The sequence below is a fragment of the Panicum virgatum genome, chromosome 5K (assembly GCF_016808335.1).
Source record: "Panicum virgatum strain AP13 chromosome 5K, P.virgatum_v5, whole genome shotgun sequence".
In the NCBI taxonomy this organism is placed as follows: Eukaryota; Viridiplantae; Streptophyta; class Magnoliopsida; order Poales; family Poaceae; genus Panicum; species Panicum virgatum.
The window spans coordinates 9110317-9180822 of record NC_053140.1 but is presented as its reverse complement, the minus strand read 5'-3'; the positions used below and the strand labels follow the sequence as shown (position 1 = coordinate 9180822).

At 49.5% G+C, this 70506-nt stretch overlaps 5 protein-coding genes and 2 pseudogenes across 5 annotated transcripts; 5 read left to right on the top strand and 2 right to left on the bottom strand.

Moving 5' to 3' along the window:
• The first annotated feature begins 8730 nt into the window (after nt 1-8730).
• LOC120709661 lies at nt 8731-12104 on the top strand. Its single transcript, XM_039995334.1, has 2 exons — nt 8731-8838; nt 11355-12104. Exons 1-2 carry the CDS (start codon nt 8731-8733, stop codon nt 12102-12104), a joined length of 858 nt encoding a protein of 285 aa, XP_039851268.1.
• Nucleotides 12105-16681: 4577 nt separating this feature from the next.
• Nucleotides 16682-18345, top strand: LOC120706146 (E3 ubiquitin-protein ligase SINA-like 10). The gene is made up of 2 exons (XM_039990719.1): nt 16682-17021; nt 17269-18345. Exons 1-2 carry the CDS (start codon nt 16758-16760, stop codon nt 18010-18012), a joined length of 1008 nt encoding a protein of 335 aa, XP_039846653.1. The 5' UTR covers nt 16682-16757; the 3' UTR covers nt 18013-18345.
• Nucleotides 18346-23335: 4990 nt separating this feature from the next.
• LOC120710487 lies at nt 23336-24634 on the top strand (annotated as a pseudogene).
• Nucleotides 24635-45989: 21355 nt separating this feature from the next.
• LOC120709659 lies at nt 45990-46795 on the bottom strand. Its single transcript, XM_039995333.1, has 3 exons — nt 46592-46795; nt 46326-46517; nt 45990-46015 (listed from the first exon to the last, which is right to left on the bottom strand). The coding sequence occupies exons 1-3, from the start codon at nt 46734-46736 to the stop codon at nt 45990-45992; spliced, it is 363 nt and encodes a 120-aa protein (XP_039851267.1). The 5' UTR covers nt 46737-46795.
• Nucleotides 46796-49703: 2908 nt separating this feature from the next.
• Nucleotides 49704-51015, top strand: LOC120709658 (putative E3 ubiquitin-protein ligase SINA-like 6). Its single transcript, XM_039995332.1, has 2 exons — nt 49704-49955; nt 50088-51015. Exons 1-2 carry the CDS (start codon nt 49704-49706, stop codon nt 50796-50798), a joined length of 963 nt encoding a protein of 320 aa, XP_039851266.1. The 3' UTR covers nt 50799-51015.
• Nucleotides 51016-53262: 2247 nt separating this feature from the next.
• Nucleotides 53263-57512, top strand: LOC120706145 (annotated as a pseudogene).
• A 1892-nt stretch (nt 57513-59404) lies between these two features.
• Nucleotides 59405-60685, bottom strand: LOC120709657 (E3 ubiquitin-protein ligase SIAH2-like). Its single transcript, XM_039995331.1, has 2 exons — nt 60395-60685; nt 59405-60297 (listed from the first exon to the last, which is right to left on the bottom strand). Exons 1-2 carry the CDS (start codon nt 60683-60685, stop codon nt 59515-59517), a joined length of 1074 nt encoding a protein of 357 aa, XP_039851265.1. The 3' UTR covers nt 59405-59514.
• Between the last annotated feature and the right edge of the window lie 9821 nt (nt 60686-70506).

The window sequence follows — 70506 nt, the reverse complement described above, 5'->3', positions numbered from 1 at the left end:
GTGGTCACCAGCCACTGGTGCCTCGCAGGACAGCAACAGCAGCAGCAGCCCGTAGAGTCGAGGCCCTAGAGGCCGAGCGCGCAGTGTTCCGTATGGACACTGTTGTGCTGCTCCAGAACTTGACTAAGGCCAATGCGGCGAAGGTCAAGAGGCTCAGTTGGAGCATGATAGAGGAGGACTGGTTCCCCGTGACTCGTGACAGCAGGGTTGACCGTAGGTTCTAGACACTTCTTCAGGCCAGTTTCTACGAGACCTACCAGAGGCGAGGTCACAGGATCTTCCCGCACAGGGTACTCGACTGGGTTTCACTGAGGACAGCCGTAGGGGGAGCAGATGTCAGAGAGCACTTTGCACACTTCAGGTCTGCCCAGACTACTTGAGATGGAGCAGAACAGATATATTGAGGACTGGGTCAGAGTATTCTATGCCACAGCCTGGATTGCTCCCGAGCGCAGAGCCGTGCACTTCATGTTTGGAGGCCAGGTCTTTGGTTTGTCGAGGGCGACGATTGCAGGGATCCTTGGAGTCGACCTGGTCGATGTCTCCCTGCACAAGAGAGTATACGGGGACGCAGATCCACCTCGGGCGATGATTGGCGGGATTGCACCTTCTCACGAGGCGATCTCTCAATGCTTCCGCCAGCCGTTTCCAGCCTCGTATGCCAGAGTCCCCAGTTTGCTAACCCCAGAGGCGTACACAGTTCACATGGCACTCCGGAGGACCTTGTTACCGAGGAGTGGCTACCCAGAGGGGTTCACAGGACTGCAGCAGTTACTGTTTCTACACATCCTCAGTCACGAGCCATTTGACATAGTGGATTTTATTCTGGCTGAGATAGAGGATGTGATCACTGACGGGATGGGTGTTGTACGCCAGTTTCCTTATGCTCACTGGATCAGTTACATCTGCTCTATGATTGTGCCAGCTGAGTCACCCATCAGCAGTGTCTACCGTCAGGATGAGGCTCCCAGGTTCCCAGTCTACCGTCCCACCGCACCACAGGACAGGAGGAGGGGCAGACAGAGCTGCTATGGCACGACTGTCACCTGAGGTGCAGGCCCGAGTGGCACAGGAGGACGAGGCACTACTAGCAGCAGAGGCACAGATTCCCGGAGGAGATGATGAGATTCACTGGTCTGAGCTTGAGACAGACTCCTCCGAGGATGATGAGTACTTTCCTGCAGCACCAGCCAGTCACGACCACGAGGCAGGAGGGTCTAGAGAGCCACATCCATCGTCACCAGCAGCTGCTACTATCTCAGAGTCCCAGGTGACTCAGCCGTCCAAGCTCACCTCTCTCCTTCAGCAGCTTGTCACTCAGCAGAGAGAGGATCGGATAGCACAGGAGGAGGCCAGGAGAGCCCATGAGGCTCAGCTTGCAGCTATTCAGAGGGAGGTTGCCCGAGAGCGTGCTGCAGCCAAGGAGCGTTTTGTCGGGCTCATTGACCGAGTATCTCAGAGGACAAACGCTCAGTTCCAGCAGATGCAACAGGGCATGATGGCGATGTTCGGGATGATCACATAGCTTTACACTCACACTGGACTCGCCCCGCAGCAGCCAGGACTTCAGGGTGTAGGAGCACCTCAGCTTGTAGTCACTCCAGCTCCAGCCCCTACTACAGCTCCAGCTTCTTCGACGACACCGGAGACCACGTTCTCGATGTCCGCACTTCTTGGGTCTGTCGGTCGTCCGCTCTTCTCGCCACTGCCAGCGACTACACTCTTTCAGGATTCACCGTCAGCGATTCAGTCAGTCGCCCTCCCCGTTGTCGACACAGTCAGGAGGAGGAGATCAGTCTATACTTCCGCAGTCGACACAGCCGGCAGCCTCAGCAGTCACGACCTCAGATGTTGACACTTCTTCTGTTGATCCGGTTGCCACTTCTACGGACCCTCTCCCAGGCAGTGCCAGCACGAGAGCCTCCACGACAGCTACACCTCCAGTCAGCTCAGACCCGCAGCTCCCGTCCGTCACCGAGGGCTCCCCGTCCGACGACAACCTGGACCATTTCCTCGCCGTGCCGCGACAGCAGGACCCGTAGCTCGCCTTTTTGGTGCTTTGATGCCAAAGGGGGAGAGAGTTAGGGGGAGTTGGAGTCAGGGGGAGGGTAGAGATAGAGAGAGCTCGTAGTTGCAGGACTTCGATGTTTTATATCTCATTTGATGTTAGTTAATGGATATGTACATTTGACTCTTGAGTATGCTGTGCTTTGAGACATATCTATGGATTCCGTTTGAGCCGTTGAGCTCTTTGGTTCTTTTTCGAGTTCGCTTGAGTTTCTCCTGTTTACCTTTCTCGCTCTCTCATTTTTTTATGTTTGTGTTGTCATCAATCACCAAAAAGGGGGAGATTGTAAGCATCTAGGCCCTCTAAGTATGTTTCGGTGATTAATGACAACCATTATTGTGACTAATGAGTTTGTGCAGCTTAATGAATTATTATCGCTCATTGGATCATGTGTTAAAGAGGCCCCTAAATTTCATTATTCAAAAAGGCGATCTCGGTATTCAACTCAAGTATATAACAAGACTAAGGATCTTTCTAGTCCTAAGTGTCACAAGGTTGAGAAGGACACTTAGGTTAGTATAGGTTTTATAGTTTTGTAGAGGTCGCACTATTAAGAGGGGTTAAGGCCAAGTAACTTGAGCATAGACATGGTCAATCAAAAATGGATGCACACTATGGTCACTCAGGTTCTTAGAAGTTCAAAAAAGTCATTTTCAACTTATATCTTAAGAATATTTGGATTTCATTTAAGACTCAAATAAAAAATGCAAAATCAGAAAAAGTATATACACCGGTTTAACCGACGACTCCAATTTTCTATACGTCGGTTAAACGCAGTTATCAGAGTCTGGACAAGTACATACACCAGTTAAACCGACGATATTTGAAATTAGCATCGGTGCAGTTGACCAGAACGTTGGTTTTTCCAGGGATTTCTAGTTATACTCACCGGTTAAACCGACGATATTTGAAATTAAACGTCGGTGCAGTTGTCCAGAACGTTGGTTTTTCTAGGGATTTCTAAAGGTTATACTCACCGGTTAAACCGACGATGGATTTGAGTTAGCGTCGGTGCAGTTGTCCAGAGAGTTGGTTTTTCAGTTGATCACTGGACAACTACACTCACCGGTTGTAACGGCTAGTTTTCCAAGTGGGCAGTTTACATTCATCGGTTAAACCGATGATGACTTTTGGAGGACCGTCGGATTAACCGGCATTGCGTACTTTTCTGGCAGCTTTTCTCCAACGGCTCTATCCGCGTGAGCTGGCTATATATACCCCTCCAATGGGTCATTTTGAAGTCTCTTGACACCAGGCAACATTCATACACTCATACTATTGTTGAGAGCCATCTTGAGCTTCATATTCCACACATTTGATCATTCAATCATTCAAGAAGCAAGACTAAGGACTTGAGTAGAGAGAAGCTTCTGTGCATCCGTTCTTGGTGATCGGTTCTTGCTCAAGTGAAGGCCCTAGCTTGTTACTCTTGGTGATTGGCAGCACCTAGGCGATCTTGGTGATTGAGATGTTTCTTCCGGAGCTTGCCAAGGATTGTGGGAGCCCAAAAAAGGTTGTACGTGGCTTGAGCTCCACCACGCCGGGATGGTGAACGGAGACTCTTAGTGATCACCCATGTCTCGGTGACTTGGGAGGTGACAAGACTCTTAGTGAGTGTCACAACATGGATTAGGGGTGTGTGCCAACACATAGACACCACGGGAAAAAATCCGGTCGTCTCTTGCCCACTCTTTACTTTCAAGCACTTACTTTCATGCAATTATTCATGTGCTTGACCTTAGAGATCATAACTTAGCTCTACCTTGCTTAGTTTCATATCTTGTTGTATCCTTTATAGCTTGTGTAGTTTGCTTAGTTAGCCGGTTGGTGAATTGAGCCTTACTAGTATTGCATAGGTTAAGGTTGCTTTATTTGTTTTAGAAATTTGAAAAAGGCCCAATTCACCCCTACTCTTGTCCCATTGATCCTTACAATGAGGAGAATTATGCCACGCATGATCTGAAATTGGCAGTAGTGGTGCATGCATTAAAATCTGGCGCCATTATCTTCTAGGCAATTCTATTCATATATACTCAGACCACAAGAGTCTTAAGTATATCTTCACCCAGAGCGAGTTGAATTTGCGCCAGAGACGGTGGTTAGAATTAATCAAAGACTATGACTTGGATATTCACTATCATCCGGGCAAAGCTAATGTCGTTGCCGATGCACTGAGTCGCAAGGCGAGTTGCAGCTACGTCTCAGCTACAGTTTTGCATGAAACTTTGTGCCAAGAAATGGAGAAGATGAATTTGGCCATTGTAGCTGAAGGTACATTTACCAACCTTATCCTCACTCCAACACTTCGAGATCAAATTATTGCTGCTCAAAAAAATGATGTGGGCATGGGCAAGATCAGACAAAGGCTCATTGAAAATGACCCCAGATTTCAGTGTTTCCATCAAGATAATGATGGGGTGTTGTGTTTCAAGAATCGGTTAGTGGTACCTAAAGACTTGGAGCTTCGGAAGCAAATTCTTGATGAGGCTCACCTCTCTAGGTATTCCATCCATCCTGGCAGTAGTAAAATGTATCAAGACCTGAAACAGCGATTTTGGTGGACAAGGATGAAGCAGGAAATCGCCAGGTACGTGTCGGAATATGACATCTGCAGAAGGGTTAAGACGAGCCACTTGAGATCAGCCGGCCCTTTGCAGCCCTTGAGTATTCCATCCTAGAAGTGGGAGGACATCAGTATGGATTTTATAGTCGGCTTACCCAAAACTTCCAAGGGGTATGACTTGATATGGGTTGTTGTGGATTGTCTCACCAAATCGGCCCATTTTCTACCGGTAAAGACCACACATACGGCGAAGCAATATGCTCACTATATATGAACCGTATTGTGAGTCTTCATGGGATTCCAAAGACAATTATTTCGGACCGGGGTACTCAGTTCATTGCCCGGTTCTGGGAGCACTTTCACGCCGCTCTGGGCACTCAACTGATCCGTAGTTCGGCCTATCATCCTCAGACAGATGGTCAGACAGAGAGAATTAATCAGATTCTGGAGGATATGCTCAGAGCATGTGCACTCACCTACAGTCAGAAGTGGGATGAATCTCTACCCTTAGCTGAGTTCGCTTATAATAATAGCTATCAAGAGAGCATCAGGATGGCTACTTTTGAGGTGCTATATGGGCGAAGGTGTAGAACCCCATTGAACTGGTCAGAAGTTGGTGAAAGAAATTTCTTCAGGCCTGATATGGTTAGTGAGGTGGAAGAACAAGTTCGGTTTATACAGGAGAATTTGAAAATAGCCCAAACTCGACAGAAAAGTTATGCAGACAAGAAACGTCAATCAGTTTCATTCCAAGTGGGAGATCATGCCTATTTGCGGGTATCTCCAATGAAAGGGGTCCAACGGTTCGGAGTGAAGGGAAAGCTCGCACCTCGCTATGTTGGGCCTTTTCCTATCATTGAGCCGTGTGGGCCGGTAGCATATCGCCTGGAACTTTCTGCCCAATTATCCGCGGTTCAAAATATTTTCTATGTCTCTCAGCTCCGGAAATGCCTCCGTGTTCCAGAAAAGGTGATTGACATAGAAAAGTTGCAACTGGAGCCCGATCTTGTCTATCCGGAGTATCCAATCAAAATTGTTGATCACAAGACCAGGGTCACTCGGAATCAAACTAGTGATTTCTATAAAGTGCAATGGAGCAATCACTCCGAGCTGGAAGCCACTTGGAAAATGGAAGAATTTGTTCAATCCAAATGTCCTGAGTTGTTACAAACTTATCGAGGTACCTAACCTTTCGCTCTCGTTTTAATTTTTGCAACTTCACTCTAAATTTCGGGACGAGATTTCTTTTAGGGGGAATGATTGTAACACCCTGCCTCGTGGACAGTCCGCTTGGGGGCGGCGGACGGTCCGCGACGGCTCTGTTTCACCTGCTCCGTGACCGAGGATCGTCGGTCGCCGCCACATGCCGGCCATCGAGCTCTTCCCCGGCCACCCCGTACGCCGCATTGAAGGTGAGCCCATCCTCCTCCACCCACCCCGCGCCCACTCCCTCGCTCTCTCTCTCAGTTCACTCTCCCTCTCCCTCCCGACGCCTAGTTAGGGGACTTCTCGTTGTACACTTGTGGTAGATGTAGGCCTTTTACATCTGTTCGAACTCTAGATTCGGTGATGTAAAGTTTGTGGATTATGCTTGTATTTAAACTTGGTTTGAAAAACTTATGGCAGAATTTCGTGTATATTGTTGTATTTTCAAATATGTGTTGTGCTTGTACCATCTGCGCTCACCTTCGCGTGAGACTATCTGTGATGTTTCGATCGGGGCGTGGGCTGAGAAAGGACTGTCAAATTAAACCATTAAGCTAATGCGCCTGATGTGTTCAAATAACGGCCATTACGCTTAATTGAGAGTTTTAATTTGGCGGTTCCGTAACACCTACCATCAACCATCAGAGATTATCGTACTTTTACCTTCTTTCTTTCTTTTTTCTTAGACTGGAAAGAATCAAAGATCAGCTCTTCCTCGAGAGAGAGAGAGAGAGAGAAGATCGTCTCGGCAAAACTGAAAAAGTTTCCACCCACTGTGTGGCCATTTGGGTCCACCAACTTGTTCCCATGTGCCTGGAAGTAGGCCCACAGTACTAGCGGCCCTTCCACGGCAGATCTGGTCCAGGGGGCAGGAGTTCAGATAATCAGGTGGTTTCTGCTGCGCAGATAGCCCAGCTAACCACCAAGCAGGTGGTTTGGCTGCGTTTACTCTCTTTTTTTTTGATAGATTTATCTGCTTCTACTGCGGCCGTTTGGTAACGTTGCGTTGCTGTTTGCCCTTGATCAATCATTTCATTTTGAGTTTTGAAGGTTCTTTAATTTTGTAAAGTACTTAACTCTCTCTCTCTCTCTCTAAAAGTTCAGTAAATGAAAATATTTTTTTTGATGGGGGCAGTCAATGAAAGTACTTAACTCTGAAAGTAGGCGCAAGACAAAGGGCTGTAGTGCTAGCGGTACTTCTACAGCACAAGTTGTTTCGGGTATTAAGTTGTGTTAGGGAATTTTGACCATTAATTTATGGTATTAAATGAAGTCAGTTTGCAAAACTAACCCCACAACTCATGTGCTACTTCACGAGAGGAATCTAATGAGGCCTTTAACTGCACTATTAGAGGATGGTTACTGTAGCATCACTGCATCACTATAGCTAATCATGAATTCTTTTGGCTCATTAGATTTGTCACGTAAAGTTGCACCCATCTGTGAAAAGATTTTGCAAATAGACTTTGTTTAGACTTTCATGCACGAATGATTCATTGAATACTGTTCATAGCAAAAAAAAAAACAACCAAACGGGGCAGAAGGGCTGTCTGGTCCCAAAAGGTGCTGTTGTTTCTCATGGGTGATTGCGCAGCACAGCACCCATCTCGATCCAGTTTTGCTGAGTTATTACTGGTCAGCTCACCAGCTACTCAGGTTTATGTTCTTCCACAGCTGCATCCTGCAGGTTGTCCTTTGTGCATGGTGCTGGAGAATTTGGCCCTCGCCAGTCATTTTTCTCTTAGCATTATTTGCTCGGAAATGTGCATAATTCAACCATTCAATTGTCTCTATATGAACTTGTAAAAAGTGAAATGATAAAGCACATTAAATTGGTTCAACTCAAATTTATGATAAGCTACTGTCTGATCTTAAATGTTGCCAAAGTTAGAGAAATTCCAGCAAAATATGAGGTCTGCTTCTATTTTTTATGGGCTTCCAAATTTGCGTCAACTCCAGCAACATTTCTCAATTCTAATTTATAATAGAGGGTTCTCTAGATAAACCCTAGAAATGGAGATGAAGGAAAGGATTTGGGAGACTTCCCACAATAAAAGGGTTAGTAGAAGGTCTACTGATGAAGTCCATCTTTTTATTTAACCCTCTAAATTTAATATAGGGATCTGTTTAGAGGGTACATTGTGTCAGCATGGTAGGTTATCCTGCTCGATGCAACCACTACTCTACGAAATTAAGGTCCACACGATGATACATGTCATGCCAGCACCGCAGGATAAGAAGGGTTTGTATGATGGGCATCACGGTCATGATAAACATTGCTAGAGTCTACTGCATTTTTTTTCAGAGATAGAATCTCCATAATTTAGTTCCATTTCTTGTAGTTGATTTGATGATTTCTTATGCTCAAAATAAGTAGGTATCTTCTTGCTTTGGCACCCAAAATTACTATTTTTTAATTCAGTTTTCTATAGTTACGCCGAATGTGAATCAAACAACCAAGATTTTGTAACTAAATATATCGGTGAATCATATAATACTAAAAGGGACAAAATTATATTTTTCTAACGTAAAAACAACAAATGTATATTGGTGAACCCAACAAACAAAGACACGCAGAAGATGCTTTTAACATAGGAAAAATATTAAATATTCTTGGCAAATCCAACGGCAGAGATCTTATGTTGCTGGCATTGGCTATCGTGATTGATCCACATGTCATGTGTGTAATCTGTCTTACAAGGAAATGGATCGATCGAATATACAACAGAATAATCTATTTCCATCAGTAGAGGTAGGGATTAGCATATATTAACAACCTCCGAACAGGCCAAAAGGATAGCACTTGAAGAAGAGGAGAGACTAGGTGTGAACAGAACAACAAGAGGGAGGAGAAGTACTAAGCCAAGGATGTGAGGGTGAGGGGTAGCCTGCGATGACGGCGGTGGAAGGCATGGACGAGCCCCAGATCAACTTTAGGATGTCGGTCTCCTTGTTCCATTGCGGAGCTTGCTTCCGTCCCCTGAAACCTCCCACGTTCAAGGTGAGTTTGATCTAAGTGGTCGTTCGAGATAGGATGACTACTGGTGCAAATCTATCTATAGATCTATCTTTTTTTTTTGAGGGGGTCTATAAATCTATCTTATATTTATAAAAAGTTTAAACAATTGAAATCCTTTTCTACCAAGATTAGGCTCACTTTACCTCTTATTATGGAGGGCTTTGTCAAGCCAAAAGGTTTGACGAAAGAGAGCGAGGGAAGATTGATTTCGTCAATGTTTTTCACCAAAATTCTAATACTTTTTACACCACAATTGAAATCCTTTCCTACCAAGATTAGGCTCACTTTACCTCTTATTATGGAGGCCTTTGTCAAGCCAAAAGCTTTGACGAAAGGGAGCGATGGAAGATTGGTTTCGTCAATATTTTTCACCAAAATTCTAATATTTTTTACACCAGCAATTTTCTGTACTCATCTCTTGTATATGCATATTATTTCTTTTGGCACACACTTTACTTTTCTTTGCGCATGCATTCACCCATAATTCGCGTCATTATTTGTTTTGGAAGGATAATAATTGACATAATTATTTATGGAGGAAAAATAATGATGTATTTTTGGAAGAAAAATAAATGACATCGTTGATTGATGGAAGGAAAATGACATCCCCAATAGTACAGTAAATTTTTGAAAGTTTCGAATTGTTTTGAAATGTTTGTAGGACTAGCGGAGATGTACGTGCCGTAGGCACATATTTAATTTTCATTCCTTCAAGCACTAATATCATTTATTTTTTCTTCCAAAAAAATACATGTCTTTCTTTTCCTTCCATAAACAATGCTATCAACTATTATCCTTCCAAACAAATAATGATGCGAATTATGCGTGAATGCATGTTCAAAGGAAAATAAATTATCACTACTACAAAAACCATTTTCGGAGGCGGGCAAAAACGATTTTCGGAGGCCGGCAGCCAAAACGCCTCCAATCTATTGTCACGGCTAATCTACATTTACGGAGGCGGACGGGTGACCGCCTCAGTTAATAAAAAAACCTGTGGATGAGCCCGCCGAGCCCATCCACAGGGTGCTGCCGCCGCCGCTCGCTGGTGGAGCGCCACCGCCGCCTGGGGCTCTCCGGGAGGGAGCAACGCCGCCGTGCGGCCTTGGCCGGCCGGATCCGCGCGCAGCGGCCTCCCCGAATCCGTGGCCGGGGGCTGCCGCCGAGCCCCACAGCAGGCCGCCGCCGGAGCAGGGGAGGAGGACGAGGAGGAGGATCCGGGGAGGCCGCCGCGCTTGCACCCGCTGGATCCCGCCCGCCTGCTCCGCGCCTCGCGCCGCCGGCCGCCCTACTCCGAGCTCGCCCTGCCGGATCCCGCCCGCCCTGCTCCGAGCTCGCTCCCGCCGGATCCGGGGAGGCCGCCGCGCTTGCATCCGCCGGATCCCGCCCGCCTGCTCCGGTGTCACCGGATCTGGCTTCCATCGCCTGCGCCCGCCGAATCTGCGAGGGAAGGGGCACCGCCGGCCACTGGGTTGGAGATGGGAGAGAGTGGAGTGAGAGGTGAGGGAGAGAGAGTGGTGGAGTGAGAGGAGGGGGCGCCGCGCCATGATGGTGGGGAGGGCACCGCCGCATCTCTTGGGTGGGGAGGGGCACTCGGGAGGGGAGGGGGCCGAGAGAGAGACAGAGAGAGAGGAGTGGGGGAGTTAGGGTTTCTGTGTTGGTTATATATTGGAGATGGTAATGGCTGGGGTGGGCTAGCGGGCCAGGCATGATTTACCGAGGCGGTTGTGTTAGAATGCTTGCCTCGGTTAATGTATTTACCGAGCCAGTTACGTTACAATGACCGCTTCGGTTAATAAATATTAATCGAGACGGTTATTTTAAAAGAAACCGTCTCGGTTAATTGATTTTGCGAGGCGGTTTTTTAACCGCCTCGGTTAATAAAAAATGACCGCCTCGGTTAATCGCATGCATTAACCGAGGCGGTTAAAAATCGTGCCCGCCTCCAAGCCTGTTTTAAAACACCTCGGTTAATCAGATTTTATAGTAGTGTATGCGCCAAAGGAAAGTAATACGCAAGTACAAGAGGTGGGTATAAAATATTCCTAGTGTTAAAAGTATTAGAATTTTGATTGAAAATACTGACGAAACCAATCTCCCCCTCCCTGTCGTCAAACCTTTTGGACTGACAAGTGGGGGGTTCTCGTGAGGGGTAAGGTGGACCTCATTCTGGTGGAAAAAAGTTTCGATTGTTTTAACTTTTATAGTATATAGATAGACTATGTACCGATGATGCCTATTTCAGAAAGCTGCAAATATATATTTTGATATTGCGATGCACACACTACAACTTGCTCACCATGACATGGTCATAGGCCTACCTACCATGGTGACAAATTGTGGAGGTTGTAGTTTGTGCAACGTGATGCTAGAGAATAGATTTAGTTTTCTGAAATATGACAAAAACATGTCAAGACAGTTATAGGTTTTGGATATTTTGTGCGGATTCTAGAACTTGGTTGTAAACATTTTTCCGGTCTATATATCGCCGTGATAAGCGGTTTGCATGCAGTGTGAGGCCCGGCACCGCGTGTGCGGCACCTGCCGCGACAGCCACAGCCAGGTCTGCAACCGCGCCGCGCACCTACGCCGCCTGCGACGGGGAGGACGCCTTCTTGCAGGACGCCAAGCTGCCGTGCGCGTACAAGGAGTTCGGGTGCGAGAGCTACGTCGTCTACCACAAGGAGGCCGACCACCTCCGGGCGTGCCCATGGGCGCCCTGCTCGTGCCCGGACCACGGCTGCCGCGTCTTCACCTCGCCGGCGCGGCTGCTCGAGCACCTCGGCGGCCGCCACTCGTGGCCGGTCACCGGCGTGAGCTACGGGAAGCCGTGCAAGCTGCCCGTGCCGCCGCCGCAGGGCTGGCACGTCCTCGTCGGCGGAGAGGACCGGTGCGTGTTCCTCGTGTCGGCGTCCGCGCTCGGCGCGGCCACGGCGGTGTCCCTGGTGTGCGTGAGGGCGAACGGCGACGCGGCGGCGGCGGGGGCGCCGCAGTTCGAGTGCAGGATCTGGGTGGAGGCCCCGGGCGCCAGCGGGTCCACGGCGATGATCGCGTCCACGGTAAGGAGCAGCAGCCTGTCTCGTGGCTTCGTGGCGGCTGACCAGGACATGTTCTTGGCCGTGCCGCCGGAGCTGCTGCACGGCGCGTCCGGCGAGACGCCCATCCTCTCGGTTCGCATTAACAAAGTCCGTGATGCTGCAGACTCCAGTACTCGAGCCGCAGCAAGGAGCTCCAGGAGACTGCAGTAGCGAGGGTCCAATGCTGGGTTGCCATGGCTCAATTGCTGTATTTATACATGTACTTTCATTTATAAAAACTTGACCTGCGGGGGTAAGACCGCCCCCACGGCATTGTTTGAGAGGTAGAATGACCTTCTTACAGCAAGCCAAAAAAAACCCCGAACCTCTGCCCCACCCGTACACGGGGGCCCGTCGCCTTATGAGTTAGGCCGGGCTCCACAGTGCTTTGGACATGTGGCAGGCGAAGGAGTTTTTTTACCCGCAGGCGGAAATTCGTCCCGACCAGAGATCGAACCCACAACCTGCGGGGTGCCGCCGGACTGCCGTGACCAACTGGTCCGACATCCTTTGCGTACTTTCATTTATACATGTACCTGGTTCAAACTACTGTGCTACTTTTCATGTGAAATTCCACCAAACTAATGCTTAGAGAACCTGCCGTCGTCGTCGTCCTCAAGTCCGAAGCCCTCGGCAGTTCTCATCTATCTACTGATGGCCAACAACCTGCCGTCGTGGTCGATCGAGGAAATTGACACCTCGCGTCGAAACTTCCTTCGGACGGGCAATGATCGTTCAGCCCGGGGAAAAGCCATGGTGGCATGGCTGCTTGCTCCCGACCAACCTCGATCGGCGGGCTTGGCGTACTCAACGACCTTCGACTTGCCGAAACAGCACTGCAGGCACGCTGGCTTTGGCTTCAGAAGAAGACGGATCGTGATCGGTCGTGGGCGGCATTGGATGTCCCGGTGTCGTCAGAAGTTCAGGCTTTCTTCCGTGCTTCTGTACGCGCCGTGCTTGGCGATGGCACATCATTCCGCTTCTGGCAAGACAGCTGGTTGGAGGGAGAGGCCACCCCCAACATCGCACCAAACCTGCTTTCTCTCGTACGGGCTAGGGCTCGGAACTCACGGACGGTGGCTGAGGCACTTGCATACAAGCATTGGGTCCAGGACATCACTGGTGGTGTGTGGACTGAGCGGGCTCTGCAAGAGTATCACGTACTCTGTGAACGCCTTCAAAGCACACACCCCTTTACAGATTCCTTCATTTGGAGATGGACGGCCAATGGACAGTACTCGGCTCACTCGGCGTACATCGCCCTCCACCTCGGTGCGGCATCCATCTCGGGAGCCAAGCTTATCTGGAAGTCCTAGGCTCCATCATTTATGGTGAAGTTCTTCCTCTGGCTGGCAATCCTAGGCCGGCTTTGGACCGCGGAATGACGTTTTAGGCACGGACTGCAGGTCGACGCGACTTGCAGGCTCTGCGACCAGGAAGATGAAACTTGTGATCACCTTCTTTTCTTTTTCTGTTGTTCCTTTTCGGGCAAGTTAGAGATGCAAGTGGATACCTAATTGTGTTTTATAGGTCAACTAAATAATTATGATGACATGCCATCTTAGTTCATTTCTCCTCCTAAATTAATTATGCATATGCCATCATAGTTCATTTTATCAAAGTTTTGGGTCGACCCAATGACTCAAAATAAATATAACTTGCATGGCTACTGGTGGGAGATTATGCACAAGGTCGGCTTCCAAGATATTACTGTACACCACAAGCGGGCATGTGGCCCTCGGACTGGTGGATGCACCTTCGCCTGCAGCTTCGGAAGGACAAGCGGAAAGGTTTTTATTCTCTCTTTGCCTTATCGCTTGGCAGCTATGGAAAGAGCGCAATGCACGGACCTTCCGTGGCGTTGCTCTGCAGCCGTCCATGGTCCTTCGGCTCATCCAGCTCGAGGGGGAGAACTGGATTGTGGCTGGAGCCAAGAACCTCGGTCGTCTCGTTTGCGACGAGTAGGCCTTCTCTCTCCCTCTCTCTCTCTCTTTCTCTCTTCTAGGTTGTTTTGCTCCGTGTAATATACTCCCTCCGTTCTCGTTTATTAGGCGCGCGGCCACGGAGCACTGCAACCAAGAGCGATTCTCAACGCACACACGGGTTTTAAACGCGACGAAATTTAGGCACCGTACAGTAATTGCTGCATGGCTGCATGCAACATAGGCACCGTAGAGTAATTGATGCATGGCGTCCCATTGGTTGCCAAAACGCCACGACAAATAATTACCGCGCTATTTTTTCCATCAGAAAAACATTGCCGGCCCAACTGCCAAATTCTTTTTCGCTATCGTCAATTTTTTCCTTGCCTGCGCTCATCGCATCTGTCTTCTGCCCCGAAATTTTGAATTGCATCTACACTTTTCATTCTGCGCCAAAGCAAATGGAAAACATGTGTATAAATATCATGTCCAGCTCTCACGTTCTCATCTCCACTCCTCTTTCTCCAATTCTTGTAAGCCATGGCGGATCCACACCCAGATGGAGGCTTTGATTTGAATAAAGATGTTGTTGGCTTGATCATTTGAATAAAGATGTTGTTGGCTTGATCTTAATGTTCCAGTGCTTGAAGAGGATGCTAGGGAGGTGCAACGACTACCTGCTGTAGAGGTTTATCTACACAACCCGATTGACTGGGATGAGCTGCATGCGGATTTCATCCATTGCTGTCGCATCTTTAAGAACATCACTGCTGCCTGCGCCGAAGTACAAAGGAATACAGAACGGCCCTATTATCTTCAAGAACTTCAGCTCCGGCGGAGGCGCTAGCCATGGAAGCAGCAAAGAAAAAAAAGCTAGGTGGACTGGATGCAGAGGGCCAGGATTTATATGCATTCATGGGCTGTTTGTTTTCCGTGGGCCAATTCATTCCGCGATTAAATGAGCAGAGAGTACCAAGACACACCGATGCGGCGACGCCCTACAAAAACAAAAAAACAGAAAACGGACGGACGCCTAATAAACGAGAACGGAGGGAGTAGCCCTTAGAGTCGGGTTGGTGTCATGGTGGGCGTGATTTGTCGTGCGTGGTTGTAATTTTCAAAATTCTTTTTTAATATAATAATGCGCAGCACTCTCCTGCATAGAGAAAAAAAAACAAAGAGCTGGCCATCTCCATCGACAGAGGCTGGGATTCCAAGGCGCCACCCAAATCCCCACCGGACGACTGGAAGGAGGGGCGCTCGACGTCAGCTAGACGAGGGCTATACTTTTTCGGGCGCGCCGGGCTGGCTCACGCAGGGTTTTTTTATCCTGACCGGAACCGGTCCGGAAACCGCGGTTACCGGTGTAATCTGTCCGGACCAGTTCCGGTACCGGTCGGTTGGAAATCGATTCAAATTCAAAATTCAAATTTAAATTTAAAAAAATAAAAAATTCTCAAAAATTTCATAAAAATACTTCAAGTTCCGACGAATCTAAAGATGACAATTTTTTCAAATATTCGTTTATTTAGTATGTTTTGTGGCCATTTGAAGTTAAATAAAAAAACGTGCATACAAAAATATACAAATACAATGTAAAACATGTTATACATTGTATTAATGTAAAAATAGTATAAAAGAGGGTTGGAGGTTCATTTAGGCTAAAACATGTTATACAAACATTCAAATTTTGAACTAAAGTGGGTTTTCTGTCGGTTTTTTGTTCAACTACCCGGTTCCCACTCAAACCGGACCGGTTTACCGGCCTAATCGGTCGGTTAACCGGTGGAAACCGGTTGAACTATCGTTTTTGATTTGGAATTTGAATTTGATCGGTTTTTTCCAGTTACCGGTCAAACCGGTCCGGTTTTCCGAAACCAGACGGCGCCGATTTCATTCTACCGGTCGGTAAAAAAACCCTAGGCTCACGTCAGCTTTTGACGGAATGGACGGAAGGACAAGAACTCAAATGAAATTCATTTTTGTCAAACAAGCAATTCAATCGAAAAGAGGTCAAGAAATTAAATTGAACTTTTGTTAGGACCAAAGGAACTAATTTACTCATTCTTTTTGGAGAAATTACTTTGCATGAGAATCAAAGGATCATTCATAATATTTCTAAGATATCAATTCAAATAGAACTATGAAAATAGAATAATTTAATTTTAGAAATATGACGTTCCACTGTGTTTTTATGATACATATGCACTCTCTCAATATCCCTCAAATTCCCATGTTTGTCTTTATCACATACAGTATGCCGCAGAGAAAGAAGATTATTCCTTTATCGAAAAGAAACATAGTACCACTTGGCGAGTTAAAGTAACTTGATTCAAACGCTAGAAATACCAAAATACCGCATAATGTTCGCCTCACGGTGAGATATAACTGCATAATTACCGAGAAGACCCAGGGTGAGAACATAATCTTACATGCATGGAGTATTGATTGAAATCTATTTGCAAAATTTTTTTATGGATGAGTGTAATTTTTCGTGACGAATATAACGAAAGTAATTAATCCATGATTGGCTATAGTGATGCTAGAGTAATCATCCTCTAATCACACAGTCAAATGTCTCATTAGATTGGTCAAGATTTCTAGTGCAGGAGTTCTGGAGTTGTTTTTGTAAACTGTCTTTGTTTGATATTTTTAATTAGCTAGAAATTCTAGACTGAAACCAAACAGGACAAGGCTACCAAAATGGTCTCAGTTGCAGTTTAACCACCATTTTTTATGTAAGATTGGATTTTTTTTAAGGAAAAAGGAATGGATATTTTCGTGGATACCTCCCCATTCTATTTGTGTGCTCTGCTAACCGCACGGGCCGGTTCAGAGTTCAGTCTTCAGTCCACTCAACTCCACCAAAAGGTCTCGGCGCGCTCCACCTTGGGCCTTGGCCATGTCTGAGCAGCAGAAGAGAGTTTCCACGCCGGAGAACGGCCACGGCGGCAAGAGGCCCAGGGGGGTGACCACACCCGACGGCGTGGTCAAGCAGGAGCAGCGAGGGCAAGAGCAAGCGGAGGCCAGCCAGGGCGGCGAGGGAGAGGGAGCCGTGGTGGCCGTGGTGCAAGCCATGGAGGAGCCGCAGATGAACATCAGGATCCCCGTCGCGCGTCTCCACTGCCACGCCTGCCTCCTCCCCCTCAAGCCCCCCATCTTCAAGGTCAATTTGCTTCTCCGGCTGACCGATGCCAAGATTTGGAGATGAAATTTTGGTTCTTTTTCGGGTGGTGAGGGTTTTCCGCGAGCAAATCTTGAGCCTTGAAAAAAAATCAAGAGCTTGTTTTGGATTGGGGTTTTGTTCTACGAAATCTTGAATCTTTATTGGACGGAAAGAATCTCGTGCGAGGAAACGTTGATGTCATGATTGATCGATTCCCTCGAACTGTCTCCGTGGTTTTCAATTGCAGTGCGAGGCCGGGCACGTCGTGTGTTCCACCTGCCGCGGCGGCCACGGCCAGGCCTGCGCCCGCGCTGCCACCTACGCCGCCTGCGCCGAGCTTGATGACGTCGTGCGCAAAGCCAAGGTGCCCTGCGCCTACTCGGAGTACGGGTGCACGAGCTGGGTCGTCTACCACGAGGCGGCGGACCACCACCGGTCCTGCCCCTGCGGGCCCTGCTTCTGCCCGGACCATGACTGCGAGCTCTTCACCTCGCCGGCGAGGCTGGCCGAGCACTTGGGCACCCACCATGCCTGGCCCGTCACCAAGATCGCCTACGGGAAGCCGTGCAAGCTCGCCGTCCCGGGGCCGCAGGGCGGGCAGGTCCTTCTGGGCGAGACCGACGGGTGCGTGTTTCTGGTGTCCCCGTGCACGCTCGGCGCGGCCACGGCCGTGTCGCTGGTGTGCGTGAGGACGAGCGGCGACGCGGCGGCTGGCGTGCCCCAGTTCCGCTGCAAGCTCTGGGTGGAGGTCAAGGGCAACAAGGAGAACCTGGTGCTGGTCACGTCCATGGTGGCCAGCAGCGACCTGTCCGGCGGGTTCGTGGCGGCCAACCAGGGCATGTTCATGGCGGTGCCGCCGGAGCTACTGCACGACGAGTCCGGCGAGGCGCCCGCCCTCATGGTCCGCATCGACAGGGTCACCGCAGCCCTTGCGGCTGCCAGGTCCCCGTCCGCCACTCCGCCGTCGAGGCTCGCCAAGCGGCTGCAGTAATGGGAAATCGAAGACTAGGCAGCAATTAGATTGGTTTCAGCAGTGCCTTCCATCTATTGCGTGTGTATTGGCAACTAGATTTTCAGTATGGTGGCATGGATGTGTACTCTGAATACTCTGATGTTAGCATCCATGGATTATCGACCTGACAAATGTGGTCTGCTAGTACTTTCCCGTCTTAACTCTTTAAGTATCCATTTGTTTTTGAGTTCTTGATGGGCCTAGAAAGTTTTACACTCCGAAATCAAGTAGATTGTGATCCCAATTTCACAAGTGGAAGGGAATCGCAATATAGATGTACCTGTACCTTTATAACACCATTTCTATGAAGAAGTAGAACCAGATGCGCAGATTAACCAAACCATTTACAATCTCTCTCACAGATCCAATGAGAGGATCATGACTTACAGATGATGTTAACTACCTTCTCTATTGATTGCAGCACCCTGTATTACCTTTCAATATTGTGAAATTACTACTTTACATTTTTTTTAGAGTTTCCTCATTACTTTGCTTGGTGCATCTTTGTTTTTTCAGGCTACCAAGCTAATTGGAGAAGTGCTGCTGCTGTAGAGACAGTATGGTCCACTGAATGGATCCATTGACAAGATTAATAAGGCACTCTGAAATGGTAAGAATCCCTTATTGTTTAAATAAAAGTGCTGCTTCCGACTTGGGTTGTTTCATTCACTAACCACAGTAAAATGGTACATAAGAATATAATATTCATGCCACCAATTTTTTGTCCCATATAGATTTGAGTTAGAGGCTGCTAATTTTACCTTAGGTTCCAGTTCCATGCTAATCTAGCAAGAGACCCCTGTTCAAAAAACATAAGATAGGAAGCAATATAGCCTTTCTGTAAAAATCTCGCTGCAAAGATTTGTTGTTCACTTCTTCAATCTTTTGTGGTATTGCGTCACTCAAATATTAATTCTTTCAGTATTAAAGGTCCTCTTGTATCATCATACATGGCCACCTTATTTGCATAAATGCAAAATTGCTTACAATATAGCCAAAAAAGATTAAAAGATCTATTCACCTCTACTGGTCCATACCCCAAAGTATAAATGTCAAAATATGCAAGGACCCCAGAACTGGGGTACCCCCTTGCAGTGACTAAACAAGAGCCTTGTGGTTATCCTTAACTACAACCAAACCGCCGGACCCCTGTGATCTGGAGCCATGTTCACATGACAACGGTCCCGGACCTGCCCCCCGGCTGGGGAAGGTATGGGAGCACCGCGTGTTCCGGAAGAAGCAGGCGCTCAGCCCGAACAGCAAGCGGCTCCGGACCCCCCGTAGAGGTCCGGACCCCCGCGGGGTCCCGGACCCCCCATGGGGTCCCGAACCCCCTTGTATAGAAACCAGATCCCTCGCTAAAGGAAGGAATTGACACCCCGCCCCGGGGAGGTCCGGAGCTGCCACGTGTCTGCAAGCACAGAGACGTATATAAGGCCGCCTGGTCTACAAGGGTTCACCTACCACTGCATTCATCGCGGTAGGTGGACGTCCGTATTAATATAGCAGAAGCCGAGGCGATTCTTTGACCAGGGGACACTATTGATCGCGTATTACCAAGACGTGTAGTGGAGCCGATGGCGCCGCCCACGCCGCGCCTGTCAGGTTGCCATGACAGATGGACACGACGGCTCGGCTTCACCCATTATGACGCCTATATAATAGCCTCAACAGGTCACGCCGCAAGCTACGCTCCCCCAACGGGCACCTTGCTGACGGGACAAGAGAAGACCTCCCTTCGTCAGAGTCTCAGAGGGTCAGCAGGAGATTGAAGCATATCGGAGGAAAGATTCGTAACCACTTAGCCATTTGAGTACTCTACGCAGTATGCAGCACAGTCACGTTGGGCCCACTTGTCGGGGCCCCAACGCCCTATGTATCCGCACCCCTTGCTCTATAAAAGGGGGCGCCCGCTAGAAGAAAAACTCAGGCTGGGTGAAAGCCAAGACCCGGCAGAGGATAGATTCATACACAACCAAGATCAAAACCTCTTCCAGTGGACGTAGGGTATTACGCTCCGGCGGCCCGAACCACTCTATATCGTGTGTTCTTGTGTGCTTGTCTCAGAGCTAGACCAGCCCAATCGCCTAGTACCTTCCCGAGCACTCCCTCTCTGGGAATAGGCGGGTGCGTTCCGCCACCCGGCTGTGGGTACCCTAGAAATCCCGCGACACCTGTTCAAAAAACATAAGATAGGTAGCAATATAGCCTTTCTGTAAAAATCTCGCTGCAAAGATTTGTTGTTCACTTCTTCAATCTTTTGTGGTATTGCGTCACTCAAATATTAATTCTTTCAGTATTAAAGGTCCTCTTGTATCATCATACATGGCCACCTTATTTGCATAAATGCAAAATTGCTTACAATATAGCCAAAAAAGATTAAAAGATCTATTCACCTCTACTGGTCCATACCCCAAAGTATAAATGTCAAAATATGCAAGCAATGCATTAACATCTACTTTTACCTTTGCATCTAAAGGATACTAAATGTTGACCGGAGCTGGTATAAAATTTTTGCTCTACACAGTCGAAATGTTTCACAATTAATGAGCTCAGCCATAAAAGTGAACATAGTTTAAAATTCATCAATGTCAGACTGCAGTTTTTTTTGTATTTTATTGTTGTGATTGATTATCAAAGAGAAAGAACATCCTTTCACGCTTCTTTCTACTTCCTACATATTTATAAGACCTTTGCACCTTATTTATGTTCACAGAAATGTAACCATGGTGTGTCCTGTTGTCAGCATTTAGTCATATATATTGCTGCATAGCTGCACATAGCTGCACACAAGTTAAGTTTATGACTGCCATTGTGAACTCTTAACACGCATATCATGTTTCAAGGGTCTTTAATTTAGTCTTATTGGTTTCTGCCAATAAGTATATGGTTTCCATGAAGAAAAAAGATGCAGCTGAGATTTGATGCTCCTATAAATGTTTTTCTTTTAGTTTTCATACTGCCAATCTATTTTGCTTTTGTTTTGCCAAGGAGGAAGTGCTGGCATGGAGATCATATATTGTTATGTTCTATCTTTGCCTGTGTACATTATGGACTTTAGTTTAGAGCATTAAAAATTAGAACTTTTCATTGCTGGTTAGAGCCGTGTAGTATTAACAGGGGTACCTATTGTTCTTGGACTACTAGGAGGCATTGTACTACTCCCTTTGTGCTTTTAACTGCTACTAAATATGGATTTGTTCCAAAAATCATCTCATAGCCTACACCTGAACTGATGTTGCTCATTAGAGTTTAGGGTTTATGGCTTCAAGCATATTGTAGCTAGAAAAATATGACAATAAGTGACCTGCATTGTTAAGGTGAATTCTGGCAAACAAAGCTCAATCCTTCCCTTGGTTTTTGGTTTTTTTTAGAACTTTTTTTCTTAACATTTTGTTCAGGTTCCGTAGAATACATAATTACATGTTGTAGTCTTCCGAAATACTAGAGAGTTTACATGATAATTGTATAGGCTTCCCAAGATAAATATATTTCACTTATGTAAGAGTCATTGTCAGAGCTACATAATATGAGCAGTTTATGGTAGGCTACCTTGAGGTCTCTATTATTCTATTTTCTGAGTAACTGTTCCTCCCAGTTTGATAGCCATACATATTTTTATGTCCATTTTTTACAACCTTCCTTGAGGTCTGTTGTTCAAGCAGATAAGGATATGTTGGCACTGGTTCTATTAGCATTTGAAATGAATCCAACTGTTATGTTGATATAATGAGCCACACAATTGGTTTTTTTAACGAAATTGATTATTTTTGTGTGTGTGCAAATTTTACTACCTGACAAAGTGCCAATTCGAATTGTTGCACTCTTAAATTTGTGGTTGCAGGATGTGACTCCATAGCTTCACTGTTGGCTTCGGCATTGTAAGCTCTATTTCAGTCAGAGTGCTCTGTAAATCACTCTGCAGATCTTCCATGATGTTTTGGAAATTTTCCACATGTTAGAAGGATAGGTGCCAACTGTGGCACTATCTAACAAATTACTTTCAACGTTGATGGGATTTGCTTTCTCTATAGTGTTGAGCAAACAAGGATTCAACTTTAGGATGCAAATTGCGGTAGGCATATTTACTTTCTTCGTGGTGTTCAGCATTCAGCTTTATGTTAGGATGATCTCCACCTAAGCCTGCTCCTACCGTCAAGGGTAATAGTTTTTGGAATCATAGTGTTCTAGGAACCAATGTGATGGAAATAGTTTCATATGCTTCAGTTGTTCAAAGCTTTACAAGTGTGCAAGTAAGAACTTACCCTACATAGTTCATGTATCTGGGTTATTTTGGCAAAAGATCAATCTGGATATAGATCACTGGAATGAAATTAAAAATGTCGACCTCATGTTAAGTTGGAAAGAATAAGTACTATCAAATGGTTGTGGGTAGAAAGGTTAGATTATGGCCAGATGTGTATAAAAATACATAAAAGTGCTAACACTTAAAATTAGAGTCTTATGGTGGAAAAGCTTCAATGGAACAATGTTAATTTATAGTATAAAGATCGAAAATAATTGAAAATTTTTCTCATCCAGATTGAGCCCGCCATACTCTCACGCTGGACCCACCCGTCGAGGTGAGGAGGTTGGATGAAGAGGTAGATCCATAAAAATCGCATGTTAGAGGATGTTTATGTGAGTTTTTTTCATCGATTCTTTCTTACCCGCCTGCGGTACCCGCTCGTCCCGTCAACCGCGTCATCTGTTTCCTCCCTCCCCTTTGTCGTACTCCTCCGGTCCTTCCCTCTAGCCCTGCTAATGGGTTGGGTTGAAATGAGTTTTATGGTGTAAGTTTTGATGTGGGGTGTGTTTGGATGGGTTAAGATGGGTTGTATTAGTTAATAGGGCGGGGTGGGTTGAAACAGATATTCTAGGCAAAGCAGTATAACTGTATATAAATGTCAGTCCCACAATGAGAGTTGGACACTGAAATTAAAAACAACACATTCACACAACAAAATTTTATCAAAATTGACTGAAATTTGTTGGAGATGACTCAGTACGACTGGCAACTACTCTGTGTAAAATAGTGTGGTTAGAACCACACATGGACCCACGTCAAGAGCCAGACCCTAAAAATAAAATCTCGCGTTCATGTTATAAAATTTTATCAAAATTGATTGAAATTTGTTGAAAATGACTCAATATGATTGTCAGCTACTCTGTGCAAAGCTGGGTGGCTAGAACTACATGTGGGCCTCGTGTCAAGAGCCGGACCCTAGAAATAAAACCTCGCGTTCATACTATAAAATTTTATCTAAATTAACTGAAATTTGTTGGAGATGACTTAGTATGACTGAAATACGTGGGCCGAACCCTGAAAATAAAATCTCAGGTTCACATTATAAAATTTTATCAAAATTTCAGATGAGGCGCGCGGCTCAGGGCAGCAGCGGGGGAGAGGGTTCCGTGATGGCCGTGCATGAGCCACAGCTCGAATTGACCAATGGCGTGTCCTTGCTCCACTGCCAGGCTTGCGTTCTGCCCCTCAAGCCTCCCACGTTCAAGGTACGATCAATACCCAATTCTCAGTGGAAATGCGGTAGCAAATCTTCAATCCTTTGGGAAAAAATTGGTATCTCTGGGCTATGGCTAGTGGAGAATTTTGAGAATTTTCGGTGTGCGAGTTCTTTGTCGTTTCCGTGGTTGCAGTGCGAGGCCGGGCACGTCGTGTGCTGCTCCTGCCGCGGCAAGCACGGCCAGGCGTGCGGCCGCGCCGCCACCTACGCCGCCTGCAGCGAGCTGGACGCCTTCGTGCGCGACGCCAAGCTGCGGTGCCAGCACGAGGAGTTCGGCTGCAAGAGCCTGGTCGTCTACTACCGGGCGGCTGACCACCACGTCGCGTGCGAGTGGGCGCCCTGCTCCTGCCCGGCCCCCGGCTGCGGCTTCCTCACCTCGCCGCCGAGGCTTGTCGAGCACTTCGTCGCCGACCATCGCTGGCCCGTCACCACGATCCGCTACGGCGCGCCGTGCAAGCTCCCGGTGCCGGCGCCGCCGCGGGGCTGCCACGTCCTCGTCGGCGAGGGGGACGGGAGCGTGTTCCGCGTGCGCGCTCGGCGCTGCCACGGCCGTGTCGCTGGTGCGCGTGAGGGCCGCGGCGGCGGGGGCGGTCCAGTTCAAGTGCGAGCTCTGGGTGAAGCGGCTCCCGAGCAACAAGGACACGCTGGTCCGGATCATGTCGCCGGTGCGCAGCAGCGACCTGTCCGGCGGGTTCCCGGCGGCCGACACGAACATGTTCTTGGCGGTGCCGCCGGTGCTCCTGCACGACGCGTCCGGCGAGGCGCCGGATCTTATGGTGTGCATTGACAAAGCCTGAGTACTTGGCGGTACCACCAGGCAGGAGTAGCAATTAGGTCCGCTAGCAGCACCGCCATGACCTTTGGCCTGCTTAATAAATGACTATTTTCGATGCTAAAAATAAATAATAAATGACTAGTTTCTGTGTGGCGAAGCACTCGGTAGGCGGTGGTAGTCTTTATTAGGATAAAATGGAACAACAATGTGGCCATGGCCGTGTACTCCATTGTCGGCCGTGATGTAGAATGTACTACTCCACTGTTCTGCTTTCTGTTGTGATTCTAACAAGATTATGGTACTTGTACTCTCTTAAACTCAATTAAGCAGTACCCCTTTGTAACGTATGGACTTCATCTGATTCCGTACTGTTGGGGATTGGACCTTCGGATAGACTCCCGGAGGTCGATTCCACCATCGGAGACGCTCCCTAACTCGTTTGCAGGGCTCCAACGAATGAAGGCGAGCACACCCGAAGGGCGACCGTCGCTTGCGAGATCACCCCAGGCCAGGGAACCAACCTTCGGGGGACCGAAGGATGCAACTGCTCACCCGGGAGCACAAGCCAGGAGAACAAGACCTTCGAAGGACGGGGAAGATAACCTTCGGTAACGAAGGTGCCAACCGAGGATTTTGAGAGGGAACCTACCTTCGAAGGAGGGACCAGCCAGGGACCTCGAAGCCCGAAGGATACCAACTACAAGATACAAGCCGGACGAGGGTTGCTGGACCTTCGATGGAATAAGGTGTGCGTGTAGAACGTGAAAACGTGAAAAGGTCGGATTTGTACACCTCTCGCCCTGTAATTTTACCCTGAAACCGTCTGTAAATGAGCTGTACATGAGTTGGAAGGGGGCAATTTGGGGACATCTGGCCGAGGGCCAGGGGTATAAATAGCCTCCCATCGTCACAGTGTAAAGGGTTGAATTTTCTGGTTATTACTGGAGAATTAAGTGCCTACGTTCATTGCCATTTTCATACTGTTCATGCTCCCTGTTTGGGCATCTAAGAAGCAAAGATACCAACGGCGGCGCCCACCGTTCCAGCTCGAAAAACAACCTTCGATGGCCCCAGCGAAGAGGAAAGCCCCCGCCGGCACCACTAGCAACTCCACTCAGCCTGGCCCTGTCCTCGACGGCTCTCAACCACAGCACGAAGAAGACAACCCACGAATTGAAGACATCACCACCGAAGCTGTTCTTTATGGAGATCCGGTTGAAGACACCGAAGCTCATCAAACCCAATCCGCGGAGCTCACAGAAGCAGCACTCCAGCTCAAGGCCTTTGAAATGAAGAAAAGAAACATCGAAGCTCAGCTTGCCACCAAAAAGAGGGCACTGGACCAGGCAAACAAACTAGCCGAGGCCAGGCGCAAACTAGTAGAAATGGAGGCAGAAGTTGAGAATCTGCAGAGGACATACGAAGAAATGCTTGAAGGTTCTGCCCAACAAGAAAACCGCATCATCCACCAGACAACCTTCGCTCACAATGAAGACCGAAGGCCACCACCGGTCAACCTCCCATTTGACCCGACCTCGCCACTCTCAGTCGCTCTGCAACGAACTTCATGGCCGCTCGGCTACAAGCCCACATAGCTCTTCAAGTACAATGCAACAACTGATCCAACCCAGTTTCTCATGGCCTACGAAGCAACCATTGCTTCGGCTGGAGGTGACGACTCAACCATGGCCAAGTCCTTCGTCATGGCTTGCGAAGGTTCTGTAGACAACTGGTACTCATACCTTCCCCAACAATCAATCAATAACTGGTACCAGCTGAAAGGACGGCTCCCCCAGGACTTCCAGGGTTTTAGAAGACTAAATACCAACACTGTGAAAGACTTCAAGTGCCCACAGCACGACCGCGAGCCTCTCTATGACTATTTCCGGAGGTTCGTTCAGAAGAAGGCTCAAATCCCAAACTTTCCAGAGAAAGATGCGATTGAGAAATACATCGAAGGTCTCCTGCCTGGCCAACTTGCTTCTCATCTCACAAGAGAGCACCCGAAGACCCTGGAGGAGCTCTATACAGAAGCAGAGAAGTACGCGAAGTCAGATGCCGACCACCGCAGAAGGGTAGAGCAAAGAAGAATTATGCGTCAGACAGAGAAATACAATCAGCAAACATGGCCGCATGAGAAGCAGCCAGCTCATCAACTCATTTTACCTGTGGAACCCTCACAAGATGATGAGGAACAGTTAACCTTTGATCCCTTCATGATACCATCAGAGTCAGAACCTCAACACACAAATGACAAGTAACCTTCGTCCAGAGCACGGGGCAGAGGTCGCGGCAGAGGAAGAGACCGAGGTCGCGGACCTTCGCGTGAGCCCAAAAAACTCTTCTATCACTTCCACGGGTCTGACTCTGATCATAGAACAAACCAGTACCCGGAGAAGAAGAAGACTCTTGAGAGAATGGAGTCCGAGAAAAAAAGCCAAGCTAGTTGGACATACTACATAGCCTCAGACTCCATAAACTCAAGCTAAACAAATACAATACACACAACCTTCGTTCGTTCCACCCCCCCATTTACCCAAGCATACCGCCCACCCACGTTCAACTACAACTACAACCACCACTGGCAGCCGCAGCCAAACCCTCAAACGCAACCTAGTCAACACACCACCCAAGCTCAGCCAACACAAGAGCAGCTACATGTCACAGAACAGTCCAAATAATACCGATCAAGTGCACTAATTAACCATTTAACTTAAACCTCCGCTACTGCACTTCACCAGTACACCCAAACTGCCTGCTATAACCAGGATCGATTACACAGGAACTCTCGCCAAAAGACGAGCACAGGTGATTACAAGCAACAAAAGTTTTCAAACTTAACTTACAACCAGAGTTAAACAAAAGTCTTCAAAATTAATTTACAACAAAGTTTTACAAGCCAGGGTTACATTTCGAATACAGAGTTCAAACGCAGCGGAAAGTACAACTAGTTTGAAACAAGCTTCAAAAATACCATACGATGGATAACGTCGATGACAAAAAACGAGCTTCACATCTTGCCCACTGATGTGAGGCTCACCTGCCTGCACTTCACGGAGAAGGCAGAACCCACTCGAACGTCCAACCTGGAGGAAGAGGCTGACCAATCCAGGATGCACCGATTTCCTTGAAGTCTTCCAGAATACAGCCTGCTCAGAAGGGTTACAACCAAACCCTGAGTACTCTAATACTCAGCAAGGCTTACCCGTCTATGGGTATACTTAGCCCATTATCTAGACATGCACAGCTCTTTGGCTCTGGAGTTATTTTGCTGAAAAGCTACTAATACTGGATCCTTACTTTCAATATTTTAGCTCCAATTGTGTTGGTAGCTAGAAACTAGGTTTGCCTAATTCTCTAGAGCACACATGGTTAATCATATTATCTTTTCAAGAACAACCACAAAAATCCATCTTTCTCTTTCTGTCCTTTCAATCCTTACTACGATGCGACGCATTGACCAAGGCTCTCATATCCGCGAGTCACGGCGAATCGATCCAATTTAACCTTGCAAGGTGGACCTAACTCACACGACACGTGAAAACCCCGTCGGGCCTCACACGTCAACTGTTCCCATAATTACCCCGAAGTCTGAATCAAGCCCGCAAACACCCGGATGATGAGCCCTGCACGTGCGAACACCCGGTGAACCCGTGGGCCACTTCACCATCCGTCAACCCTACCCAGCATCGCAGGTCGAGACTCAGATTCCGACGCAATTTAGGTAATTAGCTTACCGGTTTCGACTACCTCCTACTTCTGGCATGTGGTTAGTATTGTTCAATCCTCAGTCAAAGGGCCAACAACGGAACGGTCCTCAATCGACACATGCAGAGACTCAACTTTCTTAACTCACAATCCTGTCCAACTTTCCCTCCGCCCGGTCTCCAATTTCCTTCTCATTGCATTATTTCTCATAACACTGCCTGAAGTAACAACCCTATATCTCGCGGGTGACAGGAAATCACCCGTCTTCTACCGAGTTTACTTAAGCATAGCAGTACTAGCAATAACTGCACTAGTAAAGACACTGGGTATTCTAGATTATGCATCTATGGTTCCAATCAATTCCTTGAACGTAAATGCACAATACCTTAAATATAACATGGAGTAATTAAAATAAGGGATATGCTCCAGGGCTTGACTTGCAAGTCAGCATGATTAGTGGCTTCTTCGGGAGCTTGATCAACGACTTCTCCTGGCTGCGGTTCTCTTGCGGGAGGCTCCTGGACCGGCTCAGCAATCAACGCGAAGGCAACTTCGGTTTCCGCATCTATACGATCAAAAATATGCCATGCATAAGATTCATGAAACGATGCAATGAAATGCAACACACATAGTTAAAGTCATAGGCATGACTGATAAACAACATCCCAAAACTATGGTTCAAAGGAATGGTGCCGTGCTGAAATGGGGTTTCGGTTGCTAATTCCTTTTAGCCTGAAGTGTTTCCTAACAGGCCAAAGTTACTAAACTCGCTTCAAAGGATTAATAAAACCCTAGAACAACATGGATCAAAACAACTAGGGGCTTGTTTTGTTGCAAAACACATGCATGCATGAAAGAATTAATTACAACAATTATAAAAGAACGAGCCTCGCTAGGAACAAAATAAAAGCAAGCACCTAACTTGCAGATATGATCAAGCCACAAGAATTATCAGCATAACATGATTTCGATAAAGCATGCCACATAAATTCTCCAACATTTACTGACGATCGACAGTATTTATTTTAACCCTAGAAAAGGAATTAAACACTACAGATCCACACACATGCACATAGGTTATGCACCTGGAAATTTTTCAGTGGACTACACATGCAAGGAGTAATCTACTGAATAAATTTCATAATTTTTAGAGGAACGGAACAACAGGTATTAAATAACCTAGAATAAACACAAACTGAATTTTTATCAGGGGCAAAAGTGACATTTCACATGCAACAGTATTTTTCTATTGAAGATCTTGATTTTAGAAACCTAACAAAATTTAGTTTGTATTTTTAGGATTTTTCTACATTTTTCTACAAATTATCAAACTCTCAGCCAAAATAACAAATAAAGAAAAACATTAAAGAGGGGGGCTGACAGCCGGGCCCCACATGCCAGTGGGCGCCGGCCCAGCCCCAGCCCTTCCTTGCTTTGCTGCTCGCGCACGCCATGGCCGGCGCACGGCCTGGCGCGGCGGTGGCGGCGGCACTGCCGCCGGCGGCGGCCGGCCGGCGATGCGGCCTGGCCGGACCACGGCCAGAGCGGCCCGGCGGAGCGGAGCGCGCGCGGGGCAGGGCACAGGGGCGCGTGGGGCGGCTCGGGACGGTGCGGTGGCGCCCATGGCGGCCACGGCGGCGGCGCAGCGGCCCAGGCGGCCACGGGGCTAGGCGGCTGCGAAGCGGGGCGGCGCGACGGCCAGAGCGGGAGGGCGGACCCGGCGCGCGTGGTGCCGCGGCGCTGGGCCGCGTGAGCGCGGCCCGCGACGGCAGCGGTGATGTGCGGGCCGGCCGGCGGCGGCATGGCCACATTCTAGCAGCGCCCGCGCTGGAAGAGGAGGGGAACGGGGTCGGGAAGCTCGAGAGTGGCGCGAGGAAGCTCACCGCGCGATCAATTTTGACGGAGGAGGGCCGAGAGAGGAAGATCGACGGCGAGGCGGAGCTTCGGCGCGAAGCGGCAATGGCGGCCGGTGGCGCAGGGGCCGATTCAGCCCGGTATTGGCTTGAACGGGCAAGGGATGAGGCAGAGGAAGTAGAGGGCGAGGTTGTGCGGCTCTGGGCACGGCGAATCGAGGCACAACGGCGAGGATGGCCGACGGGGATGCCGGCGGTGGCACTGAGCGCGAGCTCGGCTCGGTGTGAGTGCGAGGGAGGAAGGGAATGGCGAAAATGGACACTACTCCGTGCTCAGGATAAGGACGCGCAGCGCGGAGGGCGAGGATCGCCAGCGCGGCGACGCGTGGAATCACCGGCGACGACGCGGGGTCGCGGTATGGGCGCGCGTACCACTTCACTGGAGAACACAGTGACCGAGTGGGACTCGTTTGAAATGATTTTTTTACCAAAGTTTGACCGCCCAAAACTCAAATTTTCACAATGGCACTCGAAATTTGGTCAAAATAAAAGTTGTAGAGGACAAGATGAGCTACAACTTTGCTTTTGGGCACAACCTGATTTGAAGCTCGAATCATGGAGAAAAACGCGCTCGAACTCGGCTAAAACGATGTTTACCGCGCGAACGCGATTAATGCTAATGACAAGATTAAACTCCTAATTAGCGATTCTAAGCTCATGATTAGCTCTCAGTAACACTGGGGTGTTACACTACCACCACCCCAATCCACCCACCAAAACAAGAAAACCAAACCACAAATAGCCAACCCGCGACACTACCAACCTTCGGGATGATCATGCCCATCTCCAGAGGTTCCACCCTCGACTTCGAAAACAAGAGACAGCGCAGAGACTACTTCGGACAAGTCCATTGCATCGTCTCTGAAGGTCCAACCAAGAGAACCCAGTGGTCACACTCTCCGATCACCTTCTCCGAAGAAGATGTCAACCTCATCAGCTACCCACACATAGATGCTCTTGTCATCGAGGCAAATATTCAGGGCTGGAGGATTGGCAGAATACTAGTTGACACTGGCAGTTCTGCAGATATCATCTTTTCTGACACCTTCGACAAAATGGTCATCGACCGAAGCCTGCTTCCGCCTTCGGAAATCCCCTTAATGGGATTCGGAGGAAAAAGAGTGAATGCAATCGGCAAACTATCACTCTCTGTGTTCTTCGGTGATACAGCCAACGCAAAAACAGAACATATCACCTTTGATGTGGTATTGATGCCCTATCCCTATCGAGCAATTCTAAGAAGGGGGACCATCAACAAGTTTGAAGCTATTGTTCACCAACTGTACTTATGCATGAAGATTCCAACACTTGCGGGGGTCATCACCGTCCGTGGCGACCAGCAGCTCGCAAGAGACATAGAGCGAGGCTACACCCCAAGCCAGAAAAATATCCACAACCTTCTGACCGAATCCAAGTCCCATACCTTCAAAGAACAACAGAAAGACAAAAAAAAAAGCAACCTTCGAAGAAGATTGCGAAGTCAAGAAAATCCCCCTAGACGAGCACCTTCCTGACAAAATGGTAACTATCAATGCAACCCTCGAGTCCGAGGAAGAAAAAGAGCTTCTCGAGTTCCTACACAAAAATGAAGATGTTTTTGCATGGTCCGCCAGTGACCTTCGGGGTGTCAGCAGAGATATCATTGAGCATCGCTTGGATATCAACCTCAACATCAAGCCGAAGAAGCAAAAACTTCACAAAATGGCAGATGAGAAAGTCGTGGCAGTCAAAGCCGAAGTCCAGATACTGTTAGATGCAAATGTTATTCGAGAAGTCAAGTTCCCAATATGGCTGGCAAACACCGTGCCGGTCAAAAAGAAGAATGGCAAGTGGCACATGTGCATCGATTTCACTGACCTCAATAAAGCCTGCCTGAAGGATGACTTCCCGCTACCAAGAATCGACAGAGTCGTTGATGATGCGGCAAATAGTCAATTGATGTATCTGCTGGATTGCTTCTCCGGATACGATCAGATATGGATGAAAAAAGAAGATGAAGAGAAAACAAGCTTCATAACACCCTTCGACACCTACTGCTTCGTGAGGATGCCCGAAGAATTGAAGAATGCAAGACAGTCTTTTTCAAGAATGTCTTCGGTGGTTTTAGAGCACCAACTCAGAAGAAATATCTTGGATTATGTTGATGATATTGTTGTGACCAACTCAATAAGGAGCAACCATGTGGCAGATTTGGCTAAAACCTTCGCCAGCCTAAGAAAAGCAGGGTTATCCTTGAACCCCAACAAGTGTATCTTTGGAGTTCACAGGGGAAAAGTGCTAGGATGCCTCGTGTCCACAAAGGGCATCGAAGCAAATCCTGATAAAATAAAAGCTCTCTGGAACATGGAGGAGCCCAGGTCCATCAGGGATGTTCAAAAACTCACAGGGAGGATAGCAGCACTAAACAGATTTATCCCTCGCTCTGCTGACCGAAGCCTACCATTCTTCAAGGTCCTTCGCAATGCGAACAAATTTGAGTTGGGCCTCGAGCAAAGCGAAGCCCTTCGGGCACTCAAAAATTATCTCCAGAACATGGTCAAAATGGCCTCACCTGACCCGAAGGATGTGTTGCTCCTGTACATCGCAGCATCCTACTCTGCTGTCAGTGCAGCGCTCGTCCTCGAGAGAGATGTTGGGGGAAAGAAGAAGCAGCTACCTGTCTACTTCGTATCCGAAGCTCTTGCAGGCTCGAAGCTCCTGTACTCAGAGCTAGAAAAAATTGCATATGCAGTAGTCATGTTCGCTCGGAAGCTTCAACATTACTTCGAAGCTCACAAAATAATCGTAGTCACAGATCAACCTCTGCATGATTTGTTTAGTAACAGAGAGGCCTCGGTCAGAATTGCCAAATGGGCTTCGGAACTCTCTGAGTTCTACATAGACTTCGTGAGAAGAATAGCCATCAAGTCACAAGTATTGGCAGACTTCATTGCCGATTGGACACTCCCAACCTGCAAGGACAAACCTTGGACTGAAACCTGAATCGTGCACTGCGACGGGGCCTGGTGCAACAAAGGAGCGGGTATTGCTGCAATCATAGAGTCTCCTTCGGGAGCAAAAATAAGATACGCAGCACGTCTAAGCTTTGGCAACCACGAATCATCAACCAACAACACCACCGAGTATAAAGCCTTGCTCCTGGGCCTTCGAAAAATGAAAGCCCTTGACCATCAAAACTTCATAGTCAGAACAGGTTCGAAGGTTGTCAGAGACCAAATCGAAAAGGACTCAGAGGCAAGAAAACAAGTGCTCATCGAGTACCTCGATGCCGTCAGATCCATGGAGAAGTATTTCAAGGGCTTCGATATCGTCCATATCCCGAGGCACATGAACGACGAAGCTGACAAGCTGGCAAAGGCAGCATCAAGAAAAGAGCAGTTACCTTCAGATGTATTCTTCGAAGAGATCACAGAACCTTCGGTCAAACCAAGGAAAGAAAAGCAGGTCTCATTCATCTCAGCTGAAGACTGGAGAACACCTATAATGGAGTACCTTCGGGGAAACATTGAACTGGCAAATGAGAAAGAGGAGAAAAAAATGTTCCAAAGAGCAAGGGGCTACATAATCTCCGAGAGTGAGCTTTACAAGTCAGGCGTCACCAGTCCATGGCTAAAATGCATCTCCATAGCTGAAGGCATTGAGCTCCTCAAGAAAATACACTCCGGGTTCTGTGGATCCCACATTGGCTTCAGACAACTCGTCTCCAAAGCCTTCAAGCATGGATTTTTCTGGCCCATGGCGCTAAAGGACGCCCAGCACATAGTCAAGACATGCCAAGCATACCAAATGATGGGCCCGAAGTCCTCAAAACATTCGGAGCCAACCCAGCTAATACCTCCGACCTGGTCCCTGCAAAGATGAGGAATTGACCTGGTTGGACCCCTACCCACTGCTCAAGGCAATTACAAGTACGCAGCAGTTGTTGTCGAGTACTTCACAAAGTAGATCGAAGCCAAGCCCCTCATCAACATCACATCAGAAACAATTAGAAAATTCTTCTGGCAGAACATCATCTGCAGGTTCGGGGTCCCACGAGAAATTACCGTCGATAATGGCAAATAGTTTGATTCACAACTCTTCAGAGAGTTCTGTTACAGTGTGGGCACGAAGGCAATCTTTGCTTCGGTTTTTCACCGGCAATCTAATGGGGCCGTCGAAAGAGCCAACGGCATCATCTCCGGCAACATCAAAAAAATGCATATTTGACCAGAAAAAGGGCAAATGGACGGATGAACTGCCGAAGGTCATCTGGTCCCACAACACCTCAGAATCAAGAACAACGAAGTTCACCCCATTCAGGCTACTCTATGGTGCCGAAGCGATGACACCAGAGGAGCTTAAAAACCGAAGTCTAAGGGTGACTCACCAAGTCGAGGCCATACCATCGAGCGACAAGGATCTTATGAAACTAGATATCCTTCAAGTTTCGGAAAACCTTGAGAAGTATCAACAAGAAACCACGAAGTGGAGAGACAAAAAGGTCGTGAAAAAGAACAACACAGCTAGGGACTGGATCCTAAAAAGAAAATCAAACGCCGAAACCTCCGGCAAACTTAACTCAAAGTGGGAAGGGCCTTTCCTAGTGACCAAAAGCAACAGGCCAGGGTCTTACCACCTGTCTGACGCCGAAGGCAATGAGCTGCAGCATCCGTGGAATGCTGACAGCCTCAAGAAGTACTACATATTAGCATGTAAAAAGGCCGCATCGCAAGACTATAAGCGATTGCGGACCTTTGTAGCTGTTTTTATTTCTTTTTACATTGTAAAGGGCCGTACTCTTTTCCTCACAGGGGGAAACTCCATCGAGGGTTGCTGGATCTTCGATGGAATAAGGCGTGCGTGTAGAACGTGAATACGTGAGAAGGTCGGATTTGTACACCTCTCACCCTGTAATTTTACCCTGAAACCGTTTGTAATTAAGCTGTACATGAGTTGGAAGGGGGCAATTTGGGGACATCTGGCCGATGGCCAGGGGTAGAAATAGCCCCCCATCGCCACAGTGTAAATGGTTGAATTTTCTTGTTATTACTGGAGAACTAAGTGCCTACGTTCATTGCTATTTTCATACTGTTCATGCTCCATGTTTGGTTATCTAAAAAACAAAGATCCCAACATGTACTTCGAAACTTCTGTGAAATTTGTTCGGGTTTTTCATTCCAATTAGGTTCCTAAAAGTTGCATTGCGACAAGGGCTGTGTTTAGTTCTCCCAAAGTTTACAAATTTTCCGTCACATCGAAATCACATCGAAACATTAAATATAGCAAATGACACATGCATGGAACACTAAATGTGGGTAAACAAAACAACTTATTGCACAGTTTGAATGTACATTGCGAGATGAATCTTTTGAGCCTAATTGGCCCATAGTAGGACAATATTACCACATACAAACAAAAAATAATACAGTGCATTTCAACTTCACTTTTCGCATCTAAACACAGCCAAGGAGACACTGATCACATGGGAGGAGAATGCATGAGAAGTTACCAGTATTGTGAACCCACCTCTTAAATTCAATTGAAAAGTTGACAACCATAACGAGATCAGTTGTGCAGAATTCAGATTACCCAGACCTTTCGTAGTTTTGGCTTTCTTTTGTGAAATAACTTTCTATAGCTTTCTACATTTCCTAATGGAAAGGATCGTGGCTCATTATGTGCTTATTAATAGTGGCTTGTGCCCTTTGATAAATACTGATCAAGAACTGAAGGGTGACTGGGCGAGAGTAAGAGTTGCGTTGATCATTGATTGCGATGCACCACCGGTGCTTGAAGAACATTGGCTGCACACCGCAAAAGCGTGTCAGAGTTCCTGCCACAGCAATGGGAGGATTGTTTTTCTTTTAATAAATGAGGATCGGATTGTGATCCTCCTTGTTACTCGGTTCCTGTAGCACTTTGGTCTTTGGATTTTGGCCCGAGACAACAAAAACGTTGATCCAAGCAGTGCAGCACTGCAGCACATGTGAAAACTTTCAGAATTCAGAATTTTGAAAATACTTATCATTCTATACATGCATCGCTGCAACTCGCACTGAGAAAGGATGGATCCTGAATGTTGAAAACGAAAGCTCTTTTACCGTGGTACAGGCTTTATGTACCAGTAAAATCTTTTATCGACCATTTGTCATGTACTCCGCTCCCACGCAAGGATTGCTCCACGAAAGTGAACTAGTACAATCGCAGTTGAGGACCCGAAGCTGCGGTCCTTGCGCAGCAGCAGCACTTGCACAGAAAAGCAGCTTCAAAGCTGGCCCAAAATCAGGTGGTTTGTGCTGGGGAGCGGCCCAGCACATCTATCAGCCTAGAAGCTTTACTGTTTTTCTTCCCGAGTTCTTCCAGTTCATTGGAGGTTCGCCTCTCTGTTTTTAACTTTTCAGTACCTCTTTTTCTTTGGCTTCACTCAACAGCTAGTGCTAAGGCCCTATTTGGTTTCTTTTAAGTCACCTATTTATAAGCTGAAAAGTAAAATAAATATCTTATTTTGCCAAACAACACTAGCTTATTAAGTCATGGGACTTATAAACCATAAAATTTCGTACATTCCTGCTTAAAACTTATAAGTCATCCCCTTTTCGTGCTGCCGTGAGAAGTTCAAGGAGGCTGTCGTGCTGCTGATCCTGTGAGCCCCGTTCTAGGGCGCTAAGGCTGTCCGCAGCGGGGACGCTACCTCGTCCGCAGCCCTGCCCTGTAGTACGCATTTCGCGTAAAAAGGGCTGCAGTGGGGTGCGCTATCGCGTCCGGGAAGATCGCGGACGGCTCGCCATGCGCAATTTGCAGCGGACGTAGCGTTCGTCCGCTACGGGTGGGCCCGGCCTCTGCTGCCGCGCACCCCAACCGCCCGAAGCCGCTGCGCGCGCCTCAGCGCAGCCCCAGCTCCGCCGTCGCCCCGCACTCACCTTCGCCGCCATCTGTTGGGATCTTAGCTTTTTAGATGCTCAAACAGAGAGCATGAACAGTATGAAAATGGCAATGAAGGTAGGCAATTCTCCAGTAATAACCAGAAAATTCAACCCTTTACACTGTGGAGAGAGGGGGCTATTTATACCCCTAGCCCTCGGCTAGGTTTCCCCAAATTGCCCCCTTCCAACTCATTTACAGCTCACAACCGGTTCCGAGGTAAAATTACAAGGTGAGAGGTGTACAAATCCGGCCTTCTCACGTATTCACATTTTACACGCACGCCTACACCCGCCGAAGGGCTTCGAGTCCTTCGGGGTACTTCGGAGGCCGTACCCTTGAATGCTCCGTCTTCAAGCGATCAGCCATCACCTTCGGCTGCCCGAAGATGGGATCCTTCGTTTATCGGCGGCGAAGGTCTTGATCTTTAAGCTTGTGCTTCTGAGTAGCCACTTGTCACCTTCGGCATGCCGAAGGTGCGATCGACTGTCTCCTTAGGCTTGTGCTCCTGAGTGTCTTTGTTGGCACCGAGCACCATTCGTGCGCTCTTGTTACCCAACACCGGAGCCCTGCAGACAGGTTAGGAGATGTTTTCGAGGCTGGGATTAACCTCCGGGCGCATTCCCGACGGTCCTATCCCCAACACCGTCGCCCCGCACCCGCCCGCCCGCCTGCCGGAGAGGGAGTGGAAGGGGACGCCGCACCGCACTCGCGCTCGCCTTCGCGGGCCTCCCGCACGGAGAAGAGGAGAGGGAGGAAGAGGGCCGCGGCTGCCGCCGGCCGCACAAGGAGAGGGAGCGAGGTGGCGCTGCAGCTCGGCATGACACCAGTGACGGCGCCCGCGGAGGGAGGGAGGGAGGGGGCTGCGCGGTGGGCGAGGCCCCCCCTCCGCAGCGAGACGCGCCGCCATGGGCAACGCCGCGCGGCGAGCAAAGGAGGCCGGCGAAGAGGGCGAGCTCGCACGGATCTGGGCTAACGGAGCCTGGCGGCGAGCGAGGCAGAGCGCGGCGGCCACGGAGGGCCCGATGGCGGCGCCCACGCAGGGAGATGAGGGAGGGAGAGGGGCTGCAGCCGCTGGCGCGAGCAGGGGTTGGGGTGCGGCGAGGCAAGCTCGGGCCGGAAAAGGGGTTGGGGCGCGGCGAGGCGAGCTCGGCCGCCCATGGCCCATGACTGTAATAGAACCGCCCAAATTAAACCGACCTAAGTGCGCTAACTATCATCTTAATGATTAATCAAGTTCCCACGCACTTAAAACGGTATAATCCAGTCGTCTGTTGGGGTAAGGATCGAAAAACACTGGAAGTCTCGCACGAATACGTGCAAAGATGATTACAATCAGATAAAAGTTCTCAAATTTAATTTACAATGCGGACTTTTGTAAGCAAATTTACATAAAATATCAGAGTTCAAAATGCAGCGGAAATTAAATAGAAGTTTAGTTTAGAAAAACAACGATGACTACGATGACGTGAGGACGTCACATCGAGCCCACCGATGTGAATCCTGGTTAGCTCCAACCAGCAGCAGCTACCTGAAAACAGGATAACAACAAACCCTGAGTATACTAATACTCAGCAAGGCATACCCGACTAGTGGTATATACTTAGCCGACTCCTAGACATGCAAAGCTTTTTGGCTCAGGAGTTATTTTGCTCAAAAGCTACTAATAGTGGATCCTTACTTTCAATATTTTAGCTCAAATTTATCATAGAAATACCAACTAGGTTTGTCTGAATATCTAGAGCACGCATGGTCGATCACATTATCTTTTTAGAGTACCACAATCATATCTCATAATCCCAACTTTCCAATCTCATTTCAATCTTTTACTACGATGTGACGCAATGACCAAGGTTCTCTTAACCGAGAGAGACGGCAAATCGATCCGATTTAACCTTGCAAGGTGGACCTAACTCACACGACACATGCAAACCACGCTGGTCCACACGCGTCAACTGTTCCCATCATTACCCCGACGTCTGAATCACGCCTGCCAAAACCCGGGTGAAAGGTCCCTCACAGCGAACTCCCAGAGAACTAGGAGGCGACATACACTCCAACACCCGCCATCATCCCACTCCCAGAGTAGCAGGTCGTGATTCAAAGTATCGTTGCAAATCAGGTAATTAGCTTACCGGTTTCGACTACCTCTTACTTCCGGCATGTGGTTAGTACTGTTCAAACTCGGTCAGCAGGGCCAACAACGGTACGGTCCTCAATCGACACAGGCGGAGGCTTACTTTCCATCCATTCCATATCCAAAACCAAAATAATCTCCGCCCGGTCTCCATTTCTCTTTCCTCGTTGATTCATTCTCAAGCCATGTTGCTATAAGTAACAGAAACCTATAGCTCGCGAGTGACAGCAATCACTCGACTTCTACCGGATCCTAGTTAAGCATGGCAATACTAACGACACCTGTATACTAGTATAGACTCATAGGTACCTAGGGAGAAACATGCATACTAGGGTTCCATACAACTCCTAAAAATGTAAATGCACAAATACTTAAATAAACATTGAATACTCAAATTAGGGGTTATGCTCCAGGGCTTGCCTGGGATAACACTGAGTCAGTGTTGGTTAGATGATACTCGCTTGGCGAGCAGCTTCCTTTGGTCATGCACATCGGGATCCATCCGTCCTTCTTCTAGATGCGTCCACCATCCACCATCTTTTGGCTAGCTCCATATCACGCTCGAGTTCCACGTGTATTCACCTAGCGTTCCTAGATGAGACGCACAATGCAAGAGCATGAACATAGCGAAGTAACACAGAGATCATTGACGACAAGCATACATGTTCACTTATTAACTTAAATGGTTGAAGAACACTAGTTTCAGGTTACTAAATGTTATACAAGGCTACAAGATCTCAGGTAGATTACTCTAACACCACTGAAGTCATAGCTAACACCAACAAGCACACAAACCACATCAAGATTGAGACAGTTGATTTCTAAGCACATATAGTTTAGACAGCAGCACAACAGTTACTTGTTTAAACCATAGCTATAGTTTTAAGCATCAAATTAAGGTGATCCTAGACTTATGGAAAACTTATGAAATGTACTACCACTCTTTAGTTACCAACAAGAGATGATTTCGGGTTTAGTTAAGTCAAACATCACAAACTTTCAGATCTGCACAGAATACAGGTAAAACCTGACAGGGTATTGTAAACTCTATAACTCCCAAACTAGTAGGCCTAAAATCATGAAATTCTAGGACAAGCAAGATATGGAAGTTATCTACAACTTTTCTATTCACCACATCTACGGAAAGCATCATTCATATCACAAAATTATCACCACAACAGAAACTATACAGTCAGCTGTTTTCAGCACATAATCAAAAAAAAAATGGTTGTTCACTTGTTTATCTTGCAAGGAGTACACAAATAACCATTTAATTAGACTACAAACACTAGCACATACTTAGCAACATTTTAACCTGACACCAAGCCATCCAAGCATTGCAAAGCATATTATCAAGCTCATATTCCATAAACCTTCGTGAACTTTTTTTTTATAGAAAAGACATGGATTATTTTTAGGGACATAAAATAACTAGCTTGGAGCTGAAATTTGTATGTGTGGTAGATGTTATCAAAACATGGCTACTGTACCAAGATTACATGCTCAGATTTTATAAATTAATTATTACAACCAAGATAAATTCTAATTGAAATTAAGCATGTGAGAGCAAGATAAAACTATATGTCGCATTTTCTGTGAACACATTACCAATTAAGCGTTTAGAAGACATAACAACATCGCCCAAAGGCAACGGAAACACATTTTCTATTTTTACACATTTCTATTATTTATAAAATTTTATTAAGCGCTAAACAAGTTAAATCAAGAACTCAGCCATGTTGGATGCAACAAATCTGAAAATTTTACCACAGAGCAAGCATCACATGCAGAGTCTACCATAAAAATTTTACAGCGATTGGAGCAGTACAACTAAAGATATAAATTGCACTAGATCTGAAACATACAAGTACTAATATGCACCACTAGTTAGCTAGCTTGTACTGTTCTTCTCCTTCCACTAGTCGCAAGAACAGAGAGAGCTGAAAGGAATGGACCTGCTGCTGCTGACTGCGTATGGATGTGTTGTAGTGCTGGAGAAGAGCACCAGCACATGGAGGAGCCACCGTGTCGGAGCATCTTGTGCTGAGGTGACCAGAGATGAGCGCATGGTAGCTCTAGCGGCTGGGCGGCGGCGGCGGGCTCACCACTGCCAGTGAGGCCACGGCAAGGGCGGCGTGGGATTACAGGTGCCTGCAAGGGACCTAGGCTCGGGTTTTGGGGCGCAGAAAGGGAGGCAAGGAGCGCGGCCACGCAAGCTCGGGCTCGGCGGCCATGGCAGCTCTGGCCGCGGCGGCGGGGCTGTGCTCCTGTTGGCGCAGCAAGCAAGATGGCCAGGAAAGGGGCTGGAGACGTCGATGGTGGTGCGGTGCTGCTCACCGGGTACTCAATTTGGGGGGAGGAGGGCCCGAGGGTTGAACTCGACGTGCGGGGGCGGCTGCCCGGCGGAGGAGCAGTGGCGGCCGGTGGTGGCGGGGTACGATTCGGCCGGGTAACGGCTCGAACGCGCACGGATGGGGCGGAGGAGCTTCGAGGCGCGGCTAGAGAGGTTGGGGCGCGAGGGACGGCGGCGGGGCGGCGGGGTTTGGCCGGAGCGGCGAATGGCGACGAGCTCTGCTCGTGCTCGGGCTCGGTGCACGGCTTGACGAGGACGAAGGGGGAGAGGGAAATGGATAGGGATGGCGCTGGGAGTGGATAAGGCGGCGCACACGGATGGCGAGGTTCACCGGGATGCCCGACACATGGAGTCGCCGGCGGTGTCGCGCCGGTCGCGGTATGGGTGGCGTACGTCGAACAGGGGAGCACAGTCACAAGGTTTGAATGAGATTGGCTCGAGTTTGACCGTTCGAAACTCAAAATTTCATATATAAACTTGTAATTTGACCAAAATAGAAGTTGTAGAGGATGAAAAGATCTACAACTTTGGTTTTGGGCGAAACTTGATTTGAGTCTCGGATCAAGGAGAAAAACATGGTTGAACTTAGTTAAGTTGATGTTTACTATGCAACGTGATTAGCGCTAATGACCATGCTTAGGCCCATGATTATCGAGTTAACACGTGATTAGCATCTTGATTAACACGAGGGTGTTACAATGACGACGCTTGACAGAGGAGGGGGCGGAGCTCGAGCAAGCCATGGCTGCCCCGCCCGGCCGTCGTGGCCGCTTCGCGCGCGCTGGGGCCTCTCTGCACGGCCCACTGTGGCACGCCGAATTCAGGGGCCTCTCCGCGCAGCCCACCGTCGGGGCCTCCAGGACGGGCCAACGCACGCCGAATTCTGGGGAGCACGCCGAGCGAATCCGGCAGGATACGTAGAGGCTTGCACACGCTGGAGCCGTAGAGGGAGGGCCCGGGCGGAGCTCCGCCGCCGCGAGGCCCTCCGCCGCAGCCGGCCCGCCATGGCCCTCATCCGCCTCCGGTCCGCGGCCGCTCCGGGAGCCCAGCGCCGCTCCGCGGGCGGGCCGCGGCTGCCCCGCCTCGCCACCTCGCCGCTGCTGCGCACGCTGCCCCGCCTCGCCATCGCTGCCGCTGCTCCGCGTGGAGGGGCGCCGTCGGATGGAGTAGAGGAGTGGGGGGAGAGAGGGAATGGGGAGGGGAGTGTTAAAAAGATTAAAAAAATCTGACACGTGGGTCCATCTGCTGGTAGTTGATATAGAGTAGAGATATAGAGGTTGAACGAGTGCAACAAAACTGAATGTAAAATGAAGAATCTCGATGACCAGGCAAAAATATTCCTTTTATGTGATGGATTTGGAGTATGACGAGTGCGAATAGCCTAATATTCTGCTGACCGTAGCGGCACTTGCCCACCCTAACATGACGTCGGGCCTGCCGCCGCCACCGTTGCCTTCCAAAGGTGCTTGGGGGGGGGGGGTGTCGCCCGGCAGCTGGGGTGGTGGAGGGAGGCGGCGGAGCTTAGAGATTTTGGGTTTCGTTGCCTATGGCGGCGGTTCGTCCGGGGCGGCATGGGCGAGGGGGCGCAATCGCACCCCCAGCCGGGCGGGGTGGGACAGCCGCTGGGCGGTGGCCGGCTGCAGCGGCCCGCGACGGAGAGGGTGGGCAGGTGCCGCCGCGCTCATGAAATCCACATTGGTTCAAAGATTTCACGCAGTGTTTCCGCACAGCAGTGCTGTGCAGCCTTCTGATTCATCTGCTTCCATCTCTGTTCCCGGAGGCCGGAGAGGGAGAGAACCAGAAAAAGGGGTAAAGCGCACTAGTGCAGCAGTAAAAATCCGCAGCCTGTTGGCCTAGTTCTGCTGCTGCTTTACGGTTCCTTTTCACATCACATTTGAAGAAAAAAATTTGCAGAGCTCTACCAATCGTTTAGGTGAGTAGCAAGCGAGTTATTTCAAATAAATATTACATAGCTGGTTAATGCTCGGATTGATCTAAAATGATAATCAAACTAGCAAGGCCATCCGCGCATTTGCGCGGCTAGATGCTACCATCTCTAGTGTTAGATTTGTAATTTTTTATTTTTTTTCTATTTGTTACTTGTGCTGCTACTTTTTTCGATACATAAGGTTACACCTTTTTATCATTGGCTGTCATATAGTAGCAATTTTTTTTTGCCAACCAAAATAAAGATGTGTTACCAGGCGCACCTAGATCTTACCATCTCTAATGTTGCATTTGTAATTATTTTTTTGTATTTATAAATTTTGCTAGCTGCTAGTTTTTTTTAAAAAAATATAAGGTTATACTATTTTTGTCATCGGCTGTCATATAGTAGTAAAAATCTAAGTACTATAGAGGTAGCAATTCAAAATGTGTTAAAATACATTCTCCGTCAAAGTTTTTTTTCTTTTTTTCCTTTTTCGTCGAATAAATTTCTTTGCAACGTTTTTTTGAGGTTTTGAATGACATTACTTTGACTGTCCATACCAGATAAGCTCCGAGGCAGCTGGTCGGACATCAGGATGCACTGGTATGCACTGTCTTTTACACTCTAATTAAAATTTCTTTATTACGTTTAAACACCAGCACTATGACACATTACTGCAAAAATCTAAGCTTAAAGGTGGCTAATTGGTATACGAAAGTCAACCTATTATGAAGGCCCTTTATTGGATTAACTAAATTAAATTTCACGATGTGAATAATAAAAGTTATCACACACCTGTAAAGATTATTTTATTGCCTTATTGGTATATGTAAATACCTCCTAAATACTTTCACTTTAGCGAGCTTCGTGACAACAGCCATCACACTCATACGTGATTCAAGTGTTCAAATAAGATTTCTGCTTTCTGAGTTTGTAATTTTTTGGACGGTCAGATTTGCGGTGTAAATCTCATGGATGGTGATGTGATTGTGAGTGGTTCAGATGGGACACCGGCGCCAAAGAGATCTATGACTTCAAGACGGCAGAATCAAGCACCTGAGAGGCTACGTGGTTGAAACAGCTTCAAGAAATCATAAACGACCAAACAGCGGTGGTTCCGACGGCGGTCGCCGCGGCGGCCGTGGATGTCCTGCTTGCTTCCGCATGACTGGGGACAGAATTGCGCCGGCGAGACGCGATGATATGGACACGTGATGATACAATGCTGTCTTCTAGCTAGGTGGCTCACGCAATCAATACAAAATCTCCTAGCTAGGTAGGGTGGGTATTTTTATTTTAATTATTCAATAATAGTAATTGTGGATATTTTTAATTAGATGTAGGGATATTTTAGACTAGTTTTTATCGCAATAGTAGTGGTGGGTAATTTTTCCTAGCTATGGTGGGTATTTTTATTTTAATTATTCAATAATGGTAATTGTTTATATTTTTTAATTAGACACAGAGGTATTTTAGACCAGTTTTTATCGTAATGGCAGTGGTGGGTAATTTTTTCGATTAATGTGAGAATTTCTAGACCTTAAAAACGAATGTGGAGGTTTTTTTATTGGCTAAATAATAAAATAATAATAATAGATAGATAGATGGTCTTTGGGCTTCCGCAAGCCGTCTTCCGCGCCCGTCATATTTTCCACTTTTCCTTTTCTCACATTCATTATGTGTACGGTGTGCCCGCTGCCGATCATTCATGTGACACTCAAAATTGTTTCCCGTCAACAATTACCAACGATCCGACCAGTAGAACTTCTCATCTTTCCGGTGTCAAAGGCCCTGTTTGGTTTTTCGTAGTATTAGAAAATTTTGACAGCTAATTATAGTGTTAAATAAAATCAATTTATAAAATTAACTCTAGAACTCTGCGCTAGCAACTCTGAAGAATCTAATAAAACCTTTGACTGCGTGATTAGGAGATGGTTACTGTAGCATCATTGTAGCCAATCATCGATTAATTATCATCATTAGATTCGTCGCGAAAAATTATACCCATTTCTAAAAAAATTGCAAATAGACTTCATTTAACACTCCATGCATGTGAGATTCTTTTCTCAAATTTACCCTGTACGCTGTGCTGGTGCTGGTGCTGGAGGCTGCTGCTGGAGTGATGTGAGAGAAAAACACTGCTGGCTGGAGACTGCTGCTGGAGTGGTGTGAGAGGAAAATATTGTTGGCTGGTGCTGGAGCAGAACAGGATATTATGTGCACTAGGAACTGTAGCTTGAACCAAACAGGGCCAAAGCTTAAAACCTGTTTAACTCGACCTCCGTTGAACCCTTGAAATTCTCAAGAATTTCCGTCCGTGCCACCGGCGAGAACGCAAGCCCCTGCACACAGTGCTGTGCTCCTCGACTTGTGTGCAGGGTTCAATTTCCCGACCGGACCGGCCTAACCGCCGGGCTCCGGTACCGGTTTACCGGTCCGGTTAGGCCGGTTACCGGTCGGAACCGGTCAAATGCGAATTTGAATTCAAATTTTACCGTGGTGGCGGTTCCGACCGGTATACCGGCCGGGTATACCGGTATACCGGCCGGTTTGGCCGGTATACCGGCCGGTTTTGTGTTGCGACTCACTTCGGTATACCGACCGGTTACACCGGTATACCGGCCGGTTTGGCCGGTATACCGGTTGTTTAGAGTATTTTTTCGCCGCTTGAAAAATTAATTCCCGGTGTGAAATAAAAGGAAATTTCGACATGAGCTATGCACATTTTAATGTAAATGACCCTACCAAAGCAATGAGTTATAATTATGCATACAAATACAATAGTAATAGGGTGCATACAAATACGGAGTCATACACTTATACACATGAAATGAAAAGTTCAACGTAGGAATGGGAAGACCCCCATTTGAGATGCGGTTTGGTATTCGGCGGTGGACATCAAAGCGATACCTCGCACTCTAAGCAGCTCAGCCTTGTAGTGTTGCCAAGTTTGGCCCGTCCACGCCGATGTTGTCTGCCATTCCTGAACTAACATAGTGTAAAAATGGGGGTCTTCCCATTCGTACACCCATCTCGTCGGTGGCTGCATGCTGATGTCCATCGCCATCCGCATTGCCATATCACTGCTATACTCGCCAATTTTCTGCCGAAACACGTCAAGCTCCTGCAATGCCTGGACGGCGCTCTGGAGATCCGTCATGCGCTGAAATGTATCCTTAAGTCCACGAAACATTTGTTGAGTTGGTTCCATCGTATAGGCATACCTCGGATTTAGGACAGCAGCTGCAAAATATAAATCACTTCAAATAAGCATTATTTCAATAGAGTTTAAAAATAGACGACTGATGTGTGCTTACCTGGACCCACATACGTGCCTATGAACACATCATCCAACCTCTCGTCCACCACCTCAACATACTCTTTCAGTGTGGAAACATTTGTTCCAAAGAAAGACTTCAGCTCCTGTTTCATAGTCTGGTAGGCCATCACGACTTCGCACATGTTCGGCTTCTTGTCCTGATCAGCGAAGCGGAGGAACTTGTATATTGGTTGAACTGTGTCGATGATATATTTCAATGCATCCCACCACTCCATACTTGAAAAACTTGCATGAGTAAATCTACCATCTTCGGTATTCGCCCATTTGCTGTGTTGGAACTCAGTAGATGCCATCCACTGCATGAAACGATCACGTTTCCGATAGATGCTCTCTAGGAACATGTAGTTGGTTCCAAATCGAGTGGCATTCCACTTGACCAACTCACCACCGATTGCGTTCCTCATCATTGTATTCAACTGACCATGATTGTGTAACCAATTTGAAATTCGCTTGCACTGCTTGATGATAACACCATGTTCAGGCCTTCGAGCTATATCCTTCAACATCAAATTGACGGTGTGTGCTAGACAAGGTGTCCAAGCTATGTGGTCATACACATCACTTAGTAGTTCATTGCATGCTTTTTTGTAATTCGAGCCGTTGTCGGTGACTACGTGCACGACATTCTCCGGTCCAATCTCTTCCACCACCTTTCGAATCTCCTGCAATGGAAGACGGATTTTTTAGTAACATGACAAAACATACACAATGTGAATGGAACAGGTTGAGGGACTACCTTGAACAAATATGCAGCATTTTGAATTCTTCCAGTCGCATCAATAGACTTATGGAACCACATGACCCCATTGCAATATATCAAAAAGTTGATGACACTCATCCTCGTCGGACCAGTCCATGAATCACACATTAACGTGATGCCAAATAAGGGCCAGTCTTTCTGAAACTTTACGTACCTCGTCTTCAAGTCTTGCTCATTCTGATCAAGGTACTTGCCATCAATATCCCGTCCAGTGGGTGATGCGATACCTTCACCTGCAACCATATGAAAATCATAAGATACAAAAATGTAAGTTTATAGGTATCATTGCAATGAAAGAAAACTTACCCCACTTCTGTGTCTCCCTAACCGCGCTGATAAAGTATGGACTGTCAGCCTGTCTTCCAGGTACTCCTGCAATATGGAAAAACTTTGACCAAGCTTTACCAATAGCTTCCTTTGCGTTCTTACCCTTCTGCGTCCAGGAGCCTGTATCAATCCTTGTTTGTGTCATTCCTCTTCTCCCACCAGCTGCCAAGTTATAGTCCTCCACCACAGGACTCTCCCTCTGCGAAGTGGACTTTCGAAACATTCTCTGCATAACATTCCCCCTCGTCGAACCACTACCCCCTCCACGCTCATATGCACCTCCTCTCTGTTCCACCCCCCGTCGGAACTCTGCTTCCGCTCTCGATAGATCCATGGCACGCTGCACCTGAGCCTCCTCATCTTCTTCATCACCGGGATAGTTTCCCTCTGCTGCAGCCTTCTCCCGTCTCAACCTCTCTCGGGCCCGGTCAGCAGTTGCCTTCTTTGCCCTATCCAACTCACGCTGAAAGAAGTCCCGCACATCAGGTGGCACATTCCTGCAATGGATCACCTCTGCCCCGCGCCCAGCCAAATGTTGTTTCAATCTAGTCGCACCACCTCCTCCTTTCTGCGTACGACAATAGTTACATCGCCATCCGGGATAAAGATTTTCACCGTGTTCCCACACAACATCTCTGCTTGCCATTGTCTATCTGCATACATGCACAACAAAAATATATCATCTAATATTCTTACTCCTACCTAAGTTATAGTGTCAAAAATCATCTAATACACCTAAATTAAATCTAGCTAAAACCTACTACATAGTGCAAAAAATCATGTAATATAAATAAATCTTCCCTAAATTCTAAATATACCTAAGTCATACACCTAAATCCTAAAACAAAACATCTAAATACACCTAAATCCTAGGGGAAAAAAAAACAAACCTGACCGCGGCTTACCGACGCTAATCGGCGGTTTACCGCCTCCCCATACCGGTAAACCGGCCTCCCCGGGCGGAAAACCGGACGGGACCGGTAGATCTACTACCGGTCCGGCTTACCGGTGAGGGAGACCGGTTAGCCGGGATCTGAGAGCGGCTAACCGGCCTCGAGCGGCGGGCGGCGACTTCTGGCGGCGGACAGGGGTCAGTGAGGGGGGAGCGGGTGAGGGAGGCGCTGGTGAGGCTTCGGCTGAGGGACACGCGACGTTAAATAACCTCTGCCGCGCGATGGGCCTTAATGGGCCGCGGTTTTTTTTCTTTTTCTTTTTTTATTTAACTTATAAATTCCGAAAACCATACTAAATGAACGAATTTTGGAGAAAATTTGACACCATTAGATTCATTGCACCTTGAAGTATTTTTAGGAATTTTTTGGGAATTTTTCATTTTTTTGAATTCAAATTTAAATTTTGAATTTGGACCGGTTTCATACCGGACCGAACCGGTACCGGTCCGGACCGGTTTGACCGGTAACCGGTCAAACCGGACCGGTTACCGACGGTTCGGTTAACCCTGCTTGTGTGTCGCTGCCTCGCTGGGATCGTCAGTGGCAAAGGGGATGGACGGAGGGAGGACTCGAGTGGGATTGTCCGTCTTCGGCCATGCTTGGTTAAGGGGTTACATCACAATTTCAAAAAAAATGAATGTTCGTATGAAGTACTAAATAAATTTTATTTGTAAAATTTTTTCAGAGATAAGTATAATTTTTCGAGACGAATCTAATAACTCAAGTTTCATCATGATTGGTTACAGTAATGCTACAGTGACCGTGCTCAATTATTCACTAATCGTTCGGTTAAAAGCCTTATTAGTTAGAGTTACTGCTACAGTACCATAGTTGTGGAGGTAATTGTACGGTCAAAATCCTCATTAGTTAGAGTTATTACTACAGTACTATAGTTGTGGATCTAATTTTGTAATTAGAATTTATTTAATACCCTTAATTGGTTGTTGAAGTAACAAAAAGTTTTCATGAAAACGTTTCCGCGAGTGAACCAAATATGGCCTTCGTCGTCCTCGGTCCTGCCCCCTGCGTCTCCAGGCTCTAGCTTGCCCATGGGCGGATCGGAGACCCCGTCGCCCATGGAGGACGGCGAGCGGAGCAGCGCCAAGAGGGCGAGGGTGCGGTCGCCTCCCGGGGCTCGGGTGAAGCAAGAGGTGCCGGCCGGGGATGAGGAAGCAAGCCAAGGAAGCGCGCTCGCCGCGGTGGATGGCGCCGCCGCGAGGGCGGAGGTCGTGGTCAGGATCGACAAGGAGATGCTCCACTGCCCGATCTGCACCTTCCCGTTGAAGCCCCCGATCTTCCAGGTCTGCTCGACTACCTCCTTCTCTAGTACTAGCAATCTCCAAATCCATTGCTCGTTCTTGCGTTACCGTCGAAATGGAGAGAAAAAACCGGATCTTTTTGCAGTGCGTGGTCGGGCACACGGTCTGCGGCAGCTGCCACGGCCAGCTCCCCACCAACCAGTGCCACTCCTGCGACGGCGGCGGCCTCTACGCTCCCTGCCCGGTCATGGTCTCATGGACGTCTTCGTCGCCAAGGCCGTGGTGCCGTGCCCGCACCAGGCGCACGGCTGCGAGGCCTCCGTCGCCTACTACCAGGCCGCCGACCACGGGACCGCGTGCCCGCACGCGCCCTGCGGCTGCGGGGAGCCCGGCTGCGCTTTCGCCGGCTCGCCGGCGGCGCTCGTCGCCCACCTCGCCGCCGCGCCGCACTCCTGGCCCGTGGATCACGTCCGGTACGGCGAGACGGTCCGCCTCCGCGTGGCGGAGCCCGAGGCGCGGCGCCTGCTCGTCGCGGAGGAGGAGGAGGACGGCGGCGGCGGGGGCGGCCGGCGCGTGTTCGTCCTCGCCGTGGGCGACCGCGCGGCGCGCGCCGTGCCGGTGACGGTGTCGTGCGTCAGGGCGCCCGGCGCGGCGGTGGCGGGGCCGCAGTACACGTGCAAGCTGTGGGCGACGGGGGGCAAGGCCCCCGCCACGGGCAAGGTGGAGAGCGTGCTGGTGGACATGGAGGTGCCGAGCGCCGCGGCGGCCGGCGCGGTGGCGGCGGACGACGAGGAGGCCACGTTCCTCGGGGTGCCCCGCAAGATGCTCCGCGGCGCGGCGAGGCAGATGCTCCTCAGCGTCCGCATCGACAGGGCCTCCGGCTGACGCCCATGCGCTGCTGAATTCACTCGAGCAATTTTGATTATCGATCGACGATCGACTAGGTCATGCTAGCATAATCTGTGTTTTGTTGGGCAAGTGCTAGAGCATATTACTCGTCTGCTACTCACTGTAGCCATATGTGTTCACTCGTTGAGCAACTCTTCTCTATGACTGTTCTGATGCTCCCAACATGCTGAATATATGTTGAAATTCAAGTTGAGTTGTTCGCGCTGCAAGTTCATGAATTGCAACTGCTGGGACTATTCAGGTTCTCCCGGATCCAACCATGACCTGCTCTGAATCTCTGATAGTGGTCTGGGACATCTCTTTCTGAACAAGCCCTTGTGACAATTTGTTTCTCTTTACAAGATTGATGATTGGGGTGGTCGCCACGAACATTGTGGTTTATGGATGGGTAACACACAGCATCCTAATATTATCATTTTGCTTGTTGCAGGGCTGCTTGTACATTATCTCTTTTTTTTTACGCTACAAATTACAGAATGCCTTGCAAATATGAAAAAAGATTACGGTAGTAAATCAAATACAACTTTTGGTGTTATGCGATTAAACTTGAGACATACTCCAGTGTTATGCAACCAAAAAAAAGGTGGTTAATTAGATCTGTGCCATTATAATTTCTCTATTTTTAAAACACACCATTATTATTCAAGAAACTATGCCACTACCATTATAACCTGCACATATTTGAGATACGCCATTGTATATGTCTGGAGACATTTTGGGCCCAGCGTCAGACATACGGTGGGTTCGGTATATTCGTATGGACAAGATTACCCCTTCCCATTCTCTCTCTCACTCACTGAGATAAGGGCCCCAGTCCTCAGCCTTCTTCCTCACAACATCTCTTTCTCACCTCTGTCTTCTCCATCTCCAGCCTAAGCGAGTTAGCGGGTGGGGCGATCGGACCGTGTTGTTGTTGTTGCCATCGCCGCCGCAAGCCAAGCGCGTGGGCGGGTGTATGCGTCTGCGATCCGCGCCGCCGCCAATCGAACGCATCGAGCCCGCCGTGCTGCCCGCCGGCCGAGCGCCTGGGCGGGCACCCGCGTCGAGCACGCCCCACCGCCGCCGGCCGAGCGCACGGGCGGGCGAACGCGTCGAGCGAGCCCCGCCGCCGCCGTCGAGCCCGCGGGCGGGCGGCCGCGTCGAGCGAGCCCCGCCGCCGCCGGCCGAGCGCGCAGGCGGGCGGCGTTGAGCGAGCTCCCCCCCCCGGCCGAGCGCGTCGAGCGAGCCCCGCCACAGCCGGTCGAGGGCGCGGGCGGGCAGCCGCGTCGAGCGAGCCCCGCCGCCGGCTGAATGCGCGGGCCGGCATCTGCTTCGAGCCCGTCGCGCTGCTGCCGGCCGAGCGCGCGGGATGCCGCGCCAACGCCAGCACACGCGCATAGGCTAGCTGCTCGTCGCCGGCGAGGCCTACACCGGCCGAATCGACAAAGGTGCGCGTGCTGTGTTCACGAAGGAACAGTGAATGGGAGAGGACAAACCGAGGAAGGTGATGACACATTCACTGCGTTCGGCAGGCTGGAGCTGGAATGGTGTGAGAGAAAAATATTGTTGGGCTGGCTGGAGCTGGAGCTGGTGGCTGGAGTAGTGTGAGAGGAAAATACTGTTGGGCTGGAGCTGGAGCTGGCTGCCGAACGCAGTGATTGGGTCCACCTGTAAGTGAGATAGAGTGGGAGGGGCTTTTAGGTCCATACAAAAATATAATATTGCTCATACACCTGCACATGGGCCCAAAGAAGTTGGATGCGTATATAATGCCATATTCCAGCCTAGACAAGAATTACAATGGCAGTGGCATAGTTTCACAAATAGTAATGGTGTGCTTCAAAAACAGTAAAATTATAATGGCACATATCCAATTACCCAAAAAAAAAATCCCTAGCTTCTAGAGTATTTTTTACATGTGCCCCAACTCCTTTTACGCGGACGAGTTCTCAGTGACGCGTAGCAATTTCTCCTTCACAGGCCCTCTCCTCTCCTCTTCATCTTCTCTCTGCTCCGATCAAACCCTCCTCGCCCCCGCTCTGCCTCTGCTCTGCTCCGAGTCCAGAATGCGCCCGCGTCTACTCCGACGTCCAACGAGGGTTAGGAGGGGGTTTGAAAGAGGTAGGAGGGGTTTTTCCATGGAGGAAGATGAGGAGTTCGAGTATGAGTCGGTGACGGAGCCGCCCGGCTCCGAGGAACGGCGCCAAGAACGGCGAGTGGAGATGGGGAAGGGAGGCGGTAGGAGGAGGGGGTGGTGGTGGAAATGGTGACGGAGGAGAAAAGGCGGCGGGTGAAGCGGGGAGGCCGGACCGCGAGATCTTGGTCAAGATGGACTCCCAAGTTCTCGACTGCGCCATCTGCTTCGAGCCCCTCCAGCCACCAATCTACCAGGTGATCACCACAGCAACCGCACACAACATTTGTTGCGTCTACTGCTTCTACATTTTTTTTTGAACAAACACTGCTTCTACATTTAAGTGCTGTTCCAAACTAGCAATTCCGTATGTGGATGGTAGGCTGCATCTTGTTCTGTCCCCTTCCTGGAAGGGTAAATGTGGTGCCTTTTTTGATTGTTCGCACATGACGAGTTATGGAAGTCAATTATCAGTTTGGGTAGAGAACAAAGATGATTGGCTCTGACCTTTAATTTTGGCTCTGCACTCGAGAGGGAGAAGAACACATTGGGGGTGCCCAATTCGATACTCCACAAATATTGGTTGATTCAGTAATCAAGCTATGGATAAGCATGTAAAGAATCAGGTTGGGTTGAAGTATTTTCTGTAAAATTAGAAATAAGGTGAGCCACATTCCTGTGTCACTAGAAGTTATAAGATATCAATGCAGTGATATTTGGCTTTCATAAGGAGCTTTGTTATTGCGATTGTTCCATTACTTGCTTGATCACTGCTTTCCCTATGATGACCAAATAGCAACTTTTAGGATCCTATTGCTGGTGGCCTCAACACACAAGTTTTGCCCTCTATTTTCCTTAAGGTTGAGTAAACAGCAGATGAAGACCATGTTTCTAACCTAGTTGGTTCCAGACTTACAGTTATATGCCATAATTGTTGCCTAGAAAAAGCAATCACAATATTTTGTTTTTGGTTCATATATGTTCAAGCAAAAAAGAGAAATTTTAACCCACGGAACGTGTTGCAATTTGACTTTCAGACATCAATAGCATTTTTATGTAAACATGCTTAGCACTCTTGCAGTGTAGCTATACATTATTAATGCTTCTATGGGGTCCTTTTTTTTGGAAAGGACTAAAGATAATGAGGCGTTGCACTCTTTTTTGTACCTACCAATATTCTATCTTGCTTATCATTTATACTTGTTTGCTGTCGGACAACAGATAAATAGCTGCAAAACACATATATGACGCAGTACATGTACAAGTCCTTATATGTGCGATCTCTAATCTTTTCATTCTGAAATTTGCCATAGTGGGAAAATAGTATATTTGACCTATTTGATGATTTGTGGTGTGATTATATAGCTTGGCACAGTACAAGTCCTTATATGTGTGATCTTATTCTAACAAAAAGACATCATGGATGTCAATTATTAGTTTTAATTCTGCACCAGAGATTCCAAAAAAAAAAAAGGAAAACACCGGGGCATACAGATTTCATGTTCCAGTAAATGTAGCCATAGGTTAGGCTGGTTCCAACATCCAGCTGAATTGATAAGCAAGTACAAAATTAACTGATGTGAAACTTCTTTTCGTTAACCTAAGAATTAAGGTGGCTGCGTCTTCATATGTCCCTTGAAGTATTAACACATACATAACTGCATCGACATTTTCATGACACAAAGAACTTTGTTACTGCACTTGTTTCATTTACTTGCTTGGCTACTGCTCTTGCTATGATGCCCAACTGACACATTTTGGGATCCCACAACCAATGACTCTAAACAGAACATTTATAGCCTCAATTTTCCATGGGATCTGGTACAAGAAGGGCCTTTTGTTTATGAAACCTTTTATAGGGTGTTATGAACTGAAAGTACGAAGAAGACATTGCATTCTTTAGTATATATTCAAATTCTGTCATTATGATTTACTTCCATGCGCAAACGCGAATTATGGATGCAAGCAGTTCATCATATACCTACAACATTAGATAGCAGAGATTATTTGCTCTGTGAGTAATTTCCTAGCCAAAACCCACCTCTCCCACTGGGTATGGATTAGTGGTACATGAGTAAATGACCTCACCTTATTCCTATTTCGTACTCTATTTTTTCCCCATTCCATAAATCGACACAAGGGATATGCTATCCTTCAATAGTTCAATGAGGGGTGATGCTGCTGGTACGTTGGTGGCTAGGGGTACGCCTGCGAATTTCTCGTTCTCGGAGGGCAAGTCACTCAAACCTACACAAGCCTTTTAGTTTATGTTCCTCTCATCAACCCCTCCTCTTGCTCTGCTCCCATCAAGCCGTCCTCGCTCCTGCAACCCCGCTCTGCTCTGCTCAAGTCCGCAATAAGCCTGCGTCCCCCATACCGAAGGAATCGTGAGGAAGAAGAGGAGCCAGTGGAAGTTGCTCCTCTTCAAGGCACGTTGCCAAGAATGGCGAGTGGAGATGAGGAAGGAGGCGGTAGGAGGCAAAAAAGCGGCGGGTGAAGCGGGGGGTCCGGAACGCGAGACCTTGGCCAAGATAGACTTCCAAGTTCTCCACTGCACCATCTGCTTCGAGCCCCTCCGGCCACCAATCTACCAGGTGACCACCACAGCAACCGCACACATCTGTTGCATCTACTGCTTCTACTACTGCTGCATCTATGTTTATGTGTTGTTCCAAATTTGGAATTCTTCCATATGTGGATGTAGGCTGCATCTTGTGTGATAATATATTTGGCCTATTTGATGATTTGTGGTATGATTATATAGCTTGGCACAATACAAGTCCTTATATGTGTGAGCTTGATTCTAACAAAAGACATCATGGGTGAAAATTATCAGTTTTAATTCTGCACCAGAGATGCAAAAGAGAGAAAAAAAGAGGAAAACATTGGGACATGCCGGTTCCATGTTCCAGTAAATGTAGCCATGTAGGTTAGGTTGATTCCAACATCTAACTGAATTGATAAGCAATTACAAATTTAAGTGATATGGAAGTTCTTTTCTTTAACCTAATTACGGGGGCTGCATCTTTATATGTCCCTTGAAGTATTGAGACATACATAACTGGATCGACATTTTCATGACACAAGGAGCTTTGTTACTGCACTTGTTTCATTTACTTGCTTTGGCTGCTGCTCTTTCCATGATGCCCAACTGGCACATTTTGGGTTCCCATAGCCAGTGCCTCTAAACAGAACATTTATAGCCTCTGAGATCTGAGGAACAGCGTGTTTCTAGCTTAAGTCTGCTCTAGACTTTAGTTACATGCCATATTTGAACATTCACTCTGCTGCCTCAATAAAGAAACTACACATATTTTTTTCTCAAGACACGACTTTTCAAAAAGAAAACGAAATAAAACATTGACCTTGTGGCCATGTCAAGCTTTGATTTTAAGGCATGGTTAGCAACCTTTTGTTTATGAACCCTTTAATAGGGTGTTGTGAACTGAAAGTTCTAAGAAGGCATGCATTCTTTAGTATATGTTCAAATTCTATCATTATCATTTACTCGGTGGGTGCTGTCGGATAACATGCTAACTTTCTTAATCTTCAGTGCGAGGTTGGACATGCTGTATGTTATGTATGCCGTGGAAAGCTTTGCAATACATGCCCGATCTGCTGCAAAAGAATTGGCTTCTCCCGCTGCTTTGCGCTCGAGCAAGTGGTTGATGCAGTCTAAGTACAATGCGCAAACGTGAATTATGGATGCAGGCAATTCATCGTATACTACCAGAAAGAGAAGCATGAGAAGACATGCCTGCATGCTCCATGCTTCTGCCCAGAGGATGGCTGCTCATTCAAAGGACCAACAAAATCACTCCTCGATCACTTTGTCGTCGAGCACAAATGGTCGCTAACAAACTTCCATTATGAGAAGGCCGAGAGGATCTCCATCCCACGGCACTGCCGGTTCACGCTCTTAGTTGCAGAAGAGGAACAGTCCATGTTCCTCGTGGTGAACACTCTACTCCATATGGGCAATGCCCTCGCCATGATCTCCATCAGGCCCCATGAATCCTTTGGGTCATGCTATTCGTCCAAGATCTCAGCTGTGCACCGCGCTGAATCTGACAAAGGGAGGTATGTGTTTCAAATGGATCCTCATGTGGGGAGCAGCTCTCTGCATGATGGGGCTCAGTTGGGAAGCTTCTTCTTGGTGGTACCTCCTGAACTGGTCGATGAATCGACCGACGAACTCACCATCAACATTCGCATCGACAAGATCAAGTGTGTCGTGCATCATTGATCATCGACGTGGTGGCCTTACTTTTGATCTTGCAGCAACTAGACTGTGTGGGTGGGTGGGGAGGATGATGATGTTGCTCTCTTATCTAATGCTGTAGGTAAAATTTACAGGACTTACGAGCCATATCGAGCAATTTCTGTGATAGCAGAGGTTATTTGCTACCAATGTTTGCTCTGTGACTATTGAAACTGATCTGCGTTCCGTGTAATATATATGGAAACACCCATACACACACACATATGGCAGATTTGCTTACTATGAAGCAAACTTTTGCTATAATTGTACCTTTTTCTGGGTGAATACCAACAATCGCCCCTTTTCTTTACTTTCAGCTTTGATTCAACCGTGTACGCTTGATCCACTGATCAGCTGCTCATGTAGTATATGTTTTTCTTTCTTCTTAGATGAGTACTCCCTCTGTCCCTTATTAATAATTGCTTTTGATTTTTGTGCCATAAGTTTGATCAGATTTATAAAAAATACGTGCAATATTTATATCTCCAAATAAATTTATTAAAAAACTATATTTAAAAATCTATCTAATGATATCAATTGATGTATCATAAATATTAATATTATTTTATATAAAATTAATCAAAGTTATTTCTCGAAAAGCGAGAACGACAATTTTAGAGAAGGGAGTACTACTGGTCCTGTTTGATTCTCTGCATTAGGGAGTACTAGAAAACTTTGACCATTAATTACGGTGTCAAACAAAACTATTTTATAAAACAAAATTGAAAACTCCCGCGCTAGAACTCTGAAGAATCTAATGAATTTTTTGACCGCGTGATTAAAAGATGGTTACTGTGGCATCACTGTAGCTAATTATAAATTAATTATCGTCATTAGATTCATTGCGAAAAATTACTCACATCTCCAAAAAATATGAAAAATAAATTTCATTTAATATTTCATGCATTACAAGCGTGCTAGTCGCATGAGTGTGAACCAAACAAAACAAAGCCACTGTATCGCTGTTTCAGGAGCCATGATGGCTCGGCCGGCAAGGTTTGTGGCTCGGGCGTCCCGAGCCTCGATGCGCTCGCAAATCATTTGCTTGCGTTGCGCTCCTTAGAGGTTGTTTGGCTCTAGGACTTTTTCCAAAAGTCCCTATCACATCAAAAAGAATTTTACTATTTTATATTATTAAATAAAATCTGTTTATAAATGTTTTTTGACAGCTGAGTGATTTTTCGCGAGACGAATCTAATGAGCCTAATTAATTCATAATTTGCTACAATGATGCTACAGTAACCATTCGCTAATCATAGATTAAGATACATCATTAGATTCGTCTCTCAGTTTAGCCCCAGGGTTCTGCAGTTAGTTTTATAATTAATATTTATTTAATACTTCTAAATACTAAAAAGTCTCTGGGATTTTTTTGAAGTCCCTGTTTCTAAACACCCATTTAGGCTGAGCGCTGGGCGGCTGGCCATGTCCCATCGGCCATTCCCCCCAACGCTTCAACTACCGATGTGGGTGACACAGGGCGCAGCTAGGGTGTGTTTAGTTCCCACGAAATTTTCAAATTTTTTAAGTTTTTCATCACATCCCTATCACATTGAAACATTAAATATAGCAAATGATCCATACACGGAGTACTAAATGTAGTTAAATAAAAAACTAATTGCATAGTTTTAATGTACGTTGCGAGACGAATCTTTTGAGCCTAGTTAGGTTATGGTAGGACAATATTTACCACAAACAAACGATAAATGCTACAATGCGTTACAGTGACTGATGTGATTTTTTCTACCATCTTTTCCCTTCATCTAAACACAGCGCAGATCGTACTCCACTGTAGCCTCTACTCCCCTAGTAGGTAGGCGGTCTTCCTTTATCACGCATTGAAATCGAGGCTGTTCAGATGTTTTGAAAAATAAATTTGTGATACAATCTTGCGAATTTAAAGTACTAAATAAATTATATTTATAAAAAAATTTCATAGATGGATTGTAAATCGCGAGACGAATTTAATAATGTTATTTAATCCATAATTAATTAAAAATTAGTGGATGGTACTGTAGCATCACTGTTACAAATTATAAATTAAATAGACTTATTAGATTCGTCTCGCGATTTAAAGCCCATCTATGCAAAAAGTTTGTTAAATAAATTTCATTTATTATTTTATATATGTGTCGAAATATTCGATGTAATGTTTTTTTTATTTACGGATTTATGGAGTGGCAACTAAACAGAACCCGAATAGCAAATCGGTAGGATCAGGATCAGCCGATACAAAAATTATCTCCTCGCTATCTCGTGCTAATCTCACTTGGCATCATCCCAAAAGGTTGCAAATCTGGTACTACACTACTTGGCGATCAGTTTCCAGCGACCATTTGGTAATGATCTTCTAATGGAGGTTCAGGTCCGCACGACCGGTCGATGCGCACGGAGACGGCCAGCTCCCTGCCGCCGCCCTCGCACAGCATCTCCCCGGGCACGGCGAAGTACAGCTCCTTCTCCGGCGCGACGCCGGCGCCGTCGGCCAGCGCGCTGCTCCTCACCGGCACGGTCGCGAAGAAGCAGGCTCCCTCCAGGCCCGCCGCCGCCGGGCCCGGGGGCGGCGGCTTCGCGCAGAACGTGCACGCGAACCGCGGGTGCGCGGCGGAGCTGGCCCGCACCAGCACCACCGACACTGCCGCGCCGCCGCCCAGCGGGCCCGCGGCCACCACGAACACGGACGCGTCGTCCCCGCGCAGCAGCCGCAGGTGCCGCGCCGGGGACGGCGCCGGCGCCGGCGCCGGAACTGGGAGGGCGAGCATGAGGGGCGTGCCGTAGGTGATCTCGTCGGCCGGCCAGGAGTGCTCGCCGGACAGGTGGGCGGCGAGCGCCCGCGGCGAGCAGACGAGGTAGCAGCCGGGCTCCGGGCAGTGGCACGGGGCGTGCTCGCACGCGTCCCGGTGCTCGTCGCTGCGGAAGTAGGGGACGAAGCTCCCGCAGCCGTAATCGGCGAAGTGGCACGGCACGCGGAGGTCGGCGAAGAAGAGGTCGAGCCCCGGGCAGTGCGCGTAGGCGGAGGCGGCGCCGTCGCGGCACGTGCGGCAGCCGCTGTCCGGGAGCTTGACGCGGCAGCGGCAGCACGCGATGTGCCCCGCAGCGCACTGAACGCCGACGACCGGTAGAAATTAGTGCGTGGACATGGAAGCGAGCTGCAAACACGCAGGAATCCAATCCAGAAGAGCATGCGATGTCTCTGACCTGGTAGATGGGAGGCTTCAGCGAGGAGGAGCATAGCGAGCAGTGGAGCCAGCCCCTCGCCACCTGCACCGCCGCCGGCGGCCTAGCCGGGGTTTCAGATGGAACGACGATTGCTTCTGCTCCTTGTGGTGCTGCCTCGGCTCCGACCAGTTCGTGTTCGATCAGCCGGGCGCCGAACAGCAGCGGCCCTTCTTCCCTTGCCCTCTTGCGGCTGCGCTCGACGCCCTCCGGCGGCGGCGGCGGCGGCGGCGGCGGCGGCTCGCTGGTCGGACCAGCCTCCGCGGCCTCCATACTGACCGAATGTCAAATACTGGTATAACTGGAAAGGGAGAGAGCTTCATTAATACGGAGCACACTCCGCTGTCATCTAGTCACCAGTTATTTTTTTAGATTATTTAATCACCAGTTAATCGAGAAAATCAGAATTGTGCCATCATCAAAACTGGATTTCGCCTGTTTGCTATCCCGCAAATGAGCAAACAGGCGAAGCTCACTTTTCAGCCCGTTCGGTTTGCTCGGGTGGCCAGGGTCGCTTGTTACCGGCTGGTTCGTAGGCGCAGGCAGGGACTTTCAGGCAAATTTAGTCAGCTGCGCTCTTTGCAGCGAAGTCTTGATTTTTTCCAGTTAATGGCACTACAAACCTTTTTTTTAAACTACACCAATCAATTCAGTTGATACGAATTTTATACATTTCACGTGTTTGTGGTAGGTTGAGATCAGGCTACCGGTTTAAAGATAGGATTCCTGTTATTGTTTTTTTTCTTTTTAAAAAGAGTAAAGTCTATTTTTGGCCATCCAACTCTTGTCTCGGTTTTGTTTTAGCCATTGAACTCCAAAACCGGGTATCTTCGACCACTCAACTATGAAAACCATTCATTTTTGACCATCGGGCTGTTTTGGTGGGTGGTTTTGCTGACGTGGACGCCACGTGGCAGTGGGGCCCACTTGTCAGTGTTACCCCTCTCTCTTCTCTCTATTTCTCTCTTTCTCTCTCCTGTTTCGTCTCTCCTCTCTCCTCTCCCTCCTCCCTGCTCGCCGCCTCCTTGCTCGCCGCCGCTGCAAACCTCCTCCCTCCTCCCTTCAGACGGCCGGCGGGCGGGCGGCTGGTGGGGCGGCCGGTGCTGGGAGACTGAAGCTGGGGCGGGAGACCGGAGCTAGGGCGGGCGGCCGGCTGGGCGGTAGAAGTGGGTCACGGCGGCGCTGGCGGCTTGGCCTCCCCTGCCTCGCGCCGTCCGCGCCCAGTCCGATGGAGGGCGGAGCGGATCCACGCTGCCTGCTCGCCGGAGTCCCAGCACTGGGCCTGGCAGGAGGCTCCCCTGCGCTGCTCGATTTGCTCCGCCGGCGCGCGCGGGGCTCCGCCTCCGCACCGCGCCCACGTCGATCTCCGCTGCTCGCCCATGGCCGCCGGGAGGAGGCGCTCGCCCACGCGCGACCAGCGTGGAGCTCGCCTGCCTGTGGAGGCGCAGCTCACTCACCCTCCCGGCCGAAGAACTCCTGTCTTGCCGCCGCCGGTTCCTCCCGTCGGTCAACGAGCCAGGATGACTGGCAGGGAAGCAATGCGGGGTCGTGGTGGAGCTGTCCACCGAAGGAATCGACAGACAATGGCGTGGTGGTGGCGAATTTGGCCGGGAAGGCGACGCGCGACGGTGGAAGCAGAGTGGTGGAGTGGCTTTGTCTGGAGCAGAGCAGAAGGATCCCGGCGGCGGTGCTGATGCCGGCATGGCGAGCGCGTGGATGGGACGGCCCCGCAACGCGCACAGACGGGCCTGGGACCCAATGGTCGCCGGAGTTGCCGGTGAAAGCGCGACAGATGGCGGCGGCCGCTGGAGTCACGGGGTCGGGGGCAGGGGACTCGTGCGCGGGGACCTCGAGCCGCTTGATGGGAGCAGGGAGGGCGGAGAGTGAGGGAGGGGGCGGAGGGCCGCCGGAGGCGCGGAGAGAGAGGAGGAGGGAGGAGACGAGCAGCGGCGGTGAGCAAGGAGGCGGCGAGCAGGGAGGAGTGAGGAGAGAGGAGAGATGAAACAGGAGAGAGAAAGAGGGAGATAGAGAGAAGAGAGAGGGGGTAACGCTGACAAGTAGGCCCCACTGCCACGTGGCGGCCACGTCAGCAAAACCACCCACCAAAACAGCCTGATGGTCAAAAATGAATGGTTTTCATAGTTGAGTGGTCGAAGATACCCGGTTTTGGAGTTCAATGGCCAAACCAAACCGAGGCAAGAGTTGGATGGCCAAAAATAGACTTTACTCTTTTAAAAAAGTACCACAACTTTTTTAGAAAAATTGGGTCAAAATATAGTACAGCATAATATAAGATAGATTAGTTATAAACAACGAAACTTACAAACCAACATCAGCCACCAGCACCAGCCACCCGTCACAACCAGCCGAACAGAATGGAAGGCTCAAAGAAATGGAACTTGCAAAGAGAAACTGCAGCCGAAAAAAGATGCCAGAAATGACAAATCCAAAGATTTGCCATCCGAAGTTTTGGTACTGTACATTGTCGCAAAAGCAAATACAGCATGCTAATACTTGGTACTAATCCGTACGGTAGGAGTGGTACTGCACTCCTACTTCGTTCCGCTGGTTTGTTATATTTTTCAATGATATTCAGAAAATTTACTCCATTAAAAACAAGCGAAGACCCTGTCCAAATCAAACGTGCACTCGTTTTTTCGAAGGGAAACAGGAGGGGGCGATGCCCCTACTTGTCGAGTACCACGATTAGGGACATGCTAATCAGGATACTAAGATCACCCTAAAAACGCAAACACATGTTAGGTGACTGGGCTCACGAAGGCCTACGGCCTCCTTCCAGCATGGAAGAAAAAGAAGAACTCAAAAAAAGCCCAGCATGCGGCCCATCTGCGACCCCCTCGGACTCGCGGGGCGATCTCCGCCTCGCTCGAGGGCTCCCATCGGAACCCTCGACTGCGCCCCGCATCTCCGCCTCGCTCGAGGGTAGCGAATCTACCCTCGAGCGGGCAAAATATCTCCGCCTCGCTCGAAGGTAGCGAATCTACCCACGAGTGGGTAAGACATCTCCGCCTCGCTAGAGGGTACCGAATCTATCCTCGAGCGGGCAAGACATTTCCGCCTCGCTCGAGGCCACCCCTCGACGAAGAAGACAAACGTCCCTGCCGCTCACCCGCTCGTCGTACGGAGGCATTGAATGCCAACCACTCCTCCACAGCGCCCAGGACAGAAGGCGTCGGGCCGCCATTCCCCACAGTGGCTGTGACCGAAGTCCCGTCCGCCAACTCCGGCCACTGCTCCGCCATCCCGGACGTTGTGGCAGCACTGTGGGAACCTGCGACGCGGGACGAGACATGCTCGGCACAGTTTCCATTACTATTCTACCAACTTCGGCTGACCGAACTCCACCTCACCACACGTATGGCCCCGGACCCGCTCCCTACCCGGGAAGGGGTCCGGCGTCGCCACGTGCCCCTCAAGGAGGGACGCTCAGCACTCGCAGCCGGAGTCCCAGACCTCCCCCTCGAGGGGTCCGGGATCTCCGTGTATCTCCCAGACCTCCTAGTGCGCGCGCCAGCACTCCGTTCATGGGGGTCCGGGACCGCCACGCGCCTCATCGCCGCTGGTGCACATATATACGCAAGACCCTAACTTGCAGGGCCCACGGAGCGCCACCACGCCACATCTGGAGGACTGTACACCCCACAGCGACGACCACGCCGCCTGCCGGGGCTGGCAAGACGCCGGCGCGATCTCCGCAAGACCAAGGACGATATCCAGGATGACTGTCACGCCCGACGCCATGCCCCACGGTGTACTTCTTACAGTATTCGACCACTGCACCCCCGCAATTCGGGGGAAAACGACGACTTCCACGATCCCCTGCTCATGTACGCCGCCCCTCCTTTTGACTATAAAAGGAGGAGATGGGCTTCCTTTAAGGGGGATGGTCACCTTGGGCGTCGCGATCATTGCACACTCGGCACCACCGAGCACTCGATATTGGCACTCGCCTCAATCGACTCCTCCTCTAGCAGAGACCTGTGAGCTTCCTTCCCTCTCTCGCCACGCCTGTAACCCCCTACTACAGGCACCACCGGTGCAAGATAATACAGTGCTCTCGCACACCCCTTGCTGGACGTACGGCCCCGTGGCCGAAATCAGGATAAACCCGCGCGTTACTGTGTTGCCTCTTGCATCAACATCTGGGACGAGGAAACACACAGAATTTACTAGTTGGGATCCGGACCGCCGAGTCAGGACACCGACAGTTGGCGCGCCAGGTAGGGGCCGCTGTGTGACGTTTTTCTCTTTCGTTCCCATTTGATCTCCAGGGATGGCGAGCAGATCCAACCCGTACCCCATGGGCATTTCGGATCCGCTCCCAGCAGGATACGTGATCTGGTTCGGGAGTCTCGAGTTCAGAGCGACCGACAACGGTTACCTCATGGAGCTCCTCTCGTCCAGACGCAACCCGGACACTCCGACTTCACCAGCCCGGCGCAACAGGCGTTCGGGCCAGCACTCGCGACAAGCGCGCGCAGAGCGGCGCCGGGCGGCACGCCTCACCTCCCCTACGTGGGTTGAGGTTGCCATGTCACGGCTCAGCGTCGCGGCCGACGGGGCCACCGCTTCGTCATCAAGTGCTTCGGTGTCGGCAGCGCCGGCACCATCATCGACTGCAGGCCTAGTGCCACCAAGGGGGGCGCGGCTGCGGCGTCGCCCTTCCCTATCGGGATGCGCCACGCTGCATCCCACGCTTCTTCGTCCAGCACCAACTTCGCCGAGTATGAGGATCTGCCAGGTCATCACCTCCTGTCGATCCGCAACCTCTTCGCATCATCTCCTAATGACTCTTACCCCGAGACGGCGAGCTCGATCGCCGACGACATCAACTTCTTCATGGACAACTTCACAGCCGAGGAGGCCGAGGACTTGTTCGGGGTCCGCGACCCCGGCACTTTCCGCTCGTTCCAGCTGGCGACGGCTTACTGCCTTACCTACTCTGATGACTCCAGCGAGGGGGATTATGATCCCGCCCGGGAGTGCTTCATGATCCAGCTCGCGGACGGGCAAGACGGCAACGCTTCGGGTGATGACGGGAATGGCGGGGTAGACGTGCAGGCGAACCAACTAGTGGTGCCGCCTGCGGCCCCTTCTTCTTCGTCAAACTTGGCAGCGCGGCAGGCACAGCTGGCGCAGCTCAAGGAGCTTCAAGCCAAGCTCGACGAGCAGCGTCGACAGACTCAAGAGCTACGCACCGCACTCGAGCAACAGCGCACCGCGCGTGGCGCGCATGCCCAGGCGGCGGCTCGTGTTGCTCGGGAGCGGATCCTAGCAGATGACAACGTCGACAAACCTCCGGAATTGAAAACAGTCGGCGAGAAACTCGTCGTTGCGGCCTACCTACTCCAAGCGATGCCCGAGCCATCGACGACTTCGGGTCGTAACCTGCGCCGCGAGGCACAGGCGCTGATCGAGCAAGCCGTTGTACAGCAAGCCGAGAGCTCTGCGTCTCGCATGCGCTCGATAGCCCCAACGCAGCACAGTGGGACTGCACGTCAGGACCACGAGGCCTCGGTCCACACTCCGCAGGGGGGAAAGGAAAGACAGTCGTAGCGCACGACGCGAAGGCACCCTCGGTGCACGACCGCATCGGAAAGGCTCCCGCAAGGGAGCGACTCCACGACACGCGCGGCCATGTCGGCCACGGCGACGCCCGCTACATCATCAACGGCAGGAAGTACACCCCTCGACGGGGTGGACGCTTCGACCCCGAGCACGATAGGGGGGAGTCACCGGAGCCTCTGGGCACCCCGGGTGTTCAGTCGGGAGATTCGAACTGCTTCTTTTCCCCCGCGCTTTCGACAACCCACCACCCTCGTCAAGTACTCGGGCGAGACTAATCCCGCAGTCTGGCTCAACGACTACCGCCTAGCGTGCCAGTTGGGCGGTGCAACGGAGGACGCGGTTATCATCCGCAACCTCCCCCTTCACCTTGCTGACGCCACACGAACGTGGCTCGAGCACTAGCCCGCGGACCAGATCCACAACTGGGCCGACTTGGTCCAGATCTTCGTGGGCAACTTCCAAGGCACATACGTGCGCCCTAGGAACTCCTGGGACCTCAAAGGGTGTCGCCAGACGCCCAATGTGTCCCTGCGCGACTACGTGCGGTGCTTCTCCAAGCAATGCACCGAACTCCCCAGCGTCACCCACGTCGAGGTCATCAACGCCTTCCTCGAGGGCACGACGTGCAGGAACCTGGTGCACGAGCTTGCATGAAGCCATCCCGCCAACACCAACGAATTGTTCGACGCTGCCACCAACTACGCCGCCGGCGAGGAGGCGGTTGGTGCAATTTTCGACGACAAGCCGAACAAGCGCAAGGAAGATGCGCCCGCGGAGGGCAGCAACGCCAAGATCAACGCCCCCGCCAAGAAACAAATGCGGTGGAGAAAAGGGAAGAAGCAGGCCCCTCCGATCCAGCGTGGAATGGGGCAGGCAGAAGACTCCGACGAGGCCTTCGTCGCCGCCCCGGACCGCAAAGGACCTCGAGGCCCCCCTCGAGGTGGAGGCGGCCTATTTGACGACATGCTGAAGAAACCGTGCCCTTACCACAACGGCTCGGTCAATCACACCCTCGAGCAGTGCGAAATGCTCAAGAAGTACTACAACCGCGTCGCGCATCGCTACGAGGACAAGAAGAAGGATGCTGGCGACAAAGGTGGAGATGACGAGTTCCCCCCGGTGGAGAACGCCTTCTTCATCTTCGGAGGACCAACGACGAACATAACCTTTCGGCAGCGCAAGCGTGAGCGCCGGGAAGTCTTCTCCGTCACCAAGGCCACGCCGTCCTACCTCGACTGGTCGAAGGACACCATTTCCTTTGGCCGCGAGGACCACCCCGACTACGTCCCGCATCCGGGACGATACCCGCTTGTTGTCAACCCCATCATCGGCAACACCCGCTTCTCCAAGGTGCACATGGATGGAGGGAGCAGCCTCAACATCATGTACACCCACACCTTGGAGCTCAAGGGGATTGGATTGAACAAGCTTCGCCCCAGCAAGTCGCCATTTCATGGCGTTACGCCGGGGAAGCGAGTCCAACCCCTCGGCCAGATCGATCTGCCGGTCTGCTTCGGCACGGCAGCCAACTTCCACAAGGAAGTACTCACCTTTGAGGTAGTGGGGTTTCGGGGATCCTATCATGCCATCCTTTGTCGTCCCTACTACGCCAAGTTCATGGCCATCCCCAACTACACCTACCTCAAGCTAAAGATGCCGGGTCCGAAGGGTGTCTTCACCGTAGACTCTTCGTTCGAGCATGCCTACGAGTGCGACGTCGAGTGCGTTGAGCACGCGGAGACTCAAGCGGAGGACGAGGCCCTCGCAGCCACCCTCGACAAAATGGCAAGCGAGGCCTTGGACTCCACGCACCGACACACGGGATGCTTCGAACCCGCCGAGGGTATCAAGAAGGTGCCCCTCGACTCGAACCGCTCCGACAACAAGGCGTTGCAGGTCAGTGCCACCCTCGACAGCAAATAGGAAGTGGTGCTCGTCGACTTTCTCCGCTCCAACGCAGACATCTTCGCGTGGAGCCCCTCGGACATGCCTGGCATATCGAGGGAGGTCGCCGAGCACTCCCTCGATATTCGACCCAGCTCCAAGCAGGTGAAGCAGCGCCTACGATGCTTCGACGAGCTCAAGCGCCGGGCGATCAGCGAGGAGCTGCAGATACTTCTGGCAGCCGGATTCATCAAAGAAGTATTCCATCTCGAGTGGCTAGCTAATCCTATATTAGTGAAGAAAAAGAATGGGAGTTGGCGGATATGCGTAGACTATACCAGTTTAAATAAAGTATGTCCGACGGTTCCCTTTCCTTTGCCACGCATTGATCAAATCGTAGATTCAACTGCGGGATGTGAACTTTTATCCTTTCTTGATGCTTACTCCGGTTACCACCAAATTAAGATGAGAGAGTCCGACCAGCTCGCGACTTCTTTTATCACACCTTTCGGCATGTACTGCTATGTCACGATGCGCTTTGGCCTCAGAAACGCCGGAGCTACATATCAGCGGTGTATGCTCCACGTTTTCGGGGACCATCTCGGGCAAAACGTAGAGGCATATGTCGACGACATCGTTGTAAAATCCACGAAGGCGGACGACCTGGTTGCCGATCTCAGGATCGCATTCGACTGCCTAAGGGCCAAAGGGGTAAAACTCAACCCCGAGAAGTGCGTGTTCGGAGTCCCTCGAGGCATGCTCTTGGGCTTCATTGTCTCCCAGCGGGGCATCGAACCCAACCCTGACAAAGTCTCGGCCATCACTCCGATGGGACCGATCCGAGACCTAAAGGGGGTACAGAGGGTCATGGGATGCCTAGCGTCCCTCAGCCGATTCATCTCGCGTCTCGGCGAGAAAGGCTTACCCCTGTATCGACTCCTGAGGAAAACCGAGCGCTTCACGTGGACCCCCGAAGCTCAAGAAGCCCTCGACAGGCTAAAGGCGTCGCTCACTCACGCCCCCATTCTCACGCCACCCGCGGATGGCGAGCCCCTCTATCTGTACGTAGCCGCGACGACCCAAGTGGTCAGCGCGGTGGTCATTGTCGAAAGACAAGAGGAGGGCCATGCTCTGCCCGTCCAACAGCTGGTGTACTACATCAGCGAGGTGTTGTCTGAAACTAAGACACGCTATCCACAGGTTCAAAAGCTGCTGTACGCGGTGGTTTTGGCATGGCGCAAGCTGCGCCACTACTTCGAGGCCCATCCCGTCACCGTAGTCTCGTCTTTTCCTTTGGGAGAGATAGTCCGCAACAGGGAAGCCGAGGGTAGAATTGCCAAATGGTCTATGGAGCTGATGGGAGAAACTCTCACCTACGCCCCCCACAAAGCAATCAAGTCCCAAATCTTGGCTGACTTCGTGGCTGAGTGGACGGACACTCAGCTACCCTCACCACAAATCCAGGCCGAATGCTGGACCATATACTTCGACGGGTCGGTGATGAAAACCGGCGCCGGTGCCGGCCTCCTTTTCATCTCACCCCTTGGAGATCACATGCGATACGTGATACGCCTGCACTTCCCTACGTCGATCAACATGGCGGAGTACGAGGCCCTCCTCAGTGGCCTCCGCATCGCCATCGAGCTCGGCGTCAAATGCGTCGATGTGCGCGGTGACTCTCAACTTGTCATCGACCAAGTGATGAAGGAGTCTAGCTGCCACGACCCGAAGATGGAGGCATACTGCAAAGCAGTGAGCCGCCTCGAGGACAAATTCGATGGCCTAGAACTCAATCATGTCCCGCGCAAGTACAACGAGGATGCCGACGAACTAGCCAAGATCGCATCGGGGCGGACCACCGTCCCCCCGAACATCTTCGCTCGCGACATCATCAAGCCCTCCGTCGAATTTAAGGATCCGGCGGAGCCAGACCCCTCGACCGCCGGGCCCTCCGGTGGGAACCCCCCGGTGGACGAGGCTGAGCCCATGGACATTGTCTTGGGGACATCCTCCGCAGACGAGGCCGAAGCAATGGAGATCGACGAGGCCCCCACTTTGCAGGATTGGCGCGTCCAGTACCTCGACTGGATGATTTGGGGGGTCCTACCCTCGGACCGCGCTCAGGCGCGGCGCCTCGCTAGGCGGGCCAAGTCCTTCATCTTAATCGACCACGAGCTGTACAAGCGCAGTCCCTCGGGCGTCTTGCGGCGATGCATCCCCACCCCCGAGGGCAAGGAGCTGATCCGTGACATCCACGCTGGCACTTGCGGTCATCACGCCGCACCTCGCACCCTCGTAGGTAACGCGTTTTGGCAAGGTTTTTACTGGCCCACCGCGGTCGCCGACGCCACCGACGTCGTGCGGACCTGCGAGGGTTGCCAGTTCTACGCTCGAAGAACACACCTCCCAGCCCATGCTCTGCAGACCATCCCCATCACATGGCCATTTGCCGTGTGGGGACTGGACCTCGTCGGTCCGCTGCAGAAGGCGCCCGGGGGCTTCACCTACGCTCCAAGTGGATCGAGGCTCGACCCATCAGCAAGATTAAATCCGAGCAAGCCGTTCTGTTCTTCACCGACATCGTCTTTAGGTTCGGGGTCCCGAACTCGATCATCACCGAC

Bases quoted from the DNA above. Each gene is read 5' to 3' on its own strand.
- LOC120709661 (XM_039995334.1), top strand. From the start codon at position 8,731: ATGACGGCGGTGGAAGGCATGGACGAGCCCCAGATCAACTTTAGGATG. The intron at 8,839-11,354 runs GTGAGTTTGATC...CGCCGTGATAAG, and splicing joins TGAAACCTCCCACGTTCAAG to CGGTTTGCATGCAGTGTGAG.
- LOC120706146 (XM_039990719.1), top strand. From the start codon at position 16,758: ATGTCTGAGCAGCAGAAGAGAGTTTCCACGCCGGAGAACGGCCACGGC. The intron at 17,022-17,268 runs GTCAATTTGCTT...TTTCAATTGCAG, and splicing joins TCAAGCCCCCCATCTTCAAG to TGCGAGGCCGGGCACGTCGT.
- LOC120709659 (XM_039995333.1), bottom strand. From the start codon at position 46,736: ATGTGCGAAGTCGTGATGGCCTACCAGACTATGAAACAGGAGCTGAAG. The intron at 46,518-46,591 runs GTAAGCACACAT...TATATTTTGCAG, and splicing joins AGGCACGTATGTGGGTCCAG to CTGCTGTCCTAAATCCGAGG. The intron at 46,016-46,325 runs GCATGCAGCCAC...TTGCTTTGGTAG, and splicing joins GCGGATGGCGATGGACATCA to GGTCATTTACATTAAAATGT.
- LOC120709658 (XM_039995332.1), top strand. From the start codon at position 49,704: ATGGGCGGATCGGAGACCCCGTCGCCCATGGAGGACGGCGAGCGGAGC. The intron at 49,956-50,087 runs GTCTGCTCGACT...GGTCTGCGGCAG, and splicing joins TGAAGCCCCCGATCTTCCAG to CTGCCACGGCCAGCTCCCCA.
- LOC120709657 (XM_039995331.1), bottom strand. From the start codon at position 60,685: ATGGAGGCCGCGGAGGCTGGTCCGACCAGCGAGCCGCCGCCGCCGCCG. The intron at 60,298-60,394 runs GTCAGAGACATC...GTCGGCGTTCAG, and splicing joins TGAAGCCTCCCATCTACCAG to TGCGCTGCGGGGCACATCGC.